The sequence below is a fragment of the Triticum aestivum genome, chromosome 4A (genome assembly GCF_018294505.1).
Source record: "Triticum aestivum cultivar Chinese Spring chromosome 4A, IWGSC CS RefSeq v2.1, whole genome shotgun sequence".
Lineage (NCBI taxonomy): Eukaryota > Viridiplantae > Streptophyta > Magnoliopsida > Poales > Poaceae > Triticum > Triticum aestivum.
In genome coordinates, this window is record NC_057803.1 from 706,385,544 (window position 1) to 706,457,350 (window position 71,807).

General features: G+C 46.7%; 4 protein-coding genes and 1 pseudogene across 5 annotated transcripts in view; 1 reads left to right on the forward strand and 4 right to left on the reverse strand.

Annotated features, from left to right (window-relative positions):
- Positions 1 to 26,910: 26,910 nt before the first annotated feature.
- Positions 26,911 to 30,451, reverse strand: LOC123083257 (probable anion transporter 2, chloroplastic). The gene is made up of 7 exons (XM_044505338.1): positions 29,274 to 30,451; positions 28,699 to 28,925; positions 27,953 to 28,301; positions 27,824 to 27,868; positions 27,450 to 27,734; positions 27,303 to 27,336; positions 26,911 to 27,188 (listed from the first exon to the last, which is right to left on the reverse strand). The coding sequence occupies exons 1-7, from the start codon at positions 29,775 to 29,777 to the stop codon at positions 27,016 to 27,018; spliced, it is 1,617 nt and encodes a 538-aa protein (XP_044361273.1). The 5' UTR covers positions 29,778 to 30,451; the 3' UTR covers positions 26,911 to 27,015.
- An 11,698-nt stretch (positions 30,452 to 42,149) lies between these two features.
- On the reverse strand, positions 42,150 to 45,230 carry LOC123084347 (uncharacterized; annotated as a pseudogene).
- Positions 45,231 to 49,894: 4,664 nt separating this feature from the next.
- LOC123083260 (uncharacterized) lies at positions 49,895 to 52,153 on the forward strand. Of its 2 annotated transcripts, none has more exons than XM_044505340.1 (3): positions 49,895 to 50,099; positions 50,238 to 50,648; positions 50,723 to 52,153. In XM_044505340.1, the coding sequence occupies exons 1-3, from the start codon at positions 49,962 to 49,964 to the stop codon at positions 51,350 to 51,352; spliced, it is 1,179 nt and encodes a 392-aa protein (XP_044361275.1). In that variant the 5' UTR covers positions 49,895 to 49,961; the 3' UTR covers positions 51,353 to 52,153. The 2 variants fall into 2 exon arrangements, with proteins under 2 accessions (XP_044361275.1, XP_044361276.1); XM_044505341.1 differs by having other exon boundaries at positions 50,293 to 50,648.
- Positions 52,154 to 52,290: 137 nt separating this feature from the next.
- Positions 52,291 to 54,169, reverse strand: LOC123083258 (uncharacterized). The gene has a single exon (XM_044505339.1). The coding sequence runs from the start codon at positions 54,153 to 54,155 to the stop codon at positions 52,692 to 52,694; it is 1,464 nt and encodes a 487-aa protein (XP_044361274.1). The 5' UTR covers positions 54,156 to 54,169; the 3' UTR covers positions 52,291 to 52,691.
- A 5,954-nt stretch (positions 54,170 to 60,123) lies between these two features.
- LOC123083261 (uncharacterized) overlaps positions 60,124 to 71,807 on the reverse strand; it is a 12,706-nt gene continuing 1,022 nt past the window's right edge. Inside the window, exons 1-3 of the mRNA XM_044505342.1 lie at positions 71,490 to 71,807; positions 70,910 to 71,017; positions 60,124 to 60,518 (exon numbers count right to left, since the gene is read on the reverse strand). The exon at positions 71,490 to 71,807 is cut by the window's right edge and continues 1,022 nt beyond it. Of these exons, the coding sequence (XP_044361277.1) occupies positions 70,913 to 71,017; positions 71,490 to 71,807 (423 nt within the window). The 3' untranslated portion in view covers positions 60,124 to 60,518; positions 70,910 to 70,912. The remainder of the gene's footprint in view (positions 60,519 to 70,909; positions 71,018 to 71,489) is intronic.

Sequence of the window (71,807 nt, forward strand, 5' to 3'; positions counted from 1 at the left end):
TCAATTGCAGTCAGGCTCCAATTGATGCTGATGCACATAAGTTGCAGGGCTGGCAACAGGCAGCTAAGTGGTCGAGAGAAACGCTGATATGCAACCCTACCGATTTGAGATCTGATAAGAATAGAACAGAAATAAAAAAATGGGGATTGAGAGTGGAACCTTAGCAAGGAAATAATGTTGATGAGGATTTAGGAGTAAACTAAGGATCAAGGAGTGAAGATTGATGAGGAGTAGGAAGGAGTATTGTACCTGCTGTCTAAAGAAGCCGAAGAGTAGATAGAGAGCCATGCGTGAGAACCTCATTTTTTTCTATGGAAAAAGGAGCCATGGGTGAGAAGAGGCTGGATAATTACTTCATGCAGGTTCTCATGTTCCCATGCGTGAGGAGAGGCTGGTACGTTCCTGCTTTGATTATTCAACCGTCCATGGTAATGGCACCTACCTCCTACTAACCCCAGCAATTAACTAATACTCTTGCTGATTTGGGGCCCCCGCTGACTTTGGGGCCCTGTGCAGGCGCACACGCTGCGCATGTGCCTGGTACGGGCCTGGCACCAACCAACGCTTGCAATCACTAGTCCAGACACTTCCTTTTTTTTCAACAAAACTCGTGTCTGCAGCTCTATACGCACCACGCACAGCCGCAACACAGCAAGGCACATCATCTCGCCTGGGCAGCTCCCACGCGCGACGCACGCACACACGCGGCACGCCTCCAACCGCCCAGCGCCTGGGCCTGGCCTGCCAGCCCTGGCTAAACACCGCCCACAACTGTTCACAGCCCATCACTAGCATCTAGAGCACTGCTTGGGCCGCCTGCCATCGAGCATGGCCCCTGACAATCGCTGCCTGCCTGGCTCTATCGCCTGCCCTTGTACCGCTGTCGATTCCGAACGACGATCCTGAGCGCCGCCGCCGCTGGACGACTGCCTTACGTTGCCGCCGCCTGTACGCGATCTGATCGATCACGCCGAGACGGCCCTTTGAGTACGCTGCACGAACCTGATGCCTTCGATCACTTCAAGGAACCCGAATAGAACCACGCCGCACCATCGACCTTCCGCAGCCGCCGATTCAACTGTCCGACTTCTGCACGATCGATTTGACGAATCTTTTCGCTCCTCTCCTCAAGATCAACTTCCACGGCCTCCTCGTAACCTTTCTCATGATACCACTTGTTAGAATTATCCGAGGCACTCCGTCGATCTACTGAGGACCAAGCAATCACACGAAGCACGACACCGAGATTTGTTAACGAGATTCACCGATATGGCTACATCCCCGGGGCCTGACTACGGGCGCTCCTCCCCGTGACACCGTCACAATACCGCACCCCGACCGCCCGGGCGCCGGCAGACACCGCCGGCTCCCATGCGTGCCCGTACTATTATGTTAACATAAGTTACATCGTCTGTCTACCCCCGCTATATATGAGAGGCTTATGATACAAGTGTCCTAATAGGACACAACTCCTACCATGTCTACACACAGTCCAAAACCAAGTTCAACTGTAACCTACCTTGTACAATAATATTCGACACAACTCTAACAAATACATCATAGCTCCAAACCAAAAAAAACTTGGATGTTGAACCAGTAGTCTATACTCATGTTACTTGAGTGCAGATTGGTTACCTAAGTATTAGACCTAGCGTTTAAATCACAAATCTCATTTTGTGATCGATCAAATTTTCTAGCCTGTTTTTCAGCTTCATTAAAAAAATGCGGGATATTTCAGCTCCATTATAGTGTTCCTTAGGTTCTATATGCATCAACACATGCTTCATAATTTTGGGGGACAATCAGTTCTTCATAGAAAAAAGAAGATCTCCTAAATTAGTAGAGAGTTTAGCTTATCTTTGATATCATTTTGTGCCATCTTCAGAACTACTAAGAGTTGCAGAAGGCCAAATTCAGTAAATTAGAGTTGCAGAAGGAAAATTTCAGCACATAAATTTTGAGAAGGTATTTTTGGCCTTTCCCATTATATTTTCCTTCTTCTCACAGTACGATAGATTTAACATCAATTTTTTTGTATAAATGTCTGGGTAGATATTGAGAATTTTTATATGCGGGCTTATCACTATAAAATATAGGGATTAATCATAAGGAATAATTTCAATCTATGAATAAAAATTATACATATGCGGTGATATTTCACTGATTTGTTACTTTTTTTCTTATTAATTGTATTATTAGTGAATCTGATCTGCGTGCCTAAAGTGATTGGGCTTCCACATGATGTATGGTTTTGTTGTGTTTTTCTTTTCAACTTAGTTTGATTCCTTCTTTTCCCATACATTAGTCCTTGTACGATGTATTTATGTAACAATTTTGTAGAGATAATATGCTATTGTCAAATGTAAAGATCCATGATTGAAGTATTGGTGGAGCTTCTCCTTAAGTGCATGTTTGCATCTGTTGCTGCTAATTCTGGGATGATTACTTTGGGCATTTTCCGCATGGTTGTGTTCTGAATAATGGACTAGATAACTGAAAGAATGTTACAAGCTTGACCAAAAAATAGCTCCTTCAACACTTGATGATGATTATTAATTTCCCCAGTTGTGCCATTGAGTACCTCCTTTCATCTTTGCTGATGATTATTATTTTCTGCAGTTCGCACTATGGTGTTTAATTGGATAGAAATGGGAGGAAAGGGCATGAAGCGGTGGAAAGAGGTATATAAGGAGAATCAGAAAGACAAATATAACATAATTAGGAACTGTGAGAAGAATTCAACACTTTTTACATCTGTTTATCAAATTTGATTTGATGGATGGTTACGATAAATACTGAAAGAGAGCCCATTTACAATCAGGAAGCCCATTGCAAAGCTCTACAACAATACTCAATGGTTACAATAGCAGGTGTTCAATATATCCAGGGGGTGAATGGGATAGCCAACAATGTAGCTCATCAGATCCTGACCAGATCAACAGGACCTATTTTTAGTTGTTTTAGTTCAGCTCATTCTCTGTTTTTAGTTGTTTTAGTTCAACTCATTCTCACTCAACTTGCCTTGTTATTTCCACTCTGTCTACATCTAACATTCAGGAAGTTGTAATTCATGTTGTACACTCCTACTTTGTTGAATGAAGTTGGCGCCATGGGCTTCATTGATATTTTCATCTAATTACATGAGTTGTTTTCACCGAAAAGTATTGCACATGCATGCGTGCTTCATTGATATTTCAAGTGTACAGTTTGCTGCTTTGGAATGAATATATTGCTTCTTAACATGATTTCTATTGCACTACAATGTTGTAGGTATTGCTATTCTTTAGATTTACTCACCTAGCAAAGAGGAAGAGACATGCTTCGGTGGATCGACTTGTATAGATTGTCTGGTGATGATATGCCTGTTAGGACCAGCAGCGATGGTTTGATTCAGATTTAAATTTCACTACCACTACATCATAGGGACAAACACAGCCCAAGGATCTTCTCGGGTCTAAGAAGAGAACAAGAGCTTCATATTCTGCATCCAATACCCACTATCACTACATGTTGTATGTTATTTATTTACTATCACTACATGTTGTAGATCACTTATGTATGTATCAACTAGATGTACCCTTCACCTTATATAAACTACTTTATCACGAATAAGTCTTGGGGCGACTTACCGAATATTACAAAAGAACTAATTAGTACATCAACCCATATGGCGCGGCGTGCCGCCGCGCGCTACCTGCTAGTGCTTTGCTATTGATGGCCACAAGCGAACAACCTGTCTTGAACAAGGGGATGCACCCAAGAAACCATGCAAGCCGGGGAAATGCAAGAGAACCATGGCATAGAATGTCACCCCCGGAACACCGGTATTGCTGAAAATTTAGTTGTGATTGGTAAGTTTGGATTCTGTATTCTTGTTTGCCGAGGATTTTCTAGTGTGTTTCAGTGAGCATTGCTCCCTGCTTGTTCCTCCATTTTTCTATGATGTTGGACACCCTGTATGAGTGAGTACAAATATGTTATTGTTCCTCACCACAAATCTGTGTTTCACTGTTTTTGAAAAAACTGTTCCTTGTACTTAGGGGACCTGACATCTGCCCAAGTCGTGTTGTTGGCACGTCTTCGTTACTACTACTTGCATGGTGGGGATATATAAATATTATAAGGCACTGGGTCGGGGTGGGGTGGGGGAGTTAATGAGTCCGTGTGAGGAGACAGGGCCGGCTCTGGGGGTAGGCCACCTTGGCCTGGGCCAAGGGCCCCGGTCTGGGGGGCCCATCATCAGATACATATAAGACTATACATCTATTTGGCTGAAAAAAAATGAATCAGTACAGGCCCAGCCCAACTACGGGAGAGGAAAAGGCAAGACGCCTGGCATACTACATTGATCGATTCGATCGATTGAATCGCATCTCGGCATCTGCGTCTGGTCCTGGTCGCCTCGGGGGCTCGTCCGCCTCCGCCTGCTGCTCTCTCTGTCTCTCGAAGACTGGCACGGACGCCCGGCCGGCCGGCCGCCGGCTGCTGCAATCAGGTGGACCTTTAATCTTTGATTCCGTGATTCCCGTCTTGATTTTCTTGTTACGGTTGATTTTATTGCTTTCTTGGCGTAAATGTATTTATCTTTTCAGTTTCATCATCTTTCTAGTTGTATTGATCTATTGAATTTTTTGCAGCTTTAGGATCTAAATTGAAACTACTGAAGAATTGTTTGAGGTCGATTATCAATTTTTATATGTTATATGTCTCAGAATAATAAAATATGGTCGGATATGCGTACATATATATTACCTATAAGGGCCCTTTTTTCAACTTGGCCAAAGGCCCCGAAAAACATAGAGCCGACCCTGTGAGGAGATGGATCAGCTCGGCACAGGAAAAATGTTGAGCCGTGCGCAGAGAAGTTGCTGATCGTAATCAATGCACCTGGCCGGCCTTATACTATATTGATACATGTGTTATACGGAAAAAAAATACAAGGAAGGGAACAGATCCACATGCTAGAGGACGGGTCTGATTTAGGGAGCATCTGAGCTCGAGCTCAGAAATGGATATCCGATTTCCGCACGTATTCCTTACACCATCCATCCCATCATGTAAGAAGTTTTTTAATACTACATTAGAGCATCTCCAATAGATGCACAAAAATCCCGTGCCCTAAAATAGTTTTAGCGCACCACTGTAGCACTTTTAGTGCGCCGGACCCAACATCGCTTTAGCATATGCCCAAAACCGCGCGCCCAAAAGAACACGTAATATAAATTGTGAAGCGCGCACAGTCCGATGCCTCAAATTTGCAGCTTTTGATAGCGTTTTTCAGCGCGCGTCCAACTATTTTGTGCGCGCGCACTGTTTTACAGCTTCTGCTGGAGCTGTCCGGCGCCCAAAAAACCCAGATTTTAACGCGCGGCCCAGTTTTTGGGCGACTGTTGGAGATGCTCTTAATGTCGAAAAACATCTTACATTATGAAACTGGAGGGAGTAGATACTAAAGCTAGCATCTCATACATGGATACACAAGCATACATAGTTGACCATGCAATACATGCCTAGCCCTAGCCCCGGCCGGCCGGCCAGCCAGCTAGCAGAGGCTAATCTACGGCCCATTGCACTTGCTCATGCACTCGCTCCTGCAGCTGGTCAGGCAACCCTGCTGTTGCCCGCGCACGCACCAGCTGCAATCATTGTAGGAACAAGTGTCGGCGCATGCCTTGTCGGCGGCGGCGCCGCAGTCACAGCGGCCGTCGGTGCAGTTGGCCGTGCACATGTCGGTCTCGGAGGTCTTGCACTTGTCGCAGCGACCTTGAACCAAAAGGCAACCGCATGTCTCGGAGGAGGGGGCTATGCACAACGAATAGCACGCCTGGCTCCCGACCGAGTAACAGTCCCCGCACGATACCCGCTGTGCCGGCGCCGGTGCTGGCACCGGTGGTATCGATTCGGGTGGCGGTGGCGCCTGTGCCGGCGGCGACGGTGCTGGCGGTGCCGGCCCCAGCGACAGACAGCGGCCCGACAAAGGTATGACCAGCATGGCGAGCATGGCGGCCACGGCGGCCGCCTTGAGAGCGAGGCCGGCTGAAGCCATTAGAGAAGAAGACACAGCAGGATGAACTGTGAAGTGTGCTCGTGTACACCGAGTATAATTGTACGCCGAGTGTGAACTAGCAGGAGAAGGCACGGTTATTTATGGGCACGGCCAGAAATCATACTTAGGCTGGTCATAGTGGCAAGTAACATATAATAGTATCATGCATATGATACTAGTGTATAATACTACATCCATAATGCATAGTATCATAAAGTACTATTATAGATGGTCTAATTTATTACCATGCATAACACATAGTAGCATAACATTAATTATGTTACAGTATTCTATGTTACTATTGCCATCTCTTTCTTCTTTAATTGTCTGCCACATAAGTATGTTTGCGAGTCTCAAGTGCATGATACTAATTATGTTACTCCCACTATGGCCAGCCTTATAGCTAGCGATCATGTACTGAGATTACTATACGTAAGATACATCAAGTTGCATGTCGTGCATGTTACAAGTAGTTGACATGCGTGCAGAGAGGATCGATGAGTGCATATACTATGTAGAATGCCTCAAGTTGCATCTCGAGATCTGCACCATGCATGTTACAAACTTGACATGCAGGGATAGTACTTATCTTGACCGGGCATGATTCCTGGCAGACTTTCTTTTCTGCTTTTGGCTTGGATCTCCGTGGAGAAGAACACCTATTTGATTAATTACTCGAATGTCTCTCAAAACCTTACTTTTGAGGACAACTTTGCATGGAAAATGTATTTCAGGGGTGGCGAAAATCATAGGAATACAAATTTTCTTATAACGACACCACTCATGTGTTTTTCAAAGGATTGGAGCAAAATGGGACGGCGGGAAACTACATTTGATCCCACAGTTTAAGAAGGAGAACACATGAATCTGACAATCAACTTGGGTCTCTTCGGTTCACAGGATTCTACAGACTCAGAATAAGAATGGATCAGGACAACATGCCATATTGATCCTATATAGTTGTCAAAAACACATGAATCTGTAATAGAAGGTGTTTGGTTGCACGACAGGAAAAATGCAGGAAGTTTCCCATAGCATTAGATGCATGAAATAGTTGCCATAAAAACAATGAAAAATTTGGCTAGATGGAAACATTCCTCCCGACTTGTATGCAAAATTTGACCTTACGAGTAATTCCCGTGGTTCGCAATCTTAGAAGCCGAACAATTATTCATTGTTCGCAATCCTACAAACCGAATAATCTTTGTAGAGAAAATCCCGAAGAAATGGAATCCTTGAAAGCTAGTATGGAACTCCTTTTTTTATGAAATAACTGGTATGGAAGTCCTTTGAACCAGAGAGGCTCGACTTCTTTTTCAAATTTCTATGCATGAAGATGGAAACTGAGATCCTTAGTGGCACAATAACATTCTAATTGTACATTTTTCATGTAATTATTTCACTTTGATTTGATTGTGGTTATTAGGATTATTATTATTTCTGATTCTTCTACACCAAACACCCAAATATGCCGAATTCGTGTCTTTTCCAATTGTCTGTTTTGCACCTACATTAATATTTCATTGCTATGTTTTCCATTTTAGAATCTTGCGAACCAAGCAAACCCTAAAATTGTACATATTTTTTTGATTTAGTCACTGGGATTTGGTCTGTTGGGTTTCAAAAACTTAATGTTACCAAAAATACTATGCAATAAATTATTTTCAAAATCACAAATTAAAATATGGATCCAAATTCCTCGGAAGTTTTTTTTTTACTTCTAGTTTGTCATGGATCTCCGTGGAGAAGAACACACACTTAATTAATTGCACAAATTAAAATCTATAGTCAAAACCTTACTGCTTTTGGAGAAAACTTTGTGCAGACAATATATATAAGGGGTTTGAAAGAAAAGTGAAAGACAATCAGGAAAACACAAGCATTTTACAATCCACATGGGGCTCTTTGGGTCACAAGATTCTGAAAGCGCATGAATAGAAAAGATTCGGATAACATGCCATAATGGCTACTACAAGTATCCAAACACACATGATTTTGTAACAGAAGATGCTTGGTTTACACTAAAGGAAATATTCCTGAACATTCCGTAGATTTCATAGAAACAAAGAAAAACATCCATGAGGTTGGACTCAATGGAAATCTTCTCTGGAATTGCATACAAAGTAGACCATAGGAGTGATTTCTATGTTTTCCAAACCTGAAAAAACATGTGAGTCATACTCCAAAGTAGACCCGTATAGGAAAATTCCCTAAGAAATTGAATCCTCCAAAATTTGTATGTAATTCCTTTGAACTAAATAGGCCCGACTTCTTTTTTAAATTCATGTGCACAAAGATAGATACTGGAGTCCATAGCAACATATTATCATTTGAGTCATACTTTTCACATGGTTTGACTTTGATTGGACCATGATTATAAGGAATCATGTGTTTTCCTATTCTTGTAAACCAAAAACCCAACTTTGTAGAATCATATAAAATGTTTGGTACGGATTCAGCTGCTTGTAGAAAAACGTTAACATGCTTTGAAAATATATTCAGAGATTTTGAAAATGGTTATATCTTCCCAAAGACGAACATGATAAACTTAATTATGTCAAAAATATTTTTTTATCAAAAACTCAAATTAACACCAGAAGAATTGATGAATATATAAATCCATATCGCTCCAAGCACACAAATCAGCAAATACCTAAACACAACGAAATCCATATCCAAAGAGAACACGAGTTATAAACAAACAGAAACTAACAAGAGTGTGGGAGCAATTGAGAGCTTCATAAGTTAGCAAGTTCTTTTTTACAGTGAAGGCTTGCTGAGCTCATTCCCAGGCCTGTAACCGTAGGTCATTTTCGCTAAGGATGGGCCTCTGTACTTCCAATTGTTTTTTTCATGCATGATTGCTTTTCGTAACATAGTTGTGCTTCTCGTAACAATGCGACGAGCTACAACGCGTACGTGCTGGAGGGGGGCGCGCCTGCGCTACCGGAGACAAATCGGCTGTACTACAAGCTGCTCACTATGGGCGTCAAGCCGGTGTTCCTAACAGGCGGGACCGAGGGATCAGAGGGCAATCATAGTTGCCAATCTCCGCCACGAGGGCATCTCTAGATGGATGAACCTTCTGTCAAGCAACCAGGGTTCAAGGGCTGCATGGTGACTTACAAATCTGGTGAGAGGTAGAAGTTGCAGGTCGCTGGCTACTTCACCGTGGGAAACATAGGCGACTCCGCCGAGAAGAGACCATCACGGCTAGACACGCGGTTGATACGTTTTAGTTCGGATCTAGTGTCAAGTTATCTACAAGCGGACATTAACAAATTCCCATCTGCCCATAACCGTGGGCACGGCTTTCGAAAGATTATACCCTGCAGGGGTGTCCCAACTTAGCCCATGATAAGCTCTCGCGATCAACGAAGGATATACCTTCTCCCAGGAAGACCCGATCAAACTCGGAATCCCTGTTTACAAGACATTTCAACAATGGTAAAACAAGACTAGCAAAGCCGCCCGATGCGCCGATAAATCCCGATAGGAGCTGCACATATCTCGTTCTCAGGGCAACACGGGATGAGACTAGCTATGAGTAAAACCAACCCTCAAGTTGCCCCGAGGTGGCCCCGCAGGCAGCTCAGTTCGGACCAACACTTAGACAAGCACTGGCCCGGGGGGGCTAAAATAAAGATGACCCTTGGGTTAATTACTCCCAAGGGAAATATAGGTGGTGGTGAGGCAAATGGTAAAACCAATGTTGGGCCTTGCTGGAGGAGTTTTATTCAAAGCGAACTGTCAAGGGGGTCCCATAAATCACCCAACCGCGTAAGGAACGCAAAATCCGGGAACATAACACCGGTATGACGGAAACTAGGGCGGCAAGAGTGGAACAAAACACCAGGCATAAGGCCGAGCCTTCCATCCTTTACCAAGTATATAGATGCATTAATTAAATAAGAGATACTGTGATATCCCAACATAATCCTGTCCGTCATGGAGCAATCTTCAACTTCACCTGCAACTAGCAACGCTATAAGAGGGCTGAGCAAAGCGGTAACATAGCCAAGAAACGGTTTTCTAGGAAGGGTGTCAAAGGTTAGAGGTTCATGGCAATTTGGGAGGCTTGATGAGCAAAAGATAGGTAGCACAGCAAAGCGATAGAACGAAGCAACTAGCATAGCAATGATAGTAGTGAGATCCAGGGTAGCGGTCATCTTGCCTGAAATCCCGCAAGGAAGAAGAACGAGTCCATGAAGAATATAAAGCCACGAAGACGAACCAAGCGTAGACGAACGAATCCTCACGATCGCAACGAAACGGGAACTATCGAGAGAAGCGCACAACACGGTAAACGCACCACACATAGGCAAGACATGATGCACAACAAGCATGATGCAAGACAAGACTACATGAAGCTACTCATGGCAAGAGATAATGCAAACAAGAGCAACACATCAAGGCAAGTTTAAATGAGGTCGGGAACAACATATAACAATTCCGGTAAGTCCTCATATGCAAGTTTCGAAATTGGACCAGATCTGAATAGACCTTATGTTCAATTTGTTAAACAGCAAGTTAGGATGCACCAAGATGATCTACATGAGATTCTAGTCAAGTTACATATAAAGTTCATTTAGTTCGGGGCTACGGCCTAGAAGATATGAGCAAAACAAGTTAAACATGACATTGATGCAAAATGCATACAAAGATCAAGCAAACACATCAAAACATGGATGCAACATGATAATATGAAGCTACATGCAAAATCAAGCAAGTTTCATATTGAGCACACTCAAAACGGAGCAACGGTTCAACACACACACACTATACAAGTTATAGCAACAATTTGTCCAAAACAGCAACTAGGCATATTGCAAGCATCAAAACAATATGCTACAATATATCAACATAAGAACAAAAGGCATGGACATGACGTACGGGTAAAGCATAACAAAACATGAACACTGAGTTATCTCCAAAAATCACTAGAACATGCTCAAACACACATGGCAAGATAACAAATAATAATAGTTTCAGACTTCGCAGAAATAACATCAGGTTGCAATGTTTAGAGCTATCAAACAACATGTTAAAGGAACTTATCATGGCAAACAAAGGCATGGCATGATACTACTAAATACATAGAACAAAAGTCCCTTACTGACCATGAGCCAAAAAGGATCAGAAGATTTGATGGCACCCATGCAAACATGGCAAGTTATATGACAGATTCATACATGGCAGGAACAACGATAAGTAGGCATTTTGGTGAGCTTGAACCACTCACCACAGAGCAATACATGGCTTGGCAAGGCAACCAACAGTAATAAGGCATGTTTATGAAGCTAAGAATGGCAAGAGCAAGTTCATAGGGTACATAGATCACTAACAACAAGCATGGCAACAACTGAACGTAATGTTAACAGGCTGACAGCAACATTATTTAACAACTTTGGAGCAAGTTTACAACAAGCTACAGCAGGCTATAATTGCAACCAGTGGCATGGATGAATAGAGCATAACATGTAGAACAAAAGACCTTTAGTGGACATCTCCATATTATACATATAATGACTTGTAGCAGCAGATTTACATAGCATCACGAAATAACAGATTCAGCCTAGCAAAACAGTAACAACAAGTACACTACTTCACGAGCTCGACTCACTCAACACAAGTCAATGCATGACAAGATAAGCATAGCATCAGTAAGAAGACATGTTTATGAAACTACCAAAGGCAAGAACAAGTTCATAGCATGCAAGGATCAACTACAAAAACCTTGGCAAAATTAAATAACATGTAAACAATCTGCCAGGAAATATTTTGTAGCAAAAGTAAAGAAAAAACGTGACATGCTAGACTACTCCATAATTGCAAACATGGGCATTAATGGATAGATAATAACCATATGTTCAAAACATCCTTACTGAAGTATCTCAAAATATGCTTGGATCTCTCTGTAGCATCAAGTTTACATGGCATAAAATAACAGCAGAACAGGGACTCAAATCAGCAACATCACGAAGCCTAATTTGCATGCTTGTTATAGTCACCACATTGATCACAAAAATACATGGCATATACCTCTATAAAGATGGCATGATGTAGCACAAAATACATGTAGACATCAAACTCATAGGATGCACACATCAAACATGGCAAAAATGACAAATAAACATGTTCTGTTAACAGACAGCAGACAACATCATATAGCACTGTTGCAACGATGATTCAGGCATCAAGATGGACTCAAATGAACATGGTGCAATGGAATGAAATGAGAGCATCTCACATCGAACATTTTGATATATTACATGCACGAAACGGAGCTACGGATGCAGAGATACAGCAGGTCAAAGTATGCACCAGAATGCAGTAATTTCAGGACTTAGCAGATTTCTGGAAAAAAACAGACGGGCGCGGTTTAACTAAATATCGCGCAGGGCGAGGGATAGGGTCGGACAGGGGCTCACCTAGTGGGCTTTGGCCCAGGAAGGAGAGAGGCAGGCCGGGTGAGGAGGAGCTGGGCCGAGCCCTGCTTGCGGGGCCCACGAGGGGAGGCCGGGCCACGAGGCCGACGACGCCTGCGTCATCCTCCCGACGCAGGGACGAGACCGGCGGCGTGGAAGGCGACGAGAGCCGGCGGCGAGGCGAGGGATGGCCGGAGAGGTCCGGGATGGGGCGGATCCGGCGGATCCCGGCCGGATCCATCCATTCCCGATGGCGGTGGCGCTTCGGGAGCGACGGGAGGCGCGGGCTCGGGGCTCCGGCGGCGAGGAGAGCCTGCGGGGAAGAGAGAGAGAGTAAGGCAGGAAAGAAGAGAGAGGAGGGGAGGAGGCGCGGCGGCAGGGCTCGCCTGGGAGGCGGCGCGGGACGAGGAGATGCCGGCGGGGCAGGTCGTCGGCGAGGCGGTGGCCTCCGGCGGCTTGAGCGAGGCTCGGGCGGACGGGAGGAGCCACGGGGCTCGGGCACGTGCGCGGGCTGCGGCGGGCGGCGGCAGCGCGACTCGGGCCCTGGCGGGCTCCGAATGGGCCTTGGGCGGGCCACGCGCGGTGGAGGAGGTGGGAGGCAACATGGCGGGGCTTGAGTGGCTCCAGGCGGCGGGGATGGCGGCGCTGGCCCGTGTGACGGTGCCAAGTGGCGGATGTGCAGCGGGGAGGCGTGGATTTCGAGGAGGGGGCGGCGGCTGCAGGTAGGGGAAGGCTAGGAGGTAGGTGGAGGCGCTAGGTTAGTCCAAAAATGGACTAGGGGGTGTTTAAATAGGAAAGGGGGGCTAGGGTTAGGGGGTTAGCTCCGTTTCGGAGCCGTTCGATCTCGATCGGACGGTCCGGAGCAGAGGGGGTTAGGCAGGCCTAGGTGGGCTGAGAAGAGAGGGTTAGGCTGAGAGGAGAGGGGAGAAATGAGGCCCGGAGACCGAAACGTCCGGCGAAAATACCGGCAACGGTGCCGCTATACATTTAACGGTTGGGCTGTCAAACGAGCTCCGAATGCGAGGAAACTTGACAGGCGGCCTGTCTACACTATAATAAGACCGCTCGACAAGTTTCAACCCATTCCGAGAACATTTTTATGCCACTTATAAAATAATATTTCGGAGGTGCCGTGGGCGCGGGCGAGTGTGGCTGGGCTCAGAACGGACAACGGAGAGAACCGGCGGAAACCGAACGGATGCAAGTTTTGAAAACATGCAGATGAAATGCAGATGATGACATGACAAAATGCAACACGCAAGCAAATGACATGGCAACGACGGCGAATAACTAGCAGACACCTGGCGCATCGAAACCCGGGGCGTTACAGGGGCGCGCAGTGGCGTAGCTAGGGGGTGGCCAGGGTGGTCCATGGACCACCCTGGAATTTCCCCATAGTGTATTAAAAATATATTTCTTTGAAAATAAATAAACTTATGTAAATATTTCTATTGGTGGACCACCCTGACTTATTGGGCTGGCTACGCCACTGGGGGCGCGCCTGCGCTACCGGAGACAAATCGGCTATACTACAAGCTGCTCACAGTGGGCGTCAAGCCGGTGTTTCTAACAGGCGGGACCGAGGGATCTGTGGGCAATCATAGTTGCCAATCTCCGCCACGAGGGCATCTCTAGATGGATGAACCTTCTGTCAAGCAACCATGGTTCAAGGGCTGCATGGTGACTTACAAATCTGGTGAGAGGCAGAAGTTGCAGGTCGCTGGCTACTTCACCGTGGGAAACATAGGCGACTAGTGGAGCGACATCATCGGCGCGCCCAAGGGCGCGCACACCTTCAAGCTGCCCGACCCAATGTACTACATCGGCTAGGCCTGCAGCCATCGATTGGTCGTGGTGTGTTGTTGTTACTTGGTTAGTTTCCTCAGTTGGGATCAATTGCTACTATCAATAAGACGTATGGGAGGACTAACTACATGTTGCTCAATCAATGGATCCACTGCTGGTTTTCTTTTTCTTTTTTTCCGAGAAATTCATGGGATGAGGAATTTTAAGATGCTCCCTCTTACCCCCTCTTTTCACATGGGAGGTAAAAAGATAAGAGTTAATCAGCAATTTTCTCCTCTTTTGATTGTAGACTTCTCCGAATATTTGTTCTCAAACCTTTCCTGAGCCAAATGAAAGCATTGGACTTCTTGATATTCTACGGTCTGAATTTCACTTCATATTGCACCGGTTTTACATCAACTTCTCACAAATACTCATTGATATTGGAGTAGCAGGATAAAATGTCATCATGCAAGTAGATTTTACTGTTAAATTTGCTGCACTTTTTCTCTCCATATATTGTAGGTACATGACCATGAGCTGTAACTTCCAGCTGATTATGTATGCTTCGTTCCAGCTGTAACTTGGAAGTAATCATGTACAGTTCACATTTTTGTCGACTCACACGTTAAACATGCCTCAAAATGTTCAAAAAAGAACATGCAATGGTGGACCCTTGCGAATATGAAGTGGCGCAGCAAAGCACACTAACGCTTCTAGTAACACAAGCATTGGGAAAGGGTTCAGGTGAGTGTGTGGGGTTACAAGATAATTTTCCTGACACTGAAGCCCAACAATATATATCAGATCATAAGGAGGGTGCTTCGTATTATTCAGATGGAGGGCAATAATTGTTTACTTTATCGAGATGATATTTTGGCAGACATGAAATTTTTCAGCTGTTTGGTGCTGCTTTCTGTGTCCTTATATATGACTCGTCAAACTCCGGGGTGATTATTTTAGTTTGCAGACCGGCATGGGTTAATCAAAGTAGAAGGGTCCAACACCAGCAATAGTTTCTTGAACGTGCACTACTAGGGAAAAGCTTATACACAGACGCTTACTAGTAGCGAGGGTTAAAAACCCTCGCTACTGTTACTTACTAGCAGCGCAGGTTTTTAAACCTCGCTACTACTAAGTTGATAGCAGTAGCGCGGGTTTTTAACCCTCGCTACTACTAAGTGGTCTCTACCGTGCCCCCGGGGACATGCCATAGTAGTAGCGTGGGTTTTTAACCCTCGCTACTACTAAGTTGATAGCAGTAGCGTTGGTTTTTACCCCTCGCTACTACTAAGTGGTCTCTACCGTGCCCCTGGACCATGCCATAGTAGTAGCGATGGTTATAAACCCGTGCTACTACTAAGTTTTTACCCCTCGCTACTACTAATTGGTCTCAACCGTGCCCTTCGGGGACATGCCATAGTAGTAGCGAGGGGTAAAAACCCGCACTACTACTAAATACTGGGTTTCAAACTCTACCCCCCCCCCCCCCTCCGGATCGCCTTTTCAGTTTAAAAAAAATAAAAGAAAATGATGAAAATGTCAAAAAAATAAAAGAAAATAAGTTTCCCATGTGATATGTGGTCTAGTTGTTGAGAAAATTTGCAAATATGAATTTCGACTTTATTTGCAAAATCTCTCGAGAATTTGTAAAAATGGGCATAACTTTTGCATACTAACTCGGATGAAAAAGTTTTTTATATGAAAAATCATCTACTCGAAAAGTTACATCCAAATTTAACCGGGGGAATCCCGTTAAATATTTGCAAAATCCTCAAAAACCTAACAGAAAAAAAGTTGCGTGGCTTTTAAGATCTGGAGGCAAAAAATTCATCAAATTTCAGTTTTTTTTAATTTTTGTTAAATCTGGTCAAACTATGGTCAAACTAATTATTCAAAAATATTAGTGTTACTAAATAATTATTTCAGTTTTTTTGAATTTTGGTCAAATCTGGTCAAACTATGGTCAAACTGTGGTCAAACAATGGTCAAACTAATTATTCAAGAAATATTAGTGTTACTAAATATTAGTGTTATTTTTTAGGACAATAGTTTCAAACTCAAACAGTGAAATGTGTGACTTCATGCTCAAGCTAAATTCCTGAGGTTAATAGGATTGACATCTTACTATTGTCAGGAAAACAACAAGTGCAGACTTGGAAATGAGGGAGAATAGAACCCGGAAGTTAAGCGTGCTCAGGCTGGAGTAGTGAGAGGATTGGTGACCGTCCGGGAAGTTAGATGATTTGGAATGATGAGGGGTGATTAGAGATTAAATTGAGCAGCGATGAGGGGTGATTGGAGATTGGAGGTTAAAATAATTCAGAAATTTGAAAATTAGGGGGAAATTCGAAAAAAAATCGAAAAAATTCAAAAAATCAAAAATTAGTAGTCGCGCGGGTTTTTACCCACGCTACTACTAACAGACATAGTAGTAGCGCGGGTGGCACCCGCGCTACTGCTATACATTAGCTGTAGCGCCTTATTAGTAGCGCCGGCCCTCGCGCTACTAATAGGCCCAAAATCCGCGCTGCTGCTAGGCTTTTCCCTAGTAGTGGTGACAACCATTGCTTACTAATCCAACAATGTTGTTTGCTGCAGAAGCAACCATGCAACAAATGACTGGATACCATCCTCTCAAACAGTATGATACCAAAATCTTGTGAATTTAACCAAACACCAAGTTTTATGTTCCCTAGTTCCTAATAGCCCGTTTTCTGTCTCCAGGTCATTCCAATTTCAAACAAACCTAGCAGCAGTGACTCCTGACTGGGATTTCGGTCATATGAATTGTCATCGCTCGTTTTGAGGTAACAAAGTGCATCATGGTGCAACTTCTGTATATTAAGAGAAGGCATAGAAAGGTAGAACAATGAGAGCTGCCATTGTTGTAAACGGAAGGAATATGCCCGTCTTTAATTGTTGGGGAACGTAGTAATTTCAAAAAAATTCCTACGCACACGCAAGATCATGATGATGCATAGCAACGAGAAGGGAGAGTATGTCCACGTACCCTCGTAGACCGAAAGCGGAAGCGTTAGCACAACACGGTCGATGTAGTCGTACGTCTTCACGGTTCGACCGATCTAGCACCGAAAACACGGCACCTTCGAGTTCTTGCACACGTTCAGCTCGATGACGTCCCTCGAACTCCGATCCAGCCGAGCTTTGAGGGAGAGTTCCGTCAGCACGACGGTGTGGTGACGATGATGATGTTCTACCGACGCAGGGCTTCGCCTAAGCACCGCTACGATATTATCGAGGAGGACTATGGTGGAGGGGGCACCGCACACGGCTAAGAGATCAATGATCAATTGTTGTGTCTATGGGATGCACCCCTCCCCCGTATATAAAGGAGTGGAGGAGGGGGGCGGCCAAGGGGAGGAGGCATGCCCAAGGGGGGAGTCCTACTCCCACCGGGAGTAGGACTCCTCCTTTTCCTATTTGGAGAGGGAGAGGGAAGGAAGAGGAAGGAGGGAGGAAGGAAAGGGGGGGCCGGCCCCCCATCCAATTTGGATTGGGCTTGGGAGGGGGCGCCCCCTCCCTTGCTCCTTTCCCCTTCTTTCCACTAAAGCCCATTAAGGCCCATATACCTCCCGGGGGGTTTCGATAACCTCCCGGAGCTCCGGTATTGTCCCAATCTCATCCGGAACCTTTCCGGTGTCCAAATATAGTCGTCCAATATATCTATCTTCATGTCTCGACCATTTCGAGACTCCTCGTCATGTCCATGATCACATCCGGGACTCAGAAGAACCTTCGGTACACCAAAACACATAAACTCATAATATAACCGTCATCTAACTTTAATCGTGCGGACCCTACGGGTTCGAGAACTATGTAGACATGACCGAGACACGTCTCCGGTCAATAACTAATAGCGGAACCTGGATGCTCATATTGACTCCTACATATTCTACGAACATCTTTATCGGTCAAACCGCGTAACAACATACGTTGTTCCCTTTGTCATCGGTATGTTACTTGTCCAAGATTCGATCGTCGGTATCTCAATACCTAGTTCAATCTCGTTACCGGCAAGTCTCTTTACTCGTTACGTAATGCATTATCCCGTAACTAACTCATTAGCTACATTTCTTGCAAGGCTTATAGTGATGTGCATTACCGAGAGGGCCTAGAGATACCTCTCCGACAATCGGAGTGACAAATCCTAATCTCGAAATACATCAACTCAACAAGTACCTTCAGAGACACCTTTAGAGCACCTTTATAATCACCCAGTTACGTTGTGAAGTTTGGTAGCACACAAAGTGTTCCTCCGGTAAGCGGGAGTTACATAATCTCATAGTCATAGGAACATGTATAAGTCATGAAGAAAAGCAATAGCACCATACTAAATGATCAAGTGCTAAGCTAACAGAATGGGTCAAGTCAATCACATCATTCTCCTAGTGATGTGACCCCGTTAATCAAATGACAACTCATGTCTATGGTTAGGAAACTTAACCATCTTTGATTCACGAGCTAGTCAAGTAGAGGCATACTAGTGACACTATGTTTGTCTATGTATTCACACATGTATTATGTTTCTGAGTAATACAATTCTAACATGAATAATAATAATTTATCATGATATGAGGAAATAAATAATAACTTTATTATTGCCTCTAGGGCATATTTCCTTCAGTCTCCCACTTGCACTAGAGTCAATAATCTAGATTATACTCTAACACCCATGGAGCCTTGGTGCTGATCATGTTTTGCTCGTGGAAGAGGCTTAGTCAATGGGTCTGCAACATTCAGATCCGTATGTATCTTGGAGATCTCTATGTCTTCCACCTGGACTTGGTCCCGGATGGAATTGAAGCGTCTCTTGATGTGCTTGGTTCTCTTGTGAAATTTGGATTCCTTTGCCAAGGCAATTGCACCAATATTATCACAAAAGATTTTCATTGGACCCGATGCACTAGGTATGACACCTAGATCGGATATAAACTCCTTCATCCAGACTCCTTCATTTACTGCTTCCGAAGCAGCTATGTACTCCGCTTCACATGTAGATCCCGCCACGATGCTTTGTTTAGAACGACACCAACTGACAGCTCCACCGTTCAATATAAACACGTATCCGGTTTGCGATTTAGAATCGTCCGGATCAGTGGCAAAGCTTGCATCGACGTAACCATTTACGAGTAGCTCTTTGTCACCTCCATAAACGAGAAACATATCCTAGTCCTTTTCAGGTATTTCAGGATGTTCTTGACCGCTGTCCACTGATCCACTCCTGGATTACTTTGGTACCTCCCTGCTAAACTAATAGCAAGGCACACATCAGGTCTGGTACACAACATTGCATACACGATAGAGCCTATGGCTGAAGCATAGGGAACTTTTTTCATTTTCTCTCTATCTTCTGCAGTGGTCGGGCATTGAGTCTGACTCAATTTCACACCTTGAATGACAGACAAGAACCCTTTCTTTGCTTGATCAATTTTGAACTTTTTCAAAACTTTATCAAGGTATGTACTTTGTGAAAGTCCAATTAAGCGTCTTGATCTATCTCTATAGATCTTGATACCCAATATGTAAGCAGCTTCACCGAGGTCTTTTATTGAAAAACTTTTATTCAAGTATCATTTTATGCTATCCAAAAATTCTATATAATTTCCAATTAATAATATGTCGTCCACATATAATATTAGAAATGCTACAATGCTCCCACTCACTTTCTTGTAAATACAGGCTTCTCCAAAAGTCTGTATAAAACCATATGCTTTGATCACACTATCAAAGCGTTTATTCCAACTCCGAGAGGCTTGCACCAGTCCATAAATGGATCACTGGAGCTTGCACACTTTGTTAGCATCCATTTGATCGACAAAACCTTCTGGTTGCATCATATACAACTCTTCTTCCTGAAATCCATTCAGAAATGCAGTTTTGACATCCATTTGCCAAATTTCATAATCATAAAATGCAGCAATCGCTAACATGATTCGGACAGACTTAAGGATCGCTACGGGTGAGAAAGTCTCATCATAGTCAACCCCTTGAACTTGTCGAAAACTTTTCGCAACAAGTCGAGATTTGTAGACAGTAACATTACCACCAGCGTCAGTCTTCTTCTTGAAGATCCATTTATTCTCAATGGCTTGCCGATCATCGGGCATGTCAACTAAATTCCACACTTTGTTCTCATACATGGATCCCATCTGAGATTTCATGACCTCAAGCCATTTTGCGGAATCTGGGCTCATCATCGCTTCCTCATAGTTCGTAGGTTCGCCATGGTCAAGTAACATGACCTCCAGAATAGCATTACCGTACCACTCTGGTGCGGATCTTACTCTGGTTGACCTACGAGGTTTAGTAGTAACTTGATCTGAAGTTTCATGATCGACATCATTAGCTTCTTCACTTATTGGTGTAGCCGTCACATGAACCGGTTTCTGTGATGAACTATTTTCCAATAAAGGCGCAGGTACAGTTACCTCATCAAGTTCTACTTTCCTTCCACTCACTTCTTTCGAGAGAAACTCCTTCTCTAGAAAGGATCCATTCTTGGAAACAAATGTCTTGCCTTCGGATCTGTGATTTGAAGGTGTACCCAACAATTTCCTTTGGGTATCCTATGAAGACACATTTCTCCGATTTGGGTTCGAACTTATCAGATTGAAGCTTTTTCACATAAGCATCGGCCCCAAACTTTAAGAAACGACAACTTTGGTTTCTTGCCAAACCACAGTTTATAAGGCGTCGTCTCAACGGATTTTGATGGTGCCCTATTTAACGTGAATGCGGCCGTCTCTAAAGCATAACCCCAAAATGATAGCGGTAAATCAGTAAGAGACATCATAGATCGCACCATATCAAGTAAAGTACGATTACGACGTTCGGACACACCATTACACTGTGGTGTTCCGGGTGGCGTGAGTTGTGAAACTATTTCGCATTGTTTCAAATGTAGACCAAACTCGTAACTCAAATATTCTCCTCCATGATCAGATCGTAGAAACTTTATTTTCTCGTTACGATGATTTTCAACTTCACTCTGAAATTCTTTAAACTTTTCAATTGTTTCAAACTTATGTTTCATTAAGTAGATATACCCATATCTGCTCAAATCATCTGTGAAGATGAGAAAATAACGATACCCGCCGCGAGCCTCAATATTCATTGGACCACATACAGCAGTATGTATGATTTCCAACAAATCAGTTGCTCGCTCCATAGTTCCGGAGAATGGCGTTTTAGTCATCTTGCCCATGAGGCATGGTTCGCAAGTACCAAGTGATTCATAATCAAGTGATTCCAAAAGTCCATCGGTATTGAGTTTCTTTAATACGCTTTACACCAATATGACCTAAATGGCAGTGCCACAAATAAGTTGCACTATCATTATCAACTCTGCATCTTTTGGCTTCAACATTATGAATATGTGTATCACTACTATCGAGATTCATCAAAAATAGACCACTCTTTAAGGGTGCATGACCATAAAAGATATTACTCATATAAATAGAACAACCATTATTCTCGGATTTAAATGAATAACCGTCTCGCATCAAACAAGATCCAGATATAATGTTCATGCTCAACGCTGGCACCAGATAACAATTATTTAGGTCTAAAACTAATCCTGAAGTTAGATGTAGAGGTAGCGTGCCGACGGCGATCACATCGACTTTGGAACCATTTCCCACGCGCATCGTCACCTCGTCCTTAGCTAGTGTCCGCTTAATCTGTAGTCCATGTTTCGAGTTGCAAATATTAGCAATAGAACCAGTATCAAATACCCAGGTGCTACTGCGAGCTTTGGCAAGGTACACATCAATAACATGTATATCACATATACCTTTGTTCACCTTGCCATCCTTCTTATCCGCCAAATACTTGGAGCAGTTCTGCTTCCAGTGACCAGTCTGCTTGTAGTAGAAGCACTCAATCTCAGGTTTAGGTCCAGACTTGGGTTTCTTCTCTTGAGCAGCAACTTGTTTGTTGTTCTTCTTAAAGTTCCCCTTCTTTTTCCCTTTGCCCTTTTTCTTGAAACTGGTGGTCTTATTGACCATCAACACTTGATGCTCCTTCTTGATTTCTACCTCCGCAGTCTTTAGCATTGCGAAGAGCTCGGGAATTGTCTTATCCATCCCTGGCATATTATAGTTCATCACGAAGCTTTTGTAGCTTGGTGGCAGTGATTGAAGAATTCTGTCAATAACACTACCATCCGAAAGATTAAGTCCCAGTTGAATCAAGTGATTGTTATACCCAAACATTCTGAGTATATGCGCACTGACAGAACTATTCTCCTTCATCTTGCAGCTGTAGAACTTATTGGAGACCAGGGCATTTGCTTGAAATATTAACTTCAACTCCTGGAACATCTCATATGCTCCATGACGTTCAAAACATCGCTGAAGTCCCGGTTCTAAGCCGTAAAGCATGGCACACTGAACTATCGAGTAGTCATCAGCTTTGCTCTGCCAGACGTTCATAACATCTCGTGTTGCTCCTGCAGCAGGTTTGGCACCTAGCGGTGCTTCCAGGACGTAATTCTTTTATGCAGCAATGAGGATAATCCTAGTTACCGACCCAGTCCATGTAATTGCTACCATCATCTTTCAACTTTGCTTTCTCAAGGAACGCATTAAAATTCAATGGAACAACAGCACGGGCTATCTATCTACAACAAATATGTACAAGCAAAATACTATCAGGTACTAAGTTCATGATAAATTTAAGTTCAATTAATCATATTACTTAAGAACTCCCACTTAGATAGACATCCCTCTAATCATCTAAGTGATCACGTGATCCAAATCAACTAAACCTTAACCGATCATCACGTGAAATGGAGTAGTTTTCAATGGTGAACATCACTATGTTGATCATATCTACTATATGATTCACGCTCGACCTTTCGGTCTCAGTGTTCCGAGGCCATATCTACATATGCTAGGCTTGTCAAGTTTAACCTGAGTATTCTGCGTGTGCAAAACTGGCTTGCACCCGTTGTAGATGGACGTAGAGCTTATCACGCCCGATCATCACATGGTGTCCGGGCACGACGAACTTTGGCAACGGTGTATACTCAGGGAGAACACTTTTATCTTGAAATTTAGTGAGCGATCATCTTATAATGCTACCGTTAATCAAAGCAAGATAAGATGCATAAACGATGAACATCGCATGCAATCAATATAAGTGATATGATATGGCCATCATCATCTTGTGCTTGTGATCTCCATCTCCGAAGCACCGTCATGATCACCATCGTCACCGGCGCGACACCTTGATCTCCATCGTAGCATCGTTGTCGTCTCGCCAACTATTGCTTCTACGACTATCTCTACTACTTAGTGATAAAGTAAAGCAATTACAGGGCGATTGCATTGCATACAATAAAGCGACAACCATATGGCTCCTGCCAGTTGCCGATAACTTGGTTACAAAACATGATCATCTCATACAATAAAATATAGCATCACGTCTTGACCATATCACATCACAACATGCCCTGCAAAAACAAGTTAGACGTCATCTACTTTGTTGTTGCAAGTTTTACGTGGTTGCTACGGGCTTAGCAAGAACCGTTCTTACCTACGCATCAAAACCACAACGATAGTTTGTCAAGTTAGTGCTGTTTTAACCTTCGCAAGGACCGGGCGTAGCCACACTCGGTTCAACTAAAGTTGGAGACACTGACACCCGCTAGCCACCTGTGTGCAAAGCACGTCGGTAGAACCAGTCTCGCGTAAGCGTACGCGTAATGTCGGTCTAGGCCGCTTCATCCAACAATACCGCCGAACCAAAGTATGACATGCTCGTAAGCAGTATGACTTGTATCGCCCATAACTCACTTGTGTTCTACTCGTGCATATAACATCAACGTATAAAACCTGGCTTGGATACCACTGTTGGGGAACGTAGTGATTTCAAAAAATTTCCTACGCACACGTAAGATCATGGTGATGCATAGCAACGAGAGGGGAGAGTGTGTCCACGTACCCTCGTAGACCGAAAGCGGAAGCATTAGCACAACACGGTTGATGTAGTCGTACGTCTTCACGGTTCGACCGATCAAGCACCGAAAACACGGCACCTCTGAGTTCTTGCACACGCTCAACTCGATGACATCCCTCGAACTCCAATCTAGCCGAGCTTTGAGGGAGAGTTCCGTCAGCATGACAGTGTGGTGACGATGATGATGTTCTACCGACGCAGGGCTTTGCCTAAGCACCTCTACGATATTATCGAGGAGGACTATGGTGGAGGGGGGCACCGCACCCGGCTAAGAGATCAATGATCAATTGTTGTGTCTATGGGGTGCCCCCCTCCCCCGTATATAAAGGAGTGGAGGAGGGGGCCGGCCAAGGGGAGCAGGCGCGCCCAAGGGGGGAGTCCTACTCCCACCGGGAGTAGGACTCCTCCTTTTCCTATTTGGAGAGGGAGAGGGAAGGAAGAGGAAGGAGGGAGGAAGGAAAGGGGGGGCGGCCCCCCTCCCAATTCGGATTGGGCTTGGGGGGGCGCCCCCTCCCTTGCTTCTTTCCCCTCCTTTCCACTAAAGCCCATTAAGGCCCATATACCTCCCGGGGGTTTCCGATAGCCTCCCGGAGCTCCGGTATTGTCCCAATCTCACCCGGAACCTTTCCGGTGTCCAAATATAGTCGTCCAATATATTGATCTTCATGTCTCGACCATTTCGAGACTCCTAGTCATGTCCATGATCACATCCGGGACTCCGAACAACCTTTGGTACATTAAAACACATAAACTCATAATATAACCGTCATATAACTTTAAGCGTGCGGACCCTACGGGTTCGAGAACTATGTAGACATGACCGAGACACGTCTCTGGTCAATAACCAATAGAGGAACCTGAATGCTCATATTGGCTCCTACATATTCTATGAAGATCTTTATCGGTCAAACCGCATAACAACATACGTTGTTCCCTTTGTCATCGGTATGTTACTTGCCCGAGATTCGATCGTCGGTATCTCAATACCTAGTTCAATCTCGTTACATTCAAGTCTCTTTACTCCTTACGTAATGCATTATCCCTAACTAACTCATTGGCTATATTGCTTGCAAGGCTTATAGTGATGTGCATTACCGAGAGGGCCCATAGATACCTCTCCGACAATCGGAGTGAAAAATCCTAATCTCGAAATACGTCAACTCAACAAGTACATTCGGAGACACCTGTAGAGCACCTTTGTAATCACCCAATTACGTTGTGACGTTTGGTAGCACACAAAGTGTTCCTCCGGTAAGCGGGAGTTACATGATCTCATAGTCATAGGAACATGTATAAGTCATGAAGAAAGCAATAGCAACATACTAAACGATCAAGTGCTAAGCTAACGGAATGGGTCAAGTCAATCACATCATTCTCCTAATAATGTGATCCCGTTAATCAAATGGCAACTCATGTCTATGGTTAGAAAACTTAACCATCTTTGAATCACGAGTTAGTCAAGTAGAGGCATACTAGTGACACTATGTTTGTCTATGTATTCATACATGTATTATGTTTCCCGGTAATACAATTCTAGCATGAATAATAAACATTTATCATGATATGAGGAAATAAATAATAACTTTATTATTGCCTCTAGGGCATATTTCCTTCATTAATTATGGCAAATTTGAACATGCTCCCTCTTACCCCCTCTTTTCATATGTGAGGTAAGAAGGTAAGAGTTAATTAGACCACCAATTAATGAGATCAATGGCGTAGATCTATTATATACTCTAACTCTCATGTGAAAAGAGGGGATAGGAGGGAGCACGTGTTCGAATTTTCAAAGTTCAGGGGGTTGGACGAAAAGCTCGAAGCTCGTGAGCACAATGAGGTCTCGATAGTTCGGCTCGTTTCGGCTCGTGCTCGTTAGTTAATTAATGAACCAAGCCGAACAATGTTTTTTGCTCGTTAAGATTAACGAGCTTAACGAGCGAGCAAACGAGTTTCACGACCCAACTCATTTAGCTCGCTAATTTTTAAAAGTTTGACATGAGACCCCTAGTTCAATCAGCCCACCAAGAAAAGAGTTTCTAGTTAGTGCAGCCTAGGGGGCTAGCACCCCAGCCCACTTCGGCACTTCTTCTAGACTTAGGAGCTAGCCGCCCAGAGACCCTAGAGTCAACCAGGAGCCAGCCGCCAGCAACGAACCATCCTTTTTTAATTTAAGCCGTTGTGAATATTTGATGGGATCATGAGATTCTTCTATGTTGTTTATTACCTTAACGTCCTTGTTTAGTTTATTCTATTGTGAATTTTTTATGGGATCATGGAATTCTTCTATGTTGTTTATAACCGTAACGAGCACTCATGAACACTCATGAGCATAACGAGCCCATAACGAACCAAGCTGAAAAGAGGTTTTAGCTCGTTAATATTAACGAGCTTAATGATAACAAGCTTAACGATAATGAGCTTAATGATAACAAGCCGAACGAGTCGAGCAGCTTGTTAATCCAGCCCTGCTAAACTCTGTAGCCTGATTGGACGAATGAGTGAAAGTAAAGTAAGAGGCAACATGGTTATCAATTGCTGGTAGCTTTTCTTACTACTAAAAGAGAAAGATAGTTTTGTTAAAGAGATCTCTACATTCCATACTTTTTCCAGTGATACAAAGCCACCATGGTTGCGCTCAGTCTTATATGAATGAGCCAACCAATTAATCTTAATTTTTATTCGTTTCTTTGCTCTGCGCGGTGGGCGCAGACAGACATTTTACAAGCTGTAATTGTACATCTGACATCATAAACGGAAAAAATAAATTTCAGCTCAGTCAAAAATCAAGTCTCCTGTCGCATAGATGTTGTAGAAGACGATGGCGCTGAAATAGAGCACCGCCGTTAGGGTGAGGAAGGCCTGGAAGGATCCCAGCCACTGGATGAAGTATCCTGCTCCTACCGTGCTAACTATGGCAGCCACCGTCCCAATGCCGTTCGTCAGTCCTGTTCAAGCATACAAGAGATACCAGATATAAGGGCTGAACAATAAATTCATCAATGCAGCAAAATATGGATCTTGTTGTCTACTGATGCTATCAAAAATGCTTGTGAACATACCATGTAGGGATCCAGCGTATTTAGGGGCAATGTCCTGATGGAAAATAGTGGAAACACATTTAGATTGTTAGTGGAGCTACTGATCCGAAAGAAGAACAAGCACTGAGTAGAGATGATATCATATGAGGAAAGATGAACAGTAGTTACCTGGATATTACAGAAGTCCCCAGCTTGACTGCAGGAATTCATACCCAAGGCGGCCGTCATGATAACTGCCGCAACGGATGGTGTTTGGGCAAATCTTAAACATAGCAATGACACACCTGGCCCAATAAAATCGATTGACTGCATAATTTTCCGGACTCGCCCAATAGATAAGCCGGTTTTGATCATGAAATCTGCAGAAGCTCCTGCAACATATCCTGATAGAGCCATGACGCCCCAAGGTATGGCGCTAAACCATGCAGCTTGTTTCAAATTCACATTATATACCTGTTTGGGATAATTGTAAGAAACAACAACTTATGGCAGAGTTGTAAGGCAGACATATTAGAATGATTTTAGAAGCTTAGATGACATACCATTTTGAAGTACACCGGCATCCATGATAGTAGGACAAAATAGCCCTGCATGGTATTTGAATTTGCACATGTTAACATCTATAGACATAGTATCACAAAATATTAATTCTGCTGGTCAGTCATTCATACCCACTTATTTATAACATTAGCTATAATGATGGCCCACATTTCCATCTTTGAGAACACTTGTCTTAAGGATGGTGATTTGCTGCCTTTGACTTTTGATTTACTTCGTCCAGCTAGAATAAGTTGCAGCTCAGATTTTCTTATAGTGCGGCTGTCGATAGGGTCACTTTCTACATTCAACAGCCATACAGAGATCCACAAGTAACCAAGTGATGCGAAGAAGGCAAATGTTCCGGCGAGGCCTATATGTGACATGATGATCGGTGTTGCTAGGAAGCTTACGACATTCCCAAGATGGAATCCTCCCATGGAAAGGCCGACAGCAGTGGCACGTTCATGTGTTGGGAACCACCTATTTCATGTTCAAAAATGAAATTAAGAGCCTGAACTGGAGCTGCGTTTGGTTGCATATATAAATATATGTAGTGGATTTTTTTTCTAGATTCTGTAAGTAGAATTCGTTACTGATATCGGTGAAAAAGAACATTGCCTGACATACCCGAAAGTATAACCATGAGACAGAGAATACTTGTAGGCACAGCTAGTACCCTATGTTTTAAGTTTTAACTATAGTGAATACTATTGTGATTAATCTCAAAAAAGTAAAAAAAGAAAGTATTTCGCTTATGCTGCTCCAAGAATTGCTGGAGGTTACTGTTTCTGTCTGCTCCTCTTTAGGCATCTAAGGTTAATGTTGCTTGGAGCAGAGTACTCAAGACTCAAGTTAATGGGTGATATGAGCTACTTACTTTGGTAAGAGAGTGCTCATTGTCGGAAATGCGACACCTTGTGCAAGGCCAAAGAGCACACGTATAGCAAGCAACGTAATGGCGGATTGAGAGGCAGCCCATGGAGTGAGGAAAGTGGCCAAGGACCAGAGTGCAGCAGCACCCGCCATCACCTTCTTCCCTCCGTATCTGTCCGCCAAAGCTCCTCCAACCATGGATGATAAAACATAGCCCCATAGATATGATGACTGCAACAATACAATAGTGGGTGAAATTTAATCTCGAGCCATTCAATTTGAAAATCTTTAGTCATGCATGATATGACAGTGAGAGGGTAGATATATAGGTTGTATTTGTTTTGGCTTAGCTAGGTGCTCATGGATATCAACAATTTGCTGTGTTTGTTCTCGTAGGCTTAAGTATATTTGAATCTCCAACCACAATATAGATCAAGCAATGAACTCAGCAAATGGATGGAACCTGCCCATTTTGTTGTTACTTGCTTAATGTCAGATCGAAAGGACCTTTACTTCACTTTGTGCTAATGTTCAACGGTTGAGGAGTAAATTAACATGGCAACAAGTGGGCGGGCGTACCTGGACTATGCCAACGAAGGAGCTGGACCAGCCGTGCTGCGCGGCGAGCGGCACGACGGCGACCGACATGACGACCCGGCTAGCGTTGCAGAGCAGCATGACGGCTGCCATGAGCACCACCACCTTGGCCCGCTCGGGCAGCCCCGACACGCTGGGCACGACGACGGCTACCGCGCCATGGCGGACCCCCTCCATGGCGTTGCACGTGGCTAACACCTCCCGCCCGACCCTTCTCCTCGCCCTCCCGGCATCTCCAACCATACCAGCAACGCCATTGACCCTGCCGCTGCTACTGACGGCATAGCCGACACCTCTGCCGTAGCCATCTGCGGCCGAGCCCGAAGAAGATGAAGCAGAAGAAGCAGCAGCAGCCGATATCTGCAGCATTGTCGGCTCCAAGGTTTGTTCCAAGATGAAGCAGAAGAAGAAGCAGCATTGTCGGCTACCCCGACCCTGGCGGATCTGTTCCTGGCCGGGCCAGCGGCCGGCTTGACAGACACGCATGATCTCACCGACGCCATGATTTGCGCGAGGAGGGAACTGAAGCTGACCGACGTGCTCAGAGAGGCGCGACAGAGATCAGAAGATGCTTGGTGCAGGCCATGGTAATTAAGGAGGACGAGGAAGTCAGAATGCAAGTGGTATATATATGTGCATAATTGATCAACTGGGTTGGTTGGTGGTATAAATTTAGGACCTTGGTCGCGGATCCCACAAGATCTCTACTCGGATTTCGGATTTGATAGCTTTCTCCATGGTTTAATTTCATTTCACCTTTCAGTCTCACTTGCTACCATTCTCTCTTTCATCTTGGTATTTTTTGCCTCACCTTTCACGGTTCTCTTTGACTGGTTTATTTTCTCCTCGCGTCCCACCAACCTCATTCACTTGATCTTTTTCCCTCCCATTAAAAACCAGATATCTACTTCTAAAGGGCGATTTGAAAACTTCCTCTCCACGGTTTAGTTTCATCTTTGTTTTTTCGCCTCCTATCCCAGCACCATCTATTTCGTCTGGGTTTTTTTTCGCTTCACCTCCCACCAGCCTCTCTCACTCTCTCACTGGTTTATTTTCATTTCACCTCCCACCAACCCCTTTCACTGGATTTTCCCCCACCCACTAAAAAAATTCAAATTTTAATAAAGGACGAGATCTTGTTTCATACTTGATTTGTGATGTGCTATTTAATTCAATAATATGAATAATAGGTAATTAACAATTTAGAAATCACGCACCGTACATGTGAGATCACCTTCATAAAATACAGACACAGGATTTTTCTCGGTAATCTTCCGAAACAAAATCAGATATTCCTCAATAACAAATCGTTAATCATGCCCACTATGTCATTTATTATTGTCATTATATCTACTCCCTCCATTTCTAAATATAAGTCCTTCTAGAGATTGCAATATGGACTACATACACAGGGCCGGTCCTGAGAATTCGGTGGCCCGGGGCGAAACTAGATCCCAGCTCTTAAGATAAACATAGATGAAATACGAGAAAATATGTTGAATTGGCAGCAAAATAAAATAGTCATTTTTTGTCTTACAAGCCTTTTCTTTATTAATATGCTCCGTAAAGATTATTCTAATTTCTTGGATCACAATCATCTATAGTAAAAATGGGTACATTGTCAAGACTAGCAGATGATTTAAATGCCCCTGATCACTATTTTGTTATGTAGACCACTCTCGTCTTATATATAAATATTAGTTTATTCTTCCATAACAAGTATCAGCACGTCGCCGAACTTAAAATTGATAATCCCAATGGTACCTATGTATAGGGCTGCAAACAGGTCGTGTTTGAGCGAGTTAGACTAGGCTCAGCTCAACTCATACTAAAATTCGAGCGAGCTCAAATTGAGCGAAGCTCAAGGTTTGAATCGAGCTCGAGCTAGTTTCGAGCTAAATAAGACGATTATTTCTAAATATTGAGGCAATTTTTGACATAAGATAGGCCACAACATGAAAAATCCCTATAAATTTTGACTTATTCTTTCTCAACTGAAGATAAGATAGCATGGACGAACAAGCAAGAGAAGAAAAACAAAAGTGCATCTGCTCTCAAACTTTCGCAGAAATAACAAGATATTCAACATATGGCTGATCACGCACCATATTGAGGCTAAATTTTCTTCGCTCTTAATTAAGTTTCCATGTTTGTTAGTAACTAAAATGGATAAAAATTGGTACACAACATATATGGTAATAAACTAACCATTTCTTTGTAATAAACATGAAAATTATTTAATATACTTATCTGATATCGAGCTATCGAGCTAAAACTGAGCGAGCCAATACTAGCTCAAGATCAGCTCGTTTCTGGATCGAGCTACATAAATTGCTCATACTCAGCTCATTTTCTTTCAAGTCGATCTCGAGTCGAGCAAAAATACGAGTCGATCTCGAGCAGCTCACGAGCCTCGAGCTTTTCTTGCAGCCCTACCTATGTATAAACAGTATCTAATAAATCAATTATGAGTGGCCAGTTGCAACAGTGAAGAGGCAATACGGATGACCATTGATAATTTTTGATCAATCATGGTGATAAAAATCTGATATGGCATGCATAGACTGACTGTATAGACGAAGATCAGAGACATACTTTCTCTTGTTGTGACTTGTACGCGATCTCGTATCTGGGAGAGTCAAGAGTGGCGCCTCCGATTCAATCCTGCTCCGAGTCTAGGCGGCAGCACTCCTCCATTCTCTCGCTTGTAGCGTGTGTTCGCCCGCATATGACCTGATAGTACGCTAGTACTCTCGTGGATTAAGGAAAGAAATAAGGAGCGATTATTTTTCATAACTACCCCTAATTAATCAGACTAAATAATTGGGATGTTTCTCAATCGTGTCCTTGCCGGTAAGGAAGGAAATTAATTGGGATAAAACAAATAGGACCCTATTTTAGAAGCGAAGATTAAGGAAGGAAACCATGGATTAATGAAGGAAATTGTAGCGTGAAGAACATCAGGAGCGCCCCCCCCCCCCCTCGCAGCCGGGGCCCGGGTCGGCCGTGCGTGTACATACGGATGTATATACATATATTTTAGAGTGTAGATTCAGTCATTTTGCTCCGTATATAGTCTATATTGGAATATCTAAAAAACTTATATTTAGAATTGGAGGGAGTATTATTAATTGACAATCATAAATTTCCTAACACAACAAAAGTAACATATCTTTTTTATCTTACAAAATCACATATATCTCTACTATTAAAGTGGATTTGGTAGGCCGGTACACATGTTTTTTTTTCAAGTTCATGATTTATTTTCGACTTCACCTCCCACCAGCACCCCTCTATGCTGGCTTTCCTTCCTTGCACACTCCCATCATTTTTTTTAAACTGAACCCCACTTTTCGGTTTTTCATACTATTTTTTCGATCTTTCCACTTAACATCGTGGATCTACCTTGATAGATGGGTTTCATTGATGGCCTTGTCTTTCGATGCGGGTGCAACTTATGACAGGGTGGTTCATGGTAATGATCACATACTAGCTAGGATGTGCAATCATAAATCATAAAAGAGGAATCTCATCGTTGACTATATGTAGAACCATGCTAAAGTTGTGCGAAGTAGACATCAATGTCAAATGTGATCAGATATATATCTCACAACATACATGGTGGACGTTGTTACAGGACAACAGAAAGCCTTCAAATTGGAATTCATGAAAATGAAGTCATGTGCACTCAGGAGAAACTTATGAGAAGCACTTGAATATCTACAGGGGTCCATAGTCAAGCTACTCCCAGCAAGTGAGAGATCCACCATTAGCACATCGGATACCGAACGCACAATGACCAAAGGCTGAAAAGATAGACCGATTGTCGGAGCAACAGAAGCTACAACTACTTGAAACTCTAAAACGCCAACCTCATACTCAAAGCTCACCTCAGCGCCATCCACAGAAAGCTTAATCCGGCCAAGGCACCAACTGCCCCCATGGACTTGTTTGCCGAAAGACCCCAATTGCCAGCCATGACGACAACCTCGCGCGCAGCCAATGTTTGTTCCGCCGGCCTCATTTCTGCAAACCAGTTTAGACTATGGCCAATTTGAGAACTGAAAAGCCATACTAATAATGGGAAGCATATAGTACAAATTAAAGCAACTGCTCCAACAGCCATCTATTTTCTAACGTGTTCAGTAAACTTCAGAAATCCAACTACACCAATTGGCAAACTAAATTCTACTGAAGTTTTGCAGCAGCAAGCAAGCAAATTAACTGACAAACAATGCAATGTCCATATGATTCAGCACTAGGGTCTGACAGTAGTAGCACCCATCAAAATTCAGTCAAGCATGTAAGTAGATTTAGATCAGCAGCAAATCAGGCAAATTCTCTCAGGTTGTAGCACTTGGCAAACGAGAAGGAATCGGTAGGTTGCGTTGCCTAAGCCTAATCAAACAGGCAGAGTATAGAGTTGAAGCACATGACAAGAATACTCCCTGGACAGCAATGACTCAGAGCAAAAAGCAAGCTAATTGAGCAGCAAGATGATGCCAAAACAAACTCCTTAGCTAGTAAGTGACTGACCATAAGGAACCACACACACATCATATAGCAGGGAAATGTCAAAGTTGCAACAACAACAACAACAACAACAACAACAACAACAACAACAACAACAATAATGCTAAAGTTGACTGTATGAACGATAATGCTGAAGTTGTGCGAAGTAGACGTCAAAGTTGCAACAACAACAACAACAACAACAAAGCCTTTAGTCCCAAACAAGTTGGGGTAGACGTCAAAGTTGAATGTGACATAATATATATCTTACAACATACATGGTGGACGTTGTTACGGGACAACAGAAAGCCTCCGAACTGAAATTCTTGAAAATAAACTCAAGTACATCCAGGATAAACTTATCAGAAGCACTTGCTCATCTATAAGAGAAGAGTTCATAGTCAAGGTACACCCAGAAGCGGAGGGAGTCCACCGTTAGTGCTTCAGACAGTGATAACACACACAATGATCAAAAGCTCAAAAGATAGAACGGTTGTCGGAGCAACAGAAGCTACAACTACTTAAAACACCAAAACAACAACCTGACACCCAAAGCTCACCTCAGCCTTGTCCCGAGAAAGATTAACCCAGCCGAGGGGCCAACTGCTCCCCATCAACATGTTTGAAGAAATACCCCAATTGCCACCGGCGGCGACAGCCTCGTGCGTAGCTGCTATTAGCTCTGTATAGGCCTCGTTTCTGCAAGCCAGTTTAGGTGATAACCAATTTGAGAATTGAAAACCCATACTAGTAATATCCATCTGATTCAACACTAGGGCCTGACAACAGTTAGCACCCAGCTAAATTGAGTGAAGAAGGAAGTAGATTCAGGCCTCCAGAGGCTGCCAAAGCCTGAACCATAGCTAATCTGGACAGGCAAGCAAGCACATGAGGCCTACGAAAATGAAACAAGAGAGGGGTAGAGGGAGGCGTGGAGGAGAAGGGACCTTGAGCTGCTGCTGCTGCTCAAAATCCATGGCTGGGCGTCGTCGTCCTCTCCCTGCACTGCACCAGCACCGCACCGCACTGCATGCATCGGGTGAGTTGTTGATGTTGCAGCTGCTCCATCTCCGTCCATGGTGATGTCATCATCCGTGGAGGGCAGCTGCTGCTCCAGATGGAATCCTACCAAGAGAAAAACGAGGGAATCAGAGAGAAGGAAGGAGAGGATTCGTCCTACTCTCCCTCGCTGCTCCATGGCTGGGTCCTGCTGCTCCAAAGCGAATCCAACAAAGAGAAAATTGCGGAAATTAGAGGGAGAAGAAAGGAGAAGATTTGGATGGAGGGAAGGCAGAGCCTACCTCGCCATTGTAGTCGCCGCAAGTTGGAGCAAGTGGCCCTCGCTGCTACGTCGCAAATCCGTCGAGGTCGCCGAGGGTTGTGGCGGATCACGACCAAGCAGAGTCGCCGGCCGAAACCCTAGCCACGGGGAGGGCTGTGTGTGGGTGGCTGCTGGAGTCCGGCTGGGTGGAAGAGGAGGCCAGAGCAGAGGGAGGTGTTCACGGGAGGGTGCTGGGCGCCGCCAGATTCGGCTGGAATCGACCGGCATAGGTGGTGGAGCGGACGCGGCGGATCTCCTGTCGTCTGATGAGGAGAGGGGGGAGGAGAGGGCGGGGGAGGCCATGGCCGGCAGCGAGGTCTACGACGATAGAGGAAGGCGACGAGGTGGGTGGCAGCGGTGGGAGGATGGGGGAGAGGAGAGGAGAGAATGGAAGTTATGTGAATCGGGTCGGAGCTTCTCGCAGTCGCAGAGAGGAGAGGGGGATGTCGTTTCATTTGCTGCTCGCTGATTGGCCCATATCCACAACCCACGGATGGATCCCCCCCTCTCCTTGGTAGGCAGGCAGATCCTGACCGCACATGTACATTCGACGACGGGATCTCTTACTAGGAGCGGGCTGCGAATATTTTGTTGGATAGGGTCTATATTGGGTTATTAAAAAAATGTTGGCTCCTTGCTGCTTTCTAATTGGCCCATCTTCGTCTGCCGCATGTCGATACCCTCTTGACTGATCTCGACCGTTAGCCCACATCCGACGGATCGGACTAGTTTCTTTTTGGCTGGCCTATGCGGATGTCACATTTCTACCGGCGCCATGGAATGGGAGGATGGTTAACAACAGGCATGGGGATGTTGTCCACGCCCAGGCAGGCCACATGCCTGACCACCTCGTGCAGCAGGTGTCATGGGTCGGTCGGCTGTTGTAGCAAGCGGCGAACACGGCGGCGAGCTAACCCCGCGATGTGCCGCCGTTGTTGGGGATGTCCTCCCTTGAGACCTGCATCACGCGCATCATGTACTGCGGAGACCCAGACATCACCTCCGCCTAGGGCGAGAGAGAGAAAACCACCAGATGCTTCCAACCAAAAACAGGCAGCCCCCACCAAACTAAACTAAGAGACAAGAGTCCTTCCACGACGCGCAGGAGCCCACCGAGCCTGTCCTCCTCATCGAAAAATGAATTTTTGGGCACGAAAGTCTCGTACGGAATGTGATTGGTTGAATCGGAACATGGATCGAGATGGGGCGAACGTGATTTGTCCGGTGAAGGCCTTTCGGTAAAACAAAGGCTACACCACATGGACCGCAATCATGTAGGACCGCTAAACTCGTCACCGGCGTTGGGTCATAAATAACTCGTATGGCCGAGCCAGCCTGACAGGCGGAAGGTAAGAGTCCCCGATCTTCGGCTGCGCGAGATATTTCCAATGGGCTCGGAATCGCCTCGATCGAAGCTTGTGTGCTCAAGTTGCGGCGGTATGATCGCATGCATTCAACCTGAACCGGGCCATGTCACAATAGAGCATATTGTTCATCATTGTATGGTGTGTCTCCAACAAAGTAATAAACAAAAATAGAAGACATAGATCTAACTGAAAATCACGAGCCAAACTTTCGAGCTGGAAAATATTGGCCCTTATGAACAATAGTTATGGAGGCACCAAATAAGAGAGAGAGAGAGAGAGAGAGAGAGAGAGAGAGAGAGAAAGAGAAAGAGAATCATGTAGGGTGGCTTAAGTTTTGATTAGCATTGGGGCTTAAATAGCGTGCATGGCCGAGCCGGCCCCGAATGTGAAAAGTAGAATACCCAAATCATCGACTCCCAAGGAGCTTTCCAACGGTTCTGGAATAGCCTTGATCGGACCTCGTGTGCTTAAGTTGTGAGTCCTCCCCGAGGCTATATTTTGACCGCCGCCATGATTGCATGCACTTAACTGGAACCAGGGGGCATGTCAAAAGTTTGTGTATTGTTCACATTGCCTGATGTTCATACAAATAGAATATGTGTGTGTGTGGGGGGGGGGGGTCAAAAAATGAAAATCGCATCCTGAATTTTTTTCGGCGGGAAACAATTTTTGGGCGGGAAAGTCCCGTACGGAATGTGATTGGATCGGAAGTCCTTTACGTGGTGTAGCGAACATGATTTGTCCGGTGAATACCTTTCGGTAAAACATGCGGAACTTCCCCATACGAAACTCCTTTTTGGCTCCGCGAGTACTCACTTGAATGGCTCAGGTCATTCGGAACTCACTTGATAGTTATTTAGAATATATATCCCCACTTAATTGAATAAACGGGTTCATACTACGAGTAGGTGATAACAGTGGCATAAAATCATGATATAATTTGGGTAGCTCACACATAAAACATGAAGTCCAAGTGCTAGGTTTGGGGTTGAATCTTGATGGACAACAACAACGAAAGAGAGATGGGTCTACTTATTCATCTTGTGGGGCTGCTCGTGTGGTCATTAGCGTTGGGCATGAAACAACACATATGGCCTAGCCGTCCGAAGCTTGAAGGTAAGAATCGCCAATCATCGCTTCTCGGAAAGGTTTCCAAGGCATTGGGAATCGCCTCGATCGGAGCTCACTTGCTCAAGTTGCAGAGTCCTTCGCGAGGCCAACTTCCAACCGGGTTTATGGTTGCATGCATCCAACCTAAGCATGCCAAACTAGAGTGTATATTTCATCACTATATGGTGTATCTCCAAAAAGTAAAAAAGAAACTAACATAAAAGGGAGATAGATCTAATAAAAATAACGAGCACGAGATTAGGCAGGAAAAAAGACTCTTAGGTGGTACTTTTCACAGGCCATATATAGAAGCGGGTGATGCCCCAAAAAGAAAGAAAAAATACAAGCGGCAGCAAAAGCCGTTTTTGCGCGCTTTTTCACAATTTTACCCTAATTTTTGACGAGTTTGGAATCGCAATCAATTTTTTTCCATGCCTAATTTTTTTTCCAATGTTTTGGGCGTTGGGATTCTGTTTGAGACACTCACCATCATAGTGAAAATTTCAAGTTTTTTGACCGGCAACGCACGTTATCGTACTAGAGAGGTTCTAGACATGCCAACCACGCTAGGAGAGAGCTCCGTTGTGATCACGTTGGGTCGAATAAGTTTGCCGTGACACTTAATTGTACTTGTCTTTCACCGTGCCTCAACATGAAGAATCGCAACAAATGCTACACCACATCGACCGCAATCATGTAGATCTAATTGAAAATCACGAGCCAAACTTTTGAGCTGGAAAATATTGGCCAGTAAAAAATAGGGTTATGGAGGCACCAAATAAGAGAGAGAGAGAGAGAGAGAGAGAGAGAGAGAGAGAGTGCGTGTGTGTGTGAGAGAGAGAGGGGGGGGATCATGTAGGGTAGCTTAAGTTTCCATTAAAGTTGGGGCATAAATAGCGCGCATGGCCGAGCCTGCCCGGAATGTGGAAGGTAGAATCCCCTGATCATCAGCTCCCTTGAGCTTTCCAACGATTCTGGGATAGCCATTATCAGACCTCATGTGCTTAAGTTGCGAGTCCTCTCCGAGGCTATCTTTTGACCGCCGCCATGATTGCAAGCATTCAACTCGAATTGGGGGGCATGTCAAAAGTTTGTGCATTGTTCATCACTGCATGGTGTTTGTCCAACAAAGCAACAACAAACAGAACATGTGTGGGGGGACGGTCCAAAAATGAAAATCACACCCTAAAACACAACTTTGGCAGGAAACAAATTTCTCGGCGGGAAAGTATCGTACGAAATGTGATCGGTTGAATCGCAAGTCCTTCACGAGGTGTGGCCAACATGATGTGTCCGGTGAAGGCTTTCCCGTAAAACATACGCAACTTCCCCATACAAACTCTGTTTTGGCTCCGGGAGTACTCACTTAAATGGTTTAGGTCATTCAGAACTCACTTGATAATTATTTAGAAGATATCACCACTTAACTGAATAAGCAGGTTATGGAGGCACCAAATAGGTGTGTGTGTGTGTGTGTGAGAGAGAGAGAGAGAGAGAGAGAGAGAGAGTCATGTAGGGTGGCTTAATTTTTCAGTGGTGTTGGGGCATACATAGCGCGGATGGCCGAGCCCGCCCGAGATGTGGAAGGTAGAATCCCTCATCAATGGCTCCCAAGGAGCTTTCCAACGGTTCCGGAATAGCCATGATCGGACCTCATGTGCTTAAGTTGCGAGTCCTCCCCGAGGCTATCTTTTGACCGCCACCATGGTTGTATGCATTCAGCTAGAACCGAGCGGCATATCAAAAGTTTGAGCATTGTGTTCATCACTGCATGGTGTTTATCCAACAAACAAAACATGTCGGGGGGGGGGGGATCCAAAAAAAATGAAAAGTGCACCCTAAAACAAAAATATGACGGGAAATGAATTTTTGGGCGGGAAAGTCTCGTATGGAATGTGATTTGTTGAATCGGAAGTCCATCACGAGGTGTGGCGAACATGATTCGTCCGGTGAAGGCCTTTCGGTAAAACATGCACAACTTGCCCATACAAACTCCGGTTTTGGCTCCGCGAGTACTCACTTGAATGGTTCAGGTCATTTAGAACTTACTTGATGGTTATTTAGAAGATATCCCAATTTAATTGAATAAATAGGTTCATACTCCATTTACTTATACATGGCCACTATGAAATATACATTTTTGCATCTATGTAACGCCACCAACAGTAATCGAGGCTAAAGTTAATGGTATTTCCTCGGACTAGTAATATGTTTAATAATTATATGCATGCAGTCATGATGACACATAGCTATTCCTTGGTTGCATGCATGTGGCGTATTAATGATCCCATCAAATGAAACAAAAAGTTGTCTTGCATGCCAAGCTAGAATGTACTATGTGCTACTACCTCAGTCTGGCATTACTGGTCCGGTCGTCTGAATCCGCGGGACCAAGGCAAAACAAACGCGCATGCAAACTCCTCGATTCATGGACGGAGTATTAATTTCTGCATGCACCTGCTGGCTTTTGCGCATTGGCTAGCTTCACGCATGCAGCGGGCAGAATACTAGGCCCGAGCCAAATGCGTGCATGCAGCCAGCCTCCTTGGCATGCAGCTGCTGGGAATTAATTTCCCTTAGTCAGTGAAACAACAGCCAAGAGAAGCGGCCTAATAAAAATAGGACGCGGCTGTGTTGCTAAACGGACTTGTAAACCCGTAGTACTGAGGTAGTATATCTCCAACAAAGTAAAAAAGAAAACTATCATAAAGGGGAGAGAGATCTAATAAAAAGAGATTAGGCAAAAAAAAAAGACTCTGAGGTGGTACTTTTCGCCGACCTATATCGAAGCCCCACTGTGATCACGTTGGGTCGGATAAGTTTGCCATGACGCTTTATTGTACCCGTCATGCATCGTGGCTCACCGTGAAGAATCGCAACAAAGGCTACACCACATGGACCACAATCATGTAGATCACGGCCACATCCCGCCACGTACCATGCTCCTAATCGAATAGGCGCCTGAGGAGCAGCGCCGGCCATGGAAGCCAGCTCTCAAAGACATGATGCACCGCGTCGGCGGCTCCCTTGCCTCCACCACATGGAGCGCCTGCCGCATGACGTTAGCGAGAGGGGGAGGCACGCTAGTGCTAGGCCGTCATCCATTCATGAGTCAGCGCCAAAGTCCATCTTTTGTGATGTACCTACTCTTTCCAAATATAATTCCACGCTGTGGTGCGCTGAGGTGGCCAGGGAGCTGTGGTGCGGCGAGGCGCGCAGGGCAGCCCAAAACGGGGCGTGACTTGTCAGTCGATGGTGATAATCGGCCGTGGCAAGGTGCAGCAAGCATGACTGTGTACATGCAGACATTGCATGCCATGTGCTCGATGAAATGTCTACACTCTTTAGATAGATGAAAGGACCAAAGACCGGTCAAACATGCATGACGTGTTTGGTTTTAGTCAAAATCGTGTCCACGCCGGTAGGAGACCACTTGAAAGCGGTATGAGGAACTAAACTTATCCGGTTTTAAAAGTTGAGGGACTAACCTTTGCTGGTTTTGAAGTTGCGGGACCATTTCTATACTTTCAAAAGAATTGAGGGACGAAAAATATACTTTTTCCTAAATCAAATCTACTAGCACCATGCAATGGACCTGACGCATGGAAATTTATCACCATCGACAGCAATGGACCTGACGCATTTCCGCAGCAATTTTGCCTAAATCTGGGCTCTTTTTTAGGATCCGGCCCGAGTCTGGGGTGTGGTTTGGTAGGAAGCCTGAGAATCGGGGCGTGGTTGTGGTGGAAATTAAGCCCAGTCAGGCCCAACAGGACGGTCTCGATCCATCCCTGCATGCGTGCCTGGATTCCTTCATTCCTTCCTCAACTTACAAGAAAAAGGAAAGAAAAAAAGAGTCCCGTAAGTACGTTTTGCATCGCACGGGTCGTTTGACCCGGCCACTGCATCGCACGGGTCCTGTACGTACGGCCGTCATCTCAATAAAATTGATTTCTGTGCGTGCGCTGCATATGTGTGTGTGTGTCCATCTAGAGCACTATTCCCATTTTTGCTCCCAATGATTCAGATAACTACTCCTAGTAACAAAATGAGAAAAGGTCAGAATTAACAAGCAAGTAGGAAGGGCAAACTGTAGATGAATTAAGAAATACCAAAATGCCGTAAATTCAACAACTAACCGAGGAAACTTTACACCTAGTGTTCCTATCCTAATGAAAATTTATGTTGTAAGCACATCCAAGCAAAGATTTATTTTTGACTAAAGTTGGAATTCAAGATGGCTTGTGAATACAATTAGACTAGTAAACTTCATAAATCAAACTCTTACCATGATTGCAGCTTCACATTGGCGTTTCCCCGTCGAATCTGGAGATCCTAAATTCTATTTGGTGCTGGCATGATCCGGCCTGGAGGGGAGTACTTGTGGTGCCATTTGTTAATTCAGAAATGTGCAGTGCTTAGTTAACTTGGCAAATCATTAATGTCAAAATATGTAGTGTCAAAACATGGACTTTAGGGATTTAACTTTTTTTAATGTCAAAATTCATTAAAGAAACAATGTTTAAAGAATTCTATAACGCAAGAACATTAAAGTTCATGATACAGTAAAACACCTGAAAACCATGGATACACCTGTCTCAGCAACACCTCACGCCTATTATCCAACACAGTCTCTTCTTCCGGCTTGACCCCGTGGTCTAACGTGAAGAAAACAATATGAATCACCACATAGACAAGGACAGCTCCAGCCAAGGCGACAACATATATGGAGGAGCTTACATCCCTGCAACTCCCTGCGGCATATGCACCTATGAGGCCGAACAGATCCAGTAACATGGCTGCCTCCAGTGTATGGCGCCTAAGAAGGGAACTACTTTGGACCATTGTGATGACAATTAATGATGCCACAAAAGCTGTTGAGTTGCTATAGAAAAACACCTTGTACCGTGTAGGGTGTGTTGTGAGCAATACCGGGATCTAGCCCAGCTTGGTAAGTGATGCTCGCAACGAGAGTAGCAAGCAATATAACAAGGTTGCGTGCTTTTTCCAGAGCTTGGTTGGCCTGGGATTTTTCTGGTTCTTCAGCCTTGGCTTTTCCCAGTGCCTCATTGGATTTTTTTGATGCTTCATTGGTCTTGGCTCTTTCCAGTGCTTTGTTGTCCTCGGCTTTTCCTGTTGTTTCATTATCCCTGGTAATTTGACAATACTCAGTTAAGCATAGTTAAGTTGCAGGATACAAAGGGGGATAACTAGTGCTTTACATACCTGCTGCTTTCTGGCTCGACGAATAAGTCTCGATTATTTTCAGTAATGGCTTTGGTTATAACGACTTGAAGGGAGATATAGGCAAGAACCGCGCCAATAAGGCAAACAACATAGGTAGTTGTTTCAGGCTCCCTGCAGCTCCCAGCAGCATAGGCACCAACAAGGCCAAATAGCGCGACGACAATGAATCCATACAATGCTACAAACCGTGCAGACGATTTGTTTAGGTTCAGTGAAGGTAAGGAAAGTATCAGCTTCTTGTCAAGGAGAAGAATGATAATAAGAAGGGATGAAACAAATGCAGTGGTGTTGCAGACAAAGAATGCCTGATAGCGGCTGGAGTTGTGTTCCTGCATAATTGGGTTGCTGACAAGGTGGCCATCCTTGGAGTTGCTCCAGAAGCCACCTGGTGGGTTCAGCCCAGCCACATATGTGATAGTAACAACAAAGGTCGCGAGTAGCATCAAGACCTCATGCTGATCTTCACGCTTGTGATTTTTAGGATCCTCGGCTTGCTTCTCAGGATTCCCCGAGAAGACATAGACGAAGAAAGCAATCATGATGTATAGGAGGATGGCTGACATAATCACTGAAGAGTAGATGGTTGTGAATGTATCACGGCAGCTTCCATCAGCATAGGCTCCCATGAGGCCCAGTAAATCAAGAACCATGAGCACCCGCAATGCAGCTGCCCAGGCTTTGGACTCGCTGTTCAGAATGAGGAGGAGGAGGCATACCACAACTGACGCGGCGAATGCAGTCGCATTGCAGTAGTAGAACGCGAGGTAGCGGTGGTAGTGGGTATCGTGGAGGATCAGGTCACGACTACATCCATGTTTCCCTGGCAGCTGCCTGTTTGCTAATTATGCCACGACTACATCCATTTGTCTTGTTTAAAAGTTTTATCCCGTTGTCTTTCACAAGGTTGTACAGCAACTGAACAAGCATTTGACAGCTGAGGACTTGAAGTAGTCTGCGTTCACACTCCGGGTTTCAGTTGACCATGCTGCAATTTATTTACAATCTAGGTAACTTCTTTTTCCTGCATATAAAGTAGCAACACTTGTTTTATTCCGAGAGAGTTTATTTGATAATTGTAAAATGCCTTAAATATTGTTTTGCATCATTATTTATCCTATAAGCCCATAACTGATGGGAAATAGTCAAATACTCATTAGTATTGTCATCCTAGACAGGGTGTGTGGTTGTGTGGACAGGACAATACTTAGTTTATGTGACCAGACAAGACTTGCCTATTATATATCCTTTTCTAGTACTAGGTAGCATCGTTGAGTTCTGGGAGATGCTTATGCCATGAAGCTTCCTTGCATTAGCTGTATGCCAAAATATAAACATCACCTACACTCAAGTTGAGTTAGGAATGTAGGCACGTTTATCGTCTTCGCTCTGACTAACGAGGTTCAGTCATTCATATCAACGGCCGTCTGTTATTCCGTAATCACATAAGGAGACTAAGCTAATTCTTTGTATAGTGATTTAGTTGCATTGCCAGAGGACAGTGTAACATGTCATGATGCTGACGAATTAAATATATTGTATAGGAGGCTGATGGCATAAGGCTTCTCATTAGTTGGCATCTGAGTTGTAATGCATCTCGGGAATGACTAGGTTCATGTTCAACGAACTTCCCTGGATGGACAGCACAGTTGGTTTCCGGCGAAATGCCTATTGGATGGAATCATTCTGGGACTGCAGATCGTAATCCCGTGGCTTGCTGGTCATTCCCATGGTGGATCGTTTACAACTGTGTTCTGGTAGAATACCTGAGGTACATGCTACCAACGTTTTGGCTATCTAATCCCAAGAAAATAACGAGGGTGGCGAGGAATGCGGATACCGCGCTTACCGTAAAACTCCAAGGAAAAACCGCTCGATTTTTTAATCGTAATTTGAATTCAAATTTTTGTGAGCTAGGAATATATTAGTACTGAGCTCAAGTAGTTCACAAACAAGCTGTTGGCGAAGTTGCATGTTCTCGACGTCCATCCTCAACGTATGTGAGGTCGTGAGTTCGATTTTTTTTGCTCCGTACACAACTTTCTCATGGGGTAGTGAGAAACGGGAAAAATGGACATTTGCCACTTTTAATATGTGGCTTCACAAAATTTACACTTTCAAGATTGGCTTCACAAAATTGCCACTCAAGTCGTTGGCACCTTGATTACCATGCCATTTTCCTCTTTTATTGATTTCACTTTTTCTTTTCTCATTTTTAGGCACTACAGACGTACTGATTATCCATATCTGTTTAGGCATCTGGTACAATGGTACGGCAGAGAAGATTCTGTCATCCGTAAGAGCGCCTGCCGTCGTTGCCTGCCCGATCACCGTGGTCGCCCGCACCACCTGGCCGCTCGCTGCTATGTCCACCTGAGCGCCCATCGCCGCTCACCCCTCCTGCCCACGCGGCATAGCCGCTCAGCCTGCCCGCCTACTCACGTGGAATTACAAGAAGGAAGGGCGCGTACCAAGAGGACGGGAGGAGGCGGAGGGAAATCCACACATAGCCGCCGATGAGCTGTTGTCTGCCGGCAGGAGCTCCTCTGGCCGTTGGCGCACTTCAGAATCAAGGCATGCCTTCTGCATCCAATTTTACTGTTTTAGCCAGCAGGGAAGCAAGTTAGGGATTACGGTTGTGACAAACCTGAAAATCTGGAAAAAGAAGAATTATACTGGGTGCAGAGAAGTAGGGCCAACTGGCTGAAATTTGGTGACAGAAACACCAATTTTTTTAACAATTTTGCAACTGCTTGCAAGAAGAGGAACCGCATCAGGCGCATAATGAATAATGGTGGCGACTGGGTAGAGGATAACAATGCAATGATGATTTTAATTGCCGAGTATTTCCAACAATTATTCTCTTCAGAAGATGCTGTACCAAATGAAGATGTTTTAAATAAAATTAAACCATGTGTGTCTAGTTATATGAATGACTCTCTTTAGGCCACTTATACTGCAGAAGAGGTGAAGACAGCACTATTTTCTATAGGAGATCTGAAAACTCCTGGGCCGGCAGATCTGAAAACTTGGAGACGATCACATAGTTCAGACCAATAAACTTGTGTAATGTTGTGTATAAAGTTATCTCAAAGATGTTAGCCTCAAGATTAAAAGCTTTTCTTCCAGAGATCATTAGTGAAACCCAAAGCGTCTTGCACTACAAAAAAAAATACACTTCCGTCATGATACATGTTTGCCATAGTAGATCACATTTTCTGTCATGCATGTACATCCATGATGATTTTATGACAGAATCAAGATAGTCATACCTGTGATGTCGTAGGAGTGTTCCATGACAATACCAAAATTATCATCACGGAAGTGTTCACTTCCATGACGATAAATGACGCGTCATGGAAGTGCTTTCATCAAGGGTAACTGACACGTGGCATCCACCGTAACGGGTCGCCGTTAAGCTATCAGGTCCGGTTTTGGATCCGATAACCCGTTAACAGCCCAGACTAATGAAGATTTTCCACGTGTAAAATTCTCATTCGCCGGATGATCCACGTGTCGGCTCGTCATTGGGTCAGATAGACTCCTATCATATGTCGACACGTGCGACGGCCCAGCACTGGACCATTTAGTTTACAAAGGCCTGCCCGTTTGACCTGGTCAAAAGCGAGTGGGCCGGCCCATGAAAAGCCTGTTAACGGTCTGTTCGCATATAGCCCATTTTAAGGCCCGTAAACTCACGGCCCGTCAGGGCCTTCCCGAAATGGGCCTAACGGCGTCATGTGGGTCGTCGACTATAACACCAACCCATTTCACTTTCAGCCCATGTATGGCCCACGATGTCTTTCGGTCCATATGAGGCCTTTCGTATCTTTGGCCCTTTAGTGGCCACGGTGACTCAGGCCCATAATGAACAGTAAATTTCTTTGTACCCATTAGCGGCCCATGATTCACATAGGCCGTTTCCAGTCTATGTTAGCTTTTGGCCTACTGGCGGCCCATACATTCTTTCGCTCCTTTCTAGCCCTCGATTACTTTCGGCCCGTTACTGGCCTGTTCCCCTAATGGGTCAAATTCGGATCGTGGTTAGAATCGGCCCGTTTGTGGCATGTTAACCTATTGCGCCGTTTTCAGCCCGTCCTGTACTCTGGCCCAATATGTGTCGATGCTCTGGTTCGTGCCGGTGATCGGGTTGAGGCATACGACTTTCCACGCTTCGGCGAGGCACTCGTCCTCTTAGGACGCCCACTTGATGCGCGGCTCGCCGGTCCTGGCCGCCCCTTCTTCTTCTTCTTCTTTCCTTTCATCGCCGGCTCCTCCTCCTTCTCTAGCTCCTCCTCGCCGTAGTCGAGCTCCCCGTCCATGTCGCCGTTGAGGTCTATTGTATCATCTTGGCCAGTGAACCTGGGGGAGGCGGCGGCGGCCGAGCCGGCCGCCATGATGTCTTCCATGTCAGCTTCCGTCGCGTCGGTGTCGCCGAGATGATACGAGGAGGCTTGTGAGAAGGACAGCGCGCCACGGCGGAGAGGCAGCGTCGAGGAGGATGCGTAGGCCGGCGGTGAGTAGGTGCACGGAGCGTACTGCACGCTGGGCCGGGTGACCATGGGGGAAGGTGATGTTGGGGTTGAACCCACCGTGCGCATCACCGTTAGCCCGGCAACTGCGTGCATCCCCAGGGTTGTGGCGACGACGCGAAGCCGGTCGGAGACCCGACGCCCTGCTGGCTCCTGGGCGCGTACGGGCCATGGCCGCCGGGTGGATTCATCATCCCCGCGCGAGTTGTCTCGACTTGTTCGGCCGAGCGCTCCGCCTGCTCCACCGCAGCCGCTGCCGCGAGCGCCGCACTGTCCCGGGCCTTCTTGGCGTTTGCCATGTTCCGCCGGTCGGTGGTGACAGACTCCCTGGCGCTAAACTTCCCCCTCCAGTCGGCATTAGACATGCCCATGGGCTTGGACGGCGGCGCCCTCTGCTCCCGCTGGGCGACGGCGGCGGTGGCGTCTGTCGCTGCGCGGGGGACGACGTACTTCTTCGGCGGCATGGCGGCGGCTGTGAGGGGAGTAGGAGGAGAGTGGCGGGAGGAATGGAGAATGAGAGAGAAGTCGGGGAAGGGAGTGGGAGAAAACGGCGGGAAAAGGGCCTCCTCTCGCCGATAGAGCGGCCCCACGCACCTTTTCGCTTCTGCCAGCGCCCCCAGGTGACCCCTGGGTGCTTGGGTTCGGCTCGGGTGCGTCGGATGTTATTTCGGCCAAAACCGACGCTAAATGAGATCCTGGGGGCGCGACTGGGCCGATTTTCGCCCGCCGACGCTAAAAAATGCCGGGGGGGAAGGGGGGGGGCTCTTGGGGGCGCAGCTGGAGATTCTCTAAAGGATAGCGTAGTTGTGGGGTTTGTAACTCCTTCCTATTTGTCCCCTATGGGTTCGACACTTCACTTATTATGAAAGTGCTACAACAGCTCTGTGCACCTGCAGGTCATCAAGCAAGTATGTGAAGCTAAATGTGGATGAGCTTTTGACCCAGACTTACTTAAGGGCTTGTATGGAGCGGTCATCAGAAACTCGATGGCAGATTCGTCGTGGCAGAAAAGGGCAAATTGATTGGTGCCGAGATATGTTTATGACCGAGGTAGTTTTCAATGATATAGTCAGATTTACGATTTGTTCTCAGTTTGACAACTACAGTCGGATGTAACCGCATAGATGTGAATTTCGACAACATCGAGGTGATAGAGACAATGAAGAATAGATTTTGCTTTCGGTCTATCAGCGGCATTTTTTAATGATATATATCACATTGCGTTTGATTTTTCTCATATTATTTTTCAGCATGCTCCTAGAGACTAATTGTGCTGTCCATGATTTAGCTAAATTAGCTAGAAGTAAGATGCGTGCGGGATGGATGGAAGATCCGCCTGTAGAGAATGTTGATACTTTTGTAAAAGATAATATGGTGATCCCTTGCAATAAAGATACTTTGATGTACGAAAATGTTAACGCCCACACGTGTGGGTGTTTGCATCTCGCCCACACGTGTGGATCCGCATCCATTCGTGAGCGCACGAATCTTGGCATGTTTCCAGTACCACGTAGGACTGGCCTGGTGTGTGGGCGTTTACACGGTCGCCCACACGGCCGTTTCGCCACACAGAAGGGGCTGGTGTATGGGCGTTGAGAGTTCGCCCATACGCCACTTTCCACGCACACATAAGGGCTAGTGTGTGGGCATTTGCCATCTCGCCCACACGCCCGTCTCCTCTCTCACACCTAAGCTGCTAGTTGCCATATGTTTTGCAGCGCACATGGCAACTGCCCTAGTGTGCTTTATAAGCAGGTGACAACTCTCTTTTTACCCGAGTTGCCATGTGTTTTGCAGGGTACACGGCAACTGCCTAGTGTGCACGTAAGCAGATGGCAACTCTCTCTTTACCGAGTTGCCATGTGATTTTGTATGGTACATAGCAACTGCCCTAACGTGCACGTAAGATGGCAACTCTTCCTTTCTACATGACAACTGCCCTAGCATGCTTGTGAGCACATGGCAACTCTCTCAACTGCCTAGTGTTAGTATGTGGCAACTTCTAAAATTTTGAAATCATGGCAACTACAGTAGATCAGACCATACATGACAACTGCAGTTGAGCAACCATGGCAACTGCAAATCCGACATGGCAACCGTAGTTCAGCGACATGGCAACTGCAGTTGAACGAACATGGACGAGGGTCTGAACCATGGCAACTGCGGGCGCGCAGTGACTGTCACGCGTGCCGTGCGGGTCCACGAGGTACGAGGCCTGACATACGGGACGTGTGGGCGTTATCTACTTCGCCCACACGCACGCATGTGAGAGGGACCGGAAGGGGAAAAAAGAGGTGTGTGGGCATTAGTTGTTTTGCCCACACGTAGGTATGTGGACTGTTCCTCTTATACACCACATAAAATGTGTGGGCAGTCTTCCTAACGCCCACACGTGTGGCACTTATCGGCGTCCTTGATGTAAGAAAAAACAGATTAGAGATAAATTTGACATGTCCGGATAAGGGTGAAAACCCAGCCGGACTCAGACTACAGCACCGTCCCAATTTCCCAAATAAAAGGGCCAGCCCGGCAGGACGGCAACCAAACCAGTGCCGGCTCGAGGGCTTCTAGGTTTGGATACGCGATGAATCCCCTTCCGGCCGCCTCCGATGGAACCGAGAGCGTGCCCAACGCCGATGGAGCCACAAGCGTGCAGGAGGTTGTGCCTCGAATCGCCCTCGGACCGCCGTCCCAAAGAACATGTTCTACCTGCGATTCTCAGGTATGCAAGGAGAAGATCCAGATCTGTTACGATTTTTTTTAGTTCTATCTTTCTGTTTTTTTAGTTCTATCCTTCTCTGCGAATAAATTTTAGCTACATCTAGATGGACGAATTCGTTAGTTTTAACTTTTTTCGCAGAAGTTGATCGACCTCCGGGGATTAGTTGGGCTGATTGACGTCGCCCGTTCCACAGGTGGTTCCGGCCCTCTGATCCGCATCGCCGGTACTAGTTCTCCTGGCTACGCCATCTGCAAGAAGGCACCACGGGAGCTCCCGGGGCTGATTGACGTCGCCCGTTCCCAAAGAGGTTCCGGTTCCATGATCCAGCGGCCCCAGCTGCCACCGCCGCGCTGGTCCCTCAGAGATTCCTTAAGCGACCCCCTCTTCGAGATTTTTGCGGTATATACATATTTCCCTCTCATTGGCGAAGTATTGGTCTTCAATGGCATGGCCACACAGATCATCAGCCAGAGCAAGAGTGTGGATGCGTTTAATTCAAGCAAAGCGCAATGGGAATTAAAACATCCCAGAACTAAACATGTTTTCAGGGTATGTTCTTACTAACTTCCTAATTTCTGGGGGAATCCAGTTGGTATGCGATTCACATATATGCATGTTTGCAGATGGAGCTGCCTCCTACGGGGCCATCTAGGTACATCTCAGCCGAATCAGGCGTTCTCCTTCAAGTGAAGATTGACGCAACTGAGAATGAACCTGTGGAGGTATCCAACAAGCTGGTGGATTGGTTCAATTCGCCCATGTCTGACAAATGCAAGTCTGTCACCATCCAAACAAGCAAAGGCAAAGTAGATGTGTTATGCGCGGTGATAAATGATGCTGTGGAGGTCACCCTGAGTGTATGGCTGTGCATACCATGTGAGCTATGCTCCAGTAGTATACACGGTTCCATCACCGCGCACACAGACATATTTCATCGTGATATCACCGTATTCACCAGAGCTGCCAATTCAGGTGTTAATCCTCTACAGCGTGTTGCCCATCCAGTACCGCCCTCTCTCTGCGATGAATCGCACCGCCATGTGTGCCTCCCATTGGTGCGGCCTTTCCTTGCCGTGCCTATTCAAGCGACTCGCTTAGAGTTTAAGGGGTCCCTAACGATAGGGAAATCCAAAACCCTGAGTATCAAGGAAACCGTTCTTCTCAATGCGGAGGATATTTCGAGCGAGTGGTTCAAGCATGAAGATGAAGATTGCTATACTAGGCTGTCCCTGTCTATTAGGTGGGCTCGCTAGTGTAAGTGGAGGAACGGAAGTAGATGGCAGTACGGCGGCGGTGGTGTAGGTGGGCTTCGTTGTAGGTGTAAGTGGAGTGTGTCGGTGGGCTTCGTGGCGGCGGCGTGGTGTAGGTGGAGTGTGTCGGCGGCGGCGGCGTGTCTCCAGCGACGGCGGTGTCCTCCTGGGCGTGTGGTCAAGCTGGTTTGGTGCTCTTCGTTGGGCTGCAGGGCTCCTCCGGTGCCCGTGGATTCTCCAGGACGGGAGGGGATAGGGTTCCCCTCCTCCGGTGGCTGCTCTTCTGCTCGTCGAGCGAGCCGATGATCTGGATTTGGCCATTGCTGCTGCCCATTTGTGCATTCCGACAGCTCGCCCCTGTTTCATGCCTGGACTCTTGCATTTGGCGTTGCTCTGTTTCAGGTTAGGTGTCGTCGGCAGGCTGGGAACGCCTGGTTCCGTACCTGTGGTTTCCTGCGATGCCATTCATGCAGGTTCTAGGGTGAGCATGTCCATCGCTCACCGGTGCGGCGCCTCGAGCCAGGCGAGGAGGCAGGGGCCTTCTGTGACGATGGATCTGGATGGATGTGTCTCCTTCAAGCCCAGGCGTTCGGCTATGGCGTGCTTTGCTCCGTCGTCGGTGCTCTTTCCTGAGACGTTTAGCGTTTTTGCCTTGGTTCTCGGTGTGTTTGGGGTTCATGGCATCTCTAGCTATGCTTGCTAGCTTGTTGTATGCTTCTGCGAGCTGCTCCTAGGCGCCATTGTATCTTTGCCTTTTGTTTTCTTTCCTTTTAGTTGGAGTGTGGTTGTATTCCGTCGCTGTAATCCTGGCCGGTTGATGGCTTTGTTAATTCAAAGCCGGGCTCTTCTGGAGCCTACGTTCCAAAAAAAAGATGGCGGTACGGCCGTTGAGCTGATGACCATGAAATCTTCAGTTCAGCCAAAAATGTACTGCTCGTCTACCATGGTCATGCATGATTCAAGCAATATTTACGGTGTGACTCTTGACTCATGAGAAGTAACAATAACCTACATGACCAACTGACCATATAAACGCAACAAGGGCATGAACGAAGTCGCGTTCCCGTTGTTTCTCATATAATTTCAAGCTTTGATATCTGCGAGAGAAACTAATAGCCTTCACTTCACCTTAATAATAGATACTTAAGAGGGGGTTTTTGTACTTATATATAGTTGATACTCAGACATGCAGCAGGTAACATATACTAGCAGATAATCAAATCGAAGGAAAAAAAATCTACAGAAGCTGCACTTGTAGACACTGTGAAGTCAAAAAGAAGCAAATCCATAAAGGGCTAGGCCCCCGCCCGGCACAAGCTTCGCCACTGATAGTAGTGGGCGGTTAATCTTGAATGGGCCAACAGATCAACCTCAGCCACCTGTGTGCACTGACCTTAGTCTTGACGTCTGATGCCTGCTTCTTCCAGATGGCCTCTTCGAGTTCAGGCGGCGCTGGCTTGGTCTCCTCCGCCGCAGCAATCTCATCGTTATAATCGCCGGTGTGCAGTCCAAGGTCAACGGAGACGTCGCAGAGGATGTACAGGCAGTCATCCTTGAGGTGCTTCTCCTTGTCCAGATCTTCGTGTTTCATGAACTTTTCCCAGCCCAAAGCATTGTTCGTGTAGTGCTCTTCTTCTAACGAGGTACAGGTGCAAAATGGCTTCCAGCAGGTGTTGAGTATGCTCATCTTGTACGATGCCATAACGACGCCGGTCTGAGCGTGGCTGTCTTGCCGGTGGAGGTAGAGGGAGATACAACCCTTGGATTTCTTCTTGTAGCCGTTTGGGTAGCACTGGATAAGCCAATCATATCCACCGACGTGGAAAGGTTTTGATGTAACGGGGGAGCCATTGATCACCTTCTCCTTGAGTCGCGTGAACCCTTCAATTCTGAAGACATGGGAGCCCGTGGCCTGCCTCGCGGCAACGGTGGAGGCCGTGATCTGCTGCCGGCCAGTGTCACTCAGGGCGGACAAGAGCCTTGGTGTTGACATGATGGGCGAGACCGCAGCGGCCTGATGGTCCTGGGTGTACTCGACGGTGACATCGCATAGGACGGATAGACAGTCATCCTTGAGGTGCTCCTCCTTGTTCAGATCTTCGAGTTTCATAAATTTTACCCAGCCCCAACCTAGGCTCGTGAAGCAGTGACCTTCTTTTATTTTAGTGCAAGATGGCTTGCAGGCCTTGTCGAGTATGCTCATCTTGTATGTTGCTGTGGCTTGACCAGTCGTGGCGTGGCTGTGGTGCCGGAGGAAGAGGGAGATATAGCCGTCGGCCTCCTCTCTTTCCCCGTTTGGGTAGAGGGAGATATACCAGTCGTGACCACCGACGCTGAACGTGCATGAGAAGACCTCCTCGCCATTGGCCACCTTCTTCCTGACTTGCGTGAACTCTTGGATCCTGAAGACGTGGGAGCCCGTGGCCTGCTGCTGGACTGGTCCTGGTGTTGACACCATGGACGCGGTGATCTGCTCATCGGCGTACTCGGCGACGGTGAGGTGGCAAAGGATGGACAAGCAGTCGTCCTTTAGGAGCTCTTCCTTGTTCAAATCTTGGTGTTTGATGAATTTTTTCCAGCCCCAACCAGCATTACCGTCAAAGTGGCAATCCCCTACGTTACTGCATGACGGCTTCATTAACTTGTCGCGTATGCTGAGCATGATGGTTGTTGTGGCGTCGCCAGTTTTGACGTGGCTTGCGTGCCAGAGGAAGAGGGAGATATGGCCCTCGGACTCTTTCACATCGCCGTTTGGGCAGCACACGATGTACCAGTCATGGCCGCCGACGCTGAACTTGTCTGACATGACCGACGTACCATTGGCCGCCTTCTCAAGACTTGCATGAACCCTTCGATCCTGAAGACGTGTGAGCGTAGGGTGGACGCGGTGATCTGCTGCCGGCTGGCGCTGCGCAGGGCGGACAGGAGCGCCGGCGTTGACATGATGTGCCGCCGGCCGGGGAGAAGGACCTAGGCTTGCAGATCGTATACGTACGAATCAGCAGAGGTTACCTGACGTACCTCGTTTGTTTTTCTCTCTAACATTCTTTGGATCCTTTCTTAACAAGGCCATCGGTCCTATGGTTGGGGATGGATTTGGAAACCAGTCTGTTCAAGCAAGGATGGCGTGACGGCGGCGGCATCCTCGTGCTGGACCTGTGTCCTCGGGCTCCGCCGTTGCGACGGCGTTTGCTCCAGCGTCGGCGCGGAGCTTGGGAGGTAGTCCAGGAGCGGATGCAGATATTGGTCTGCATCGACGACATCTGGAAGACGGAACATGTGCTGGGTTCGTGGTTCGTGGATGGCAGGTATGGTTTCCTTCCGCGACGTCTTAGTCGCGGTGGGGTGCCTGATCTGGAGTTCGATGGCGTGTCCGGGATGTTGCCCCGGTCTGATTCGCTCAACGGTAAGGGCTTCACTTTTGGTGAGCCACCTTGAAGGTCCGCAAAGCTGCATATCAGCGATGGAGCCGCGTCGAGCTCGGGTGAGGAGGTGATCCATTATTTTTTTCTTCGGTGGCTGCTGTCGTGGTGCCGAAGGCACGTGATGGGCGTTGGTGTCAACCTCAGAGATGTTCTGCTAGCTTTTCAGTTTTGTCATGTCGGTCCTTACGTGACTTGTACTTTAATCTTTATGATATGAATGAGACACGTATTATCATGCAAAAAAAAAAATCTAAAGAACCGGCCGGCCTGTATATATACACACGATCTAACCCTGCTGCTGCCTTTATCAATCAAAAAAAAAAATGTTGCTGCTGCCCTATTCGGTTCGGACTCAACTTGAAAACGACACAACTAAGGACATGGACGTACATACGGAGAACTGCTAAGCTCCAATCAACAAGCAAACTTTTTTTGCGAGATAATCAACAACCAAACTTAATGTTCATAAAAAAAACAAGAAAACTAAATTAAGTTTTTTAGCATAGACTTTTTATATCCTACATCTTACATTACATCTACTAATTGGAGGCACCTTTCATGATCTCTTATTAATTCACATCATCAAAATTAATTAAACCGTTAGATTTTAAAATTTACAACCAAGATAAAAGAACAACTTGCGTAACGCAGATTATGCCGTCCTATAAAAAGTGTATGTGACACGTCCCACTTTTGTTAAACAAACAAAGAAAAAACACATGTAAAAAACAAACAAACAACAAAAGCCTCAAGTAAAAAAAAAAGGAAAGGCCCCACCAGTTCTCACAAATAAGAAGCAAAACATCCTCACGTAGAAAGAAAGGAAAGCCCCTACCTGTTCCCACCAGGCCACAAATTAAGAAGCAAAATCTTCATTTAAAAAACTCTAATGATAAGATGGCAAAACAAATCCGAACAATAAAAGGAAAAAAATCAAAGATCGGGCTGATTGCCCGTGAAACAAAAATTAGCAAACGTGTGTAACAAAAATTATACCGTCCTTATATATATAAGAAAAAGCAGATATCACACGTTCAACGTTAGTTTAAAAAAAATGAAAGCCTCATGTCAAAAAAAATATATCCTCACATCAATTATCAATTAAGAAAACAAGGAAAGCCCCACGTCTGAGTGCGCTCTCCCACCTGCATGGCCATCGGCGAAGCACAAAGGAGCCTGAAAGCCAGTTGATGGGACAGATGAGGAGCTGCCCTCACAAAGTGTCACAAGGGCGGCCTAATCTATTTTTCTACTATATGCTATAGCAAAAAAGGCCTCCCTTGTTTTGTTTGATCAGTATATTTTTTCGAGGGAGATTAAAGCTGAAGTTTGTCAAAGACGGATGTGGAGCTGGTCGAGACTAGCGGCTAGATGACAAGGGCTCCGCTCGGCAAGGAAAGATTTGAATAGAGCCAAGACTCAGGACTAATTGGTATAATCTAGGAGATGAAGAACCAAGGAAATTATATTAGTAATAAGTTGGATGTTATTTTCATTATTTTATTTTGAAGAATAGAATGTTTTTTTTCCTAAAATCTAAAAAGTGTGTACGCATTATTTGGTGTTCCCGAGCGGCCGCTCTGCCACACACATGCATGTGTATTTATTTTTGTCTCGTAGCGTATGTGGGTGTTGTCATTAAATGTGTTCACACTAGTCCCATGAGTTAGAGAAAACAGATTCACACACATTTATTTCGGGATTTCAAATTTTTTTAAAGTCATATCTTTTAGACCACACGTCGGAATTCAGTTCCGTTTTCACTGTTGGATTCATCGCGACGAGATCTTTGAAACTAGATCCCGCATGGATATGTTTCGATGAAATTTTTTTGATGCCAACTTTGGTGCTATATGGTGCAACTAAAGTACTGCATTGTGCAACTTTAGTACTACATGATGCAACTTTTTTTTAAATCAATTTTTGAACCTGCGTGATCTTACTTCATATGAGGCTGCAACCTACCAACCATGACAACTTGATGTGCAACTAGTCTACTCGCCCGACCAACTATATAGTAGTCGATGTGTAACCCTTGTCCCTAGTCGTGGATGTATAGTTTTTTAATAGTTGGCACACCCTACCCCACCTCCCCTACTTGCGATATGTGCAACTTAGTTTGTTGTTCGGGCCAACTCTCTATTACTCGACGTGTAACTTCTTCTCCTCCCTACTTGTGAATATGTAGTTTCAATTGGCGGGGGCATCAAACGGAGTTGTACAAAGTCTGCTAGGCAGTTGGCCGGGGCAACATATGAAGTTGCAAATCTCACAAGTAGGGATAGTTGGACGGTAAGATTCCACATACATGAGGGTAGTGACAAGTTACATATTCATGAAGATAGTGAAAAGTTGCATATAAACAGAACGCTAAAGTTGAACAACCCACTAGAGGAGTGGTTCGGACCGAGTGCTACTAGGGAAATTATACATCCACAGAGTATGAGGGAAAGTTGCACATCACTGGAAGACAGTTGGCCGTGGCAGTATCCGAAGATGCACATCCACTGCTAGACAGTTGGCCGACGTAGCAAACAGTGAAAGCACAATCACTGGCAGGGGGAAAGTTGCACATCAACTACTAGGTAGTTGGGCTGGGCAACACACAAATTTGCACATCTCACTAGAAGGAGGTAGTTCTGAGGGTGGAGGTGCCATCGGTGAAAACTACGCATCCACGGGTAGGCGGAAAGTTGCACATTCACTGTCAAGTAGTTGCACATCGGCTGCTAGTCTGTTGCACAAAACGGAGACAAAATTGCAAAAAAATAAATTCAAACGGATCTGAATTCCAACACGCGGTTTGAAAGTTATGCCTTTTAGAAAAAATGAAGTACGAATTAAATACGTTCACACAGCAGATTGCCACATTAATTATACTATCTAGGAATGCATGCATGCATGCATGCATGCAAACTAGTTGGATTATGCGGTCACATGCATGCATGGACACTACACTGTGGAGGCCAGATGTGATTGAGTGCGTTTGAGATTTTTTAGACGGACATAAATTCTTAAAGTAGCAGGGAGACATAATCTTACTTAATAAAGAAAGCTGCCACGGATCGCTAGCGGGCCAACGGCCGCCCGCTAGACGCGTCCTTATTTTTGAGGAATCAGACAATCAGACTATAGTCATGATTTCTTGGGCTGGTCACATTAGCCACACAAATTATGAATTACTATTCATTGACGGAGTTTTGTTTGTGTAGATAGCATAGAGGCAACCGATCAATGTCCCCAGTAATGAGTACTCAAACACATCATGTTTTCGATATATAGTCGGTAGTACTATTGTATGGGTGTCCTACATAAAAGCAAATGTAAGTAGACAATATTATAAATATTAATTTTGTCCATTATATTGGAAAGCAAAGGATATGAGTGTGGTCAAGTTCTAATAATGTAAAAATTCCACTAGTATATGAAAGTGAAATTCATGAAGACTATATAGAATGCATAGTGCTACTTTGAAGGACAAGTGTGGTAATAGGTTAGTAGTGTGCCCCATCTCTCTCTTTTCTCTCATTTTTTCCCCTTTTTTCTCCTTTTTTTTTTGAATGGCCTCACGGACCTCATCCCCTCCTTTTCGAGGAATCATAAGTCTCCATCAATTCATGTCCTCACAGGTAGTTCTCCCTGCATATTGAATAGGAATTGCCAGGCAGCAACCGGAATAAATCGTGGGTGTGTGTGGGTGTGTGTGTGTGTGGGGGGGGGGGGGGGGGGGGGCGTGTGTGTGTGCGCGCGCGTGCGCGCGTGTGTGTGTGTGTGTCTGTCTGTGTGCGCGTGCGCGCTTGTGTTGCCCAAACGGCTGAGTCAGAGGGCCATCTCTCCCTCTTCCTCCGGCATGACAGCCACGTCAAGACCGGCGACGCCACAGCAGCGTACATCATGACCATACTCGACAAGTTCCTGAAGCCGTCCTACCCTGGAATAGGGGATCACCACTTTGATAATGACAATGGTTGGGGCTGAATAAAATTCAAGAAACACGAAGATTTGGACAAGAAAGAGCTCCTAAAGGACGACCGATTGTCCATCCTTTGCCATGTCACCGCCGAATTACCAATGCGGTTGCGACTGTCGTCTCAAACTCAACACCTGGACGGTAGCTTACCACAGCCTCCCATGTCTTCAGGATCGAAGAGTTGACGCAAGTCAGGGAGAAGGTGGCCAGTGGCAAGAAGGTCATGGGATGCACATTTAGCATCGGAGGCCAAATATAGGCCGACGGTTATATCACCCTCTTCCTCCAGCACAACAGCCATGCCAAGATCAGTGACATATTGCAAAGTACACAATGAGCATACTCAACAAGTCCTGGAAGCCATCATGCACTTATACCTCGTCGGAGGAAGATCGCTTCACGGGCAATAGTCCAGGCCGGGGCAAATTCATGAAACTTGAAGAATTGGACAAGGAGGAGTTCCTAAAGGACGACTGCTTGGGGATCCTTTGTGACCTCTCCATCCACTACATCGATGAGCCTACTTCGGTCGCACCCATAGTATCAACACCCGGGCTCTTGTGCGGCCTGCACGGCGAGAACCGGCAACATATCACGGCCTCCACTGTAGCCGCGAGGCTGCGACGGGTTCCCACATATTCAGGATTGAAGGGTTCATGCGAGTCAGGGAGAAGGTGGCCAATGGCTCCGCGGTCAGGTAAGGTAAGATCAGCCATGCCACTGCAACATACAACATGACCATGCTCAACAAGGACCTCAAGCCATTCCTGCACTCAAATCTCCACACGAGGCTACTGTTTCATGAACGCTTGGCGCCTCATGTACTCCCTTGCTTCGAGCTTGAAAAAATTCCAAAAACTCCAAGTTCTGAACAAGGAGAAGCACCTCAAGGACGATTGTCTATCCATCCTCTGCGACATCACCGTTGACCTCGGACTTCACACTAACAAGTATGATGCTTTTAATTTTCTCTGACGGATTGGCTATGAAGTCGGAGGTCAACGGTGATGTAGCAGAGGATGAAGATCGTTGAACTGAATGTATTATATTTATTGAACTGGTGAACATCGCTTTTGAAAAGAATACTTAGCACATGATGCTGAGATCATTGCGATAAGCCGCCAACCATACCTATCATATGAGAAAATGAATCGATGAGGGTGGATTTGAGTCGAAGCAGACTAGCGAGCTTCATATAGTGCTACACAATACGAGGCTTAGGCTCAGCTTGGGCTTTTTTGCTGCATTGATTTGCAGGTCTGAGGATAGACGGCACCAGCTAGCAGCAGGCAAAATAACCACACAAGATTCATGCATGCAGATCGTTGGCAAAAAAATTCCTAAACAAGAATTAACTAGCAGCTGTAATACTATATATATTAACCCAGCAATACGGTATGCACCAAACCAGCAGCAACAAGGCTTACAACTTCGAATTACCATGTTGTTCATAACCTGATCATTAGCCATCGTAAGTACTCCCTCCATTCGGAATTACTTATCACGGAAATGGATGTATCTAGATGTATTTTAGTTCTAGATACATCCATTTTCGAGATAAGTAATTCCGAACGGAGGGAGTAACAAGCAATCGAAAACCAGAATAATGGTTCAAGGAGGTTCAAGTAGGTATAAAGTTCCAGAATACTGCATACGCAAAAGGCACATTAAGTTAATTCAAGGCCATCGGGCTTTCAAGAGACCTTGAATCACCATGTATCAGCATCGGCAACAGACACCACCACCATCCATCTCACCAGGTCTCCCAGTAATCCTACAAAAACAAGATAAACAAGTGCACATCATTCATCAGTATAGCGCATTGCAAGTCTAAGTCAAGTCTACCATCTGATCGTAACACATGTAAATATGAGGCTAATTAAAAATCTAGGAACGGCTGGCTTTCATGCATCCAACATGTACCATCCAAATGTTAAAAGGCAAAGACACAAAAAGATCATCTCAGGTGAATTCTTCAAAGTTTGGAGATGCAAGGTTATAGAAAACTAGCAGGCCAACGGAATCAACAATTATACTATCGTAACAAATGCAAACCATCGACCTTCTGAATCTCTACTCCTAATGGGAGAGTCTGTCTGTTGCGAATCAACCTGTGGTTGAGATGGTTAGGTGGACAGTGGTATCCCCAACCCACCAAGATTCAAATCCTGGTGCTCACATTATTCCTGGATTTATTTTAGGATTTCCGGCAATGCGCTTTCAGTGGGAGGAGACGTTCCCGTCGACAACGAGGCGCCTACGGTGGCTTCGTAAATCTCAAGATGATATGCCGGCTCAGTCTCTCGGAGGTGCTCATAGGGGTAGGGTGTATGCACGTGTATATGAGCGCTTGTGTCTGTACTGATGCTAAAAAAAATAAAAAATGGGAGAGTCTGTTGTCGTTTCGTCTTGTTAGCCTCCCACCGAACGATGCCTCCTCATTGATTTTTTTCATCTCCGCTGCAAAACCGGTGGGCAAATCTCTACTCCTAATGGGAGAGTCCGTTGTCGTTTCGTATCGTTAGCCTCCCCACCGAACGATGCCTCCCCACCGATTTTTTTCATCTCCGCTGCAAAACCGGTGGGCAAATCTCTACTCCTGGGAGAGTCCATTGTCGTTTCGTCTTGTTAGCCTCCCCACCGATTTTTTTCATCTCCGCTGCAAAACTGGTGGGCAAATAACCAGGGAAAAAAACCATCAATCCCTCACCACCCTTTCCTATCTCTGGCCACGCTTTCCTAATCTATCTCTGACCACACTTTCCTAATGTAACTATGTAATCTAATCAACCTATATTCATAACGTTTTCCTTTCTTCCGCATCACGTTCACAACTTTCCTTTAATCGTTGGTGATGGTCGGGTGGTACTCCCTCCGTTCGGAAATACTTGTCATCAATTTGAATAAAAGGGGATGTATCTAAATGTATTTTAGTTCTAGATACATCCCTTTTTGTCCATTTTGATGACAAGTATTTTCGGACGGAGGGAGTACGTTCGCATCGTTTCATCTCCTTCACACGGAGGAAATAAAAGGAAACTCATCTCCTCGTATTTCGAGTTTCTCTATATATATCCTTCCCACGATTGCTCCCATCCAGATTTTTCATTCATAGGTATCCATATCTTCCTTTCCTTTGAGGAGGGTTGCTTCCCATTCCGTCCCTTCCATCCAGAGAAGGAGCGCGGCGGCGGTGCTGGCCTAAGCGGCTACAGAGGAAGAGGCGCTCGTGGCGCTGTCCGAGGTCGGTGTGCAAAGGGACGGAGCCCAACTACTGTGGTGATTGACCAACCAAGGCAGAATTTGGTCGTATTGTCCCTTGCGCCGGTGATGGAAGAGAAAGAGATAGGAGATGTTGAGTATATATATTGATTACTAGTAGGAAAGACTAGATAGACTAGAATTAGTTCTGGCTTGTTTTGTATTCCAAGTTGATCATTGTACTCCTATATATATGCCCACGAGGCTCAAGCAATACAACAAACTATTCCACCAAATCCTCCTCTCCCCTCTAATATGGTATCTATCGCAAGTCGATCCTAAACCCTAGCCGCCGCCGCTTCCGCACCTGCGCGCCGCCCCTGGGACAGTCGGCCTTCATGACCGCCGCCTGGGGCCGCTAGCCGCCGCCGCTTCCGCACCTGCGCGCCGCCCCTTAGGCGGTCGGCCTCCATGACCGCCGCCGGGGGCCGCGCCGCCCGTACCTAGGGTTCGTCCGCCGGTCGTGTTGACCGTCTGCCCTAGAGAGTCTTTTTCCCGAGCCCTTGCTCCGGATTTTTTCGCTCTCTCGCCAGTCGTTTTGATCGGCGTTTTTCTTTTTGGTTTTCCGATCTATGCTTGATCGGTTTGCGTCGCTCGTCGCCGCCGTCGACACCGAGCGCCTCTACTTCGACCCCGGCGCGACCAGCCGGCCTCTCCTCCGACCCGGCAGCCACGCGCGACGAGGCGGCCCGTCAGGGCCAGCCGTCGTCCGCTCGTCGGTCTGCCCGTCGCCTTGCGCCGGCTGTCACCGCCCTGCTCCGACCGAGAAACCTACATCGCCACGACCCGGCGGCTTCGCGCCCCCGCCCATCGATCCACGTCACCCGCCTCCGCCGCGTCTGCACGGCGGCTCGGCGGTCTACCTCGCCGGCCTTGTCCTCGGCTCCATCAGGCTCGTCGGCTGCCTCAACTCGGGCGCCGCTGCTCCGTTGGTCGCTCGGGCCTCGCTGCCCGGGCGCCGGTGCTGCTTTGGCAGCCCGGGTGCTGGTGTTGACGTCCCACGCTGTCCGTCATCGCCGGCCTCATCCAGGACTCCGAGGCCACCACGCCTCCATCGAGCGGCGTCCCCGTCCTCGCGCGCGATTGGCTTGATCACCCACTTGCTGCCGCGATCCGCCTCATCTACGCCGCGCGACCAACCTGGCCCGTCGGTTGCGCGCGCCTCCGCAGGTCCCCTGAAGATTGTCCCGAGTTCAGCGCGCCCCTCCACCGATCGAGCAACGGGCTGCCGCTGCATCGCCCAGTCGGGCCGCAGCGCCGCCGCCCCGTGGTTCTCCTCCCGGCTACATCGACCTGCATCACCGCTGCGTCGCCCCTTCGGGCCATAGTGTCGTGGCCCGCGGTCCACCGCCGCCCCTGGGCCGTCCGCTCCAGGCCGTCCCCATGGCTACACCGACCCTCGCGCCGCCGTTGCGTCGCCCCGTCGGGCTGTAGTGAGCGTGGATGCGGTCCACGCCGACGTCCCGAGGCTGTCCCCGCGGTTGCACCGACCCGCGCTCCGCCGTCACGCCGCCTCTTCGGGCTGTCGCGTCGCGGCCCGCGGTCCCCGTCGCCGCCCTGAGGTCTTCCTGCCGTCGCTCGGACCTGCCCGCCGCCGCTGCGTCACCCCTACGAGCCGTAGCGCCGCGGCCCGTGGTCCACTCTGCCGTCACCGCGCATCGACCTCCCGTGGTATGCGATGCGCCGTCTCCCAGGGCGCGGGAACGCCATCGTCCGCGCCGGTCTTCGTCACGCTGTTGGGTTCTTCGCCTACTTCGAGCACCGCCGCCGCGCTCCTAACCTAGCCGTCGTCGCCGCCGTCAGGCCGCCGTCGCCGCTCTTCTTTGGCCGTCGCCGCCGCTACCCCCGTAGCCGCCGAAGCCGCCCGTCCACCTCCTTCGTCTTCGCCCAGCACCAGCCCGTCGCCAGCATCACCGTCATCTACCTCGACCGCTTCATCTACTCCGACAACCGCGGGCGACATTGGCCCCGTGCCAATTGGCGCCGCAACCGTCGTTGAGTCCTTCTCTGCTGGCCTCTCCGACTTCCTCGACATGGCGTACAACTCGTGCAGGTCCCTGTCTACGCATGCCCGGTGCTGGCAACACCATCGCGTGCCTTCGTCCACGACGTGTCCCCGGGCCCGGCAAGCCTGGTGCGGCGCTTCGTCAACTTCGTCTTCGTCCATCTACGCATGCCCGGTGCTGGCAACACCGACACGTGCCTTCGTCTACGATGTGTCCCCGGGGTTGGCAACCCCGGCGCGCCGCGTTGTCAACATCATCTACTTCCTAGCGCACCACTACTTCGACATCACTGCGCCCACGACTAACTCGGCGCCTCCTTGTGCCCACGGCTCCATGGCGACTTCCTCGACACCGGCTACCCCGACTCGACATCGACCACGGCGTTCTTCGCATGGCTACCTCGATCACGGCTCCACCACCCACGCTCTCGGCTACATCGACAAACGGCACAAAGGGCTACCTCCTGCTTGAGCAACCTCGTCGGTTTTCACTCCAGCCACAACTCTGTGATGCATCGACCGTTACGACTGTGGGGGGATGTCCGTCGGCTTGCCTTCGGATTCTTCTCCAGTCTCACCGTCTGCGTCGCTCCCGTTGTGACTGCGGGGGGATGTTGAATATATTGATTATTAGGAAAGACTAGATAGACTAGGATTAGTTCTGGCTTGTCTTGTACTCCAAATTGATCATTGTACTCCTATATATATGCCCACGAGGCTCAAGCAATACAACGAACTATTCCATCAAATCCTCTCTCTCCCCTCTAACAGAAGAAAACCCAACCACGTGGAGAGGCGCCTTGTCCCCGGCAGAGTGCACGCAGCATGGTGTTCGCCCTCAGATCAGATTTAGCCAGGAGGGTGCAGTTAAGCAGCGTAGAGGCCTTGGGGAGGCAGGGAGGGGAGGGACAGGACCGCGGCGATGGAGGAACAGCACCGCGACAAGGTACACGCAAAGAGCGTCCACTGTCGTCGAGTCCCCGCGCTGCCCGGGACTCGTCGCTCTCGGTCGTCTTCCCACCGGCGATGGTATCAACTTCTCCTTAACAGCCTGGTTGCCGCTCCCTTCTGATCATCACATTAGGGATCATGGTTTGCTAATTGTGGTTTTAACTTGCCACAAACATTGTACGTAATTTGTTGGTGTTGTGGCGTGATCTGGTCTCTCTCTCCGAATTTCTCTGATGAACGCTACTGGATAGAGGTAGACGAAGACACATAGAGAGACGGGAGTTTGGCGACGCGTAGCCTTGCGTCGTTTCTGTTTTGCTTTCCTTTTATTCCATCAACTAATAGCGCTAATTCCGCCACGATCCACTTAGAGTGCGTGCCATTCCACGTACAATGGACCGTACCGGAAGACTCGATAAAAATCCTAACAACTACGACCTGGCCGCAGCGTGAACATAGCTCATGTCTGGCCCATCTAGTTTACATGCAGTACAATCAGGATGCATGCAAACCACTCTTACATGACTAGGACTCTAGCTGAAACAAATCTAACGTGACAGTGCATTAAAAATAATCTAAACATAAATTTGTAACAAGATTAAACCTAACAATATAATTGATGTTTTAAATCATGTATTATGTGTTGGGTTTATTCACCTGATTTTCTTAGTTATTTCGTTCAGGTTGCGATCTTCAAACTCCCGTTCCACCTCATCTGCTTGGATTGGCAAGTAAACATATCTTAAGCTGAACACTTGAACATCAGCATATCTATTCTTGGAGATCTTCTTGCGTTCTGAATTTTCGAGATATTCTTCCATTCTGAATATGTGTGCTCACTTTGATCTACCTACTACCTTAGGTATGTGTAACGTCGCTGGTCCCTAATATGATACTGGTGACTAGTCTATGAGGCATCTGCCGGGGGAATTTTGATGTAAGTGGTCTTACTATCTTAGGGCATCTCCAGCCGTTCGGCCCCCCAGGGCGCCTAAATAGAGCAGCCTGGGGGCGTGCCGGCGTTAGTTCGGCCCCTGGGGGCGACCTAGCTCCCAGTCACGCCCCCACGCGCCGGCTCCAGGATGCGGGAAATTTAAACTTGGTCGTTCCCGCTCTCAAAAGACGCCGTAAATCCGGCGATCGGACGTAGTCTGGCGTTACAAAAAACAGAGCGCCGCCGCCGCAAGTTCGCGTGCGCAACGATTCACTCGGCGGGGTCGGCTCCAGGCGTTGGCGGAGTCGGCGTGCGCGGGCTCGTCGGTGTCGGAGCTGCTTCGGTGCTGGGCTGCGTCGGCGCGGCTTCGGCACTGCTGGGCGGCGATGTAGAGGCGTCGTTCGGGCTTGGCGTCCGTGTGGTCGTGGGCGTCGTGGGCGTCGTCGGCCTTGCCGTCGGCAGCTCGTTCAGGATGAGGCCGCGCTGCACCAGGTACCACGCCTTGAGCTTCTCGTCGTTGCTCTGGAGCATGTCCGCCCCGCCCATGAGAAAAGCCATGTCGGTGTTCCTCTTCTTCGCGGCGACGTTCGTCCGGAGCAGGTCGAGCTTGATGGCATTGTTCTTCATTAGCGACGACCACCGCGCCTCGGTCTTCTCTTCGCGTAGGACGGCCCGGGCCTGGGCGTAGGCGAGGCAATGCTCAATGGACTCCTGCACTCGCGCGGTTGCCGCGTCGGCGCTTTTCCCCTTCTTTGCCAATTTGTGCCCGTCTGGCCGCCCCTCTGACGCGCCCGGAGTCGTCGCGTCCGGCTTGTATGTCTCCTTGGCCTTGTCGAGGGCACGTCGGACTTCCGCCCACTTCTCGCACTTGTCAATGCGCTTGTAGACGTGAAGGTGCTTGAAGTTGGCATCTTGGTTGTCGCCCCGATACATGGCGAACATACGCAGCAGCTGCGCTGAGGGACGAACAGTTGGCGGGCGGCGGGCGTAGGGGACGAAGATATGCGGGCGAACAGCGTGCGTACCTGATCCTCAACGCTGGCGCCGCTCTCCGGGCGAGCCGCGACCTCCTCGACGATTCCATGCCATTTGTTGCACGCCAACTGGATACGCCCCCAATGGTTCGCCATCGCCTTGGAGTCGCGCTGCATGTAGACGCCTTTGAAGTAGGGGTCGACGAGCTTCCGCTCGTCGAACTCGGCCTTGATGCGGTCCCAGTACGTCTCCAAGCTCTGGTTCGCGCCGGTGGTCGGGTCGAGGCAGACGACTTTCCATGCTTCGGCGAGGCATTCCTCCTCCTTGGACGTCCACTTGATGCGCGGTTCGCCTGACCTAGCCGCCCGCTTCTTCTTCTTCTGGCGCCCCTTCGTCGGAAAGGAGCCGGCTCCTCCTCCTCCTCGTCCTCCTCCTCCTCCTCGGATTCCTGCGCGTCGTCGCCGTAGACGTAGCCGAGCTTGGCCTCCATGTCGCCGCTGAGGTCCACTACCTCCTCCTGGGTGGCGAACCCGGGAGACGCGGCGGCCGCGGTCGATGCTGTCGCGATGATGTCGTCCATGTCGGCTTCCGTGTCGTCGGCGTCGCCGAGGTGCGAGAAGGGTAGCGGTCCACGGTAGAGATGGGGCGTCGGTGTGGACGCGTAGGCGGCGGGCAGCGAGTAGTTGTATGGAGGGTACTGCACGCCGACGAAGGCGGGCCAGGGCGTGCGCGTAGCGGGGTGACCATGAGAGAAGGTCACGTTTGGGTTGAACCCATCGTGCACGTCGCCGTTGGCGTAGCCGGGCGACGATGAACCCCATGGAGATCCGGCGCCTTGCTGTCCCCAGGGCGCGTACTGGGCGTGGCTGAGGACGGGTGGATTCATCCCCGCCTGGTCGACCGATGAGGAAGACGCCGCCGCGCGCGCCGCGTTGTCGCGGGCCTTCTTGGCTATGGCCCTGTTCCGCCTGTCGGCGGTGACTGCTTCGCGCCGCTGAACTTCCACCCTCCACTCGGCGTTCGACAGGCCCGGTGGCTTCGATGGCGGCGCCCTCGGCTTCCTCTGCTTCGGCTGGGCCACGGCGCCAGTCGCGGTTGCGGCCGCGCGCGGCATGGCGTACTTCTTCGCGGCGAGCAGGAGGGGGTTTGGCGGGAGAAAGGGAGAGAATGGCGGGAGGAAGGCGAGCGGGCGGGAGAGATGCGAGGGAAAAGCATCAAGAAACGGCGGGAAAAGGCCCTCGGGTCGCCTCCAAGGCGGGCCCACGCGCCTTTTTGGCTTGTGCCGCTCCCCAAGCGCCCCCCAGGGCGCCGGGTTTGGCCTGGGTCCGCCGGCACCAGTTTTGGCCCGAGCCGGCGAAAAACGGGCTTCTGGGGGCGCGACTGAGGCCTTTTTTTGGCGCCGGCGCGGCAAAATCGCCTGGGGAGGGCCTGTTGGGGGCGCGGCTGGAGATGCCCTTAGGCAACCTAACTTATTTTGCTTCCAAAAATCTGCACTATTATTTTAGGCAACCTCTTTCAGAACATGATCAGAGGAGGTTTAAACAGCCCCTTGTCACGCTGTAGTAGTTAACTTTGCCTTTTTACAGATATATCGACATAATATGATCATTACTTCTTGATAATAGTTTCATGATGAAGTTCATACATTTAAACAAGCTTAACTTATACAGTGAGGCTCGCGTATGATTACTTGCTTGTGTAAACCAAAGTAACATTCCTGAAAAAAAACACCAAGGTAACGTCCTAGCTCTTCTTTATACTAGCAAGAATTTGACACATACGCGCATCATTTTCTTGTCCGGAAGTTAATCTTCTTGCCCAAGACACTGCGAGACTCTACCACGTGATTTTTGCTGCATAAGGAATGGGGAGAATCATATTGCCCATAATATACTTACAACTACGAACTGTGTTGCAAGAGCTCTAAAGTAGGTTCATAGTTTGGAATATTAATGCACCTATAAATATAAATAAGAGGTTGTTCTAAAATACGTAGCATATGGATTGTAGTTTGGTGATCTAATTTATGGTTTGACCGTGTATCATGCTAGAAACTATCTGTAGATAATGTTTTTTTTTCTAATTTGAAGATGTGTTCGCTTTTTTTCCTCGATCTGGTTTTATGTATTTTTTTTCCTAAATGACTTCGAATTGTTGTAGCAGACATCTGTAGATTAATCAAATAATCTGACAATGCTCTGTGTGAAGGCCAACCTGATGCTTATCTTTGTTTGTGTGCTACCTTTAGTTTAGAGACCTTTTCTCAATCATGCCCCTTCAATATCATATTGATATCTTCTCTAGCTTGACCTCCAAGCACAACATGGCCATTTGGATTTAACTAAAGTGAATGGGAGAAGGTTTGCTTTTGTTACTAGCTTAGTTTCGTTTTCATACAATAAAATTAGGATATCCTTTTCGGTCTCCTTTTCCTCTGAGCAGAACAATGAAGGTTGGTTTTGAGCATCAAGGATTGGATGGTGTTGTGAGAAATATGAGAGGCGATGGAGGATGGTTAGTTACTGTTGCAGTGTCGCTTATCATACAATAGTCAAAGTTGTGGTTTATCATACTGTAGTTGAAGATTAGTACAAGCAAAAGCTGTTTGGCAATCTGTAGTTTCTCACTGCATGGGATGCAGCTAAATAAATCCTCGATAGTCAGTTCAAGATTTCTTGAGTAAAGAATACTGTGTGTAAATTTTTTATCTTTAGCTCTCTAAATAAAAGCCTCGGTTGTTAACATGGTTTATCACGATATGTTTGGAGCTTAGTAAGCTTGGACACACTGATGTTTATCAAGATGAGTCTGAAACATGCTTTGATCTCAATGAGAACATTTATTTGTATTTTTTATGCAGGAATGGACATGATTAGTATTTTTGTGTGTGCAATGCACACTTAGCACTGAGCCTAAAACGGTAGGCTGCGGCATACAACGATTCATCATGACCTTGCTAGAGGTAAAAAAAATTGCCGCTTGCCATGTCACTGGTGACGCATGAGAGGCACGGGATAAAAGGATTCGAGTGAGGGGTGCGGGAGGTTAGTGTCATTGGAGATGGTAGGGTTTAGAGGGATGGCATGCTGACGACAGTGATGGAGGCGGTGACTTGAATAGGGGAAGGGCGAGGCGGCGTGTGTCAACATTCGTCAACTATGGGTCGCCGTGGCAGGTGCCAGCGATGGTGACTCGAGCAGGCAAAGGGCAAGGTGGCGTGAGTGAGCACTTGTCAACTGCGGGTGGCGGTGGCGGGCGGTTAGGCAGGGAGAGGTGGGCCCTTCAATAGGGTGGACGAAAAAGAGGTAGTGGGTTTACAGATTAGAGTGCGGCTAAGCGGAAGGTCGAAGGCATCGGAGATGGTGATAGGTTTGAAGGGATGGACGACGCCAGCTAAGACAGTGACTCGGGCAAGGGGCAGCCAAGCGGGGAGACTTAGGTGGGTGGCACTGGCTGGTTGTTAGGCAGGGAGACTTAGGCGAGTTGATAGGGTAGATGAAGGAAAAAGGCAGCGGCATGAGAAAGAATTAGAAAAGAAGCAGCAGCGAGTTAATTCGACTGACACTGGTTTATTCTAGCTAACCGACACAAAGATGCTTCTTTAAAATTGTTTTGTCTAACTCATATTATCACAAATCTCACAAGGTTAAAATATCAACAATTTTCTGGTCGGAAATGGGAAATAGTATCCCTGCACAGTAGATGACATTTTTTTTGCTGGATTAGGAATTCCCTATTTTGTAGACCTTCTCTGACCCATTATGTCTACAAGGGCGTTAATTACATGTTAATTGCAACTACATGCTGCAGTAATTTGTTTGCACAATCCATCGTGAACAATCATAGAAATAGAAGAAATAGGTGAAACTATGTTGAGATATCTATTTGGGTGGAGAGACGAGGAAGAATGTATATGTCATTTAATAATCCATTTGATTAATTCACCTATATTATCAGCATCGAGACACAAATTATATGTGTTATTGCCTGTAGCGGGCATTCAACTAGTTTATATATAACCTTCAGTCCACGGCGTTACCTATTATGCTTTCGCAACAGATGCAGGCAATGTTTGGCCACCTCCAGCCTTCACATCACATCCTTCAGAGCTTGCGGTAGATAGAGCTTGATCTTTTGAACAGGGACCCTAAAGAATTTACAGAGTACTATATAAGCATTGTGAACAGCACAAATACTACAATGTCTCTACTTCAAATTAAATTACACAGATCCACCGATGTTACCTCAATGGAACATACACTGCGGTAAGCACCCAACAGAATGTTGAGCCCAACATAAGTATATGAACATATGCTTATGAGAACAGTAACGATGAATAATATTTTCTTCCGGGAAAACAAAGAATAGCATAACAAGCCACATACAGTGCTACAAGGGTATAATATATCATATGTGCAGACTATGAGCATAGAAATGTGAACTGTCCATATCAGATATAGCACTATCAAAGAGTATTAGACTTTATATGGTTGAGTAATTTCAAATGAATCAGATTTGCAAAATGGAAATCATGTACAGTAGGAGTGGATAGCCGGTTTCCACAACAATTTACTAATGCAGTGCTCTCATGAAAAGAAACTGCGTGTGCATGGGCTCACCTCGTCATTTTGTACCAAAGAAGGAGGCCACGCCATGATGTAGGGATGGACAGGCTTGTGATAATCTTCACATATCAGTTTCAGCTCTGCTGTTTCGAGGCAAAAGGATAGCAACAACTGAGGAGACTCGGTACACCCGTCATACTCAGTACGCAGGTACATGATTCCATCTGTAACATCCATAAGCCGCACAATGATAAATTCATCACCTCCTTTTGGGAACTTAACGAACTGGCGAGTCATTTTCAAGGGAAATGTCTGGTACAACCAGTAATTGCGACCATCGTCACAATGCTCATCCTCGGGTCTCCAGAAAAA

Bases quoted from the DNA above. Each gene is read 5' to 3' on its own strand.
- LOC123083257 (XM_044505338.1), bottom strand. From the start codon at position 29,777: ATGCGTGTCTGTCAAGCCGGCCGCTGGCCCGGCCAGGAACAGATCCGC. The intron at 27,869-27,952 runs GTATGAATGACT...AATACCATGCAG, and splicing joins CTAATGTTATAAATAAGTGG to GGCTATTTTGTCCTACTATC. The intron at 27,337-27,449 runs GTAACTACTGTT...ATTTTCCATCAG, and splicing joins GGGACTTCTGTAATATCCAG to GACATTGCCCCTAAATACGC.
- LOC123083260 (XM_044505340.1), top strand. From the start codon at position 49,962: ATGAATCCCCTTCCGGCCGCCTCCGATGGAACCGAGAGCGTGCCCAAC. The intron at 50,100-50,237 runs GTATGCAAGGAG...CTTTTTTCGCAG, and splicing joins GTTCTACCTGCGATTCTCAG to AAGTTGATCGACCTCCGGGG. The intron at 50,649-50,722 runs GTATGTTCTTAC...GCATGTTTGCAG, and splicing joins GAACTAAACATGTTTTCAGG to ATGGAGCTGCCTCCTACGGG.
- LOC123083258 (XM_044505339.1), bottom strand. From the start codon at position 54,155: ATGTCAGACAAGTTCAGCGTCGGCGGCCATGACTGGTACATCGTGTGC.